Genomic DNA, 65,759 nt, shown 5'->3' with positions numbered 1-65,759 from the left:
GAATTTTTCGAGGGGGTGACTAGGTGTGTGGATGAGGGAAATGCTGTGGATGTGGTTTACATGGACTTCAGCAAAGCTTTTGACAAAGTCCCGCATAGGAGACTGGTCAAGAAGGTAAGAGCCTATGGGATCCAGGGTGCCTTGGCGCGTTGGATCCTAAACTGGCTGAGTGGCAGGAGGCAGAGGGTGATGGTCGAAGGTTGCTTTTGTGATTGGAAGCCTGTGTCCAGTGGGGTACCTCAGGGATCGGTGCTGGGTCCCTTGCTGTTTGTGATTTACATAAATGATTTGGATGAGAATGTAAAAGGTATGATCAGTAAGTTCGCGGATGACACGAAAATTGGTGGGGTGGTAAATTACGAGGAGGAAAGCCTCAGGCTACAGGACGATATAAACGGGTTGGTCCGATGGGCGGAAAAGTGGCAAATGGAATTTAACCTGAAAAGTGCGAGGTGATGCATTTTGGACGGACAAATAAGGCAAGGGAATACACAATGAGTGGTAGGGACCCTAGGAAGTACAGAGAGTCAGAGGGACCTTGGTGTACATGTACATAGATCCCTGAACGCAGCGGAACAGGTAGATAAGGTGGTTAAAAAGGCATATGGGATACTTGCCTTCATTAGCCGAGGCATAGAATATAAGAGCAGGGAGGTTATGATGGAGCTGTACAAAACGCTGGTGAGGCCACAGCTGGAGTACTGTGTGCAGTTCTGGTCGCCTCACTATAGGAAGGATGTGATTTCTTGGAGAGGGTGCAGAGAAGATTCACCAGGATGTTGCCGGGGATGGAGCGCCTCAGCTATGAAGAAAGACTAAACAGGCTGGGGTTGTTTTCCTTGGAACAAAGAAGGCTGAGGGGGGACCTGATTGAGGCGTACAAAATGATGAGGGGCATAGATAGGGTAGATAAAGCAGAACTTTTACCCTTAGTAGGGGGGTCAATAACAATGGGGCATAGATTCAGGGTAAGGGGCAGGAGATTTAGAGGGGATTTGAGGAGGAACATTTTCACCCAGAGGGTGGTTGGAATCTGGAACTCACTGCCTGAAAGGGGTGGTAGAGGCAGGAACCCTCACAACATTCAAGAAGCATTTGGATGAGCACTTGAAATGCCATTGCATACAAGGCTATGGACGAAATGCTGGAAAATGGGATTAGACTGGACAGGGATTGATGAACAGCACAGACACGATGGGCCGAAGGGCCTCTTTCTGTGCTGTGTAACTCTATGACTAATAGTGAAGTTATGCTAAACCTGTATCGAACATTGGTTAGTCCACATTTAGAGTACTGTGTACAGTTCTAGTTGCCGTATTACAAAAAAGGATATAGATTCACTGGAGAGGGTGCAGAAAATATTTACCAGAATGATACCAGAAATGCGAGGGTATACCTATCAGGAAAGGGTGGACAGGCTAGGTCTGTTTTCTCTTGTCTCTAATAGAGGTCTTTAAAATTATGAAAGGTTTTGACAGAGTCGATACAGAGAGAATGTTTCATCTTACGGTGAAGAGCATAAATAGAGGCCATCAATATAAGGTAGTCAGCAGGAAATTCAATAGGGAATTCAGAAGAAACGTCTTTACCCAAAGAGTGGTGAGAATGTGGAACTCGCTACCACAAGGAGTGGTTGAAGCGAATAGTATTGGTGCATTTAAGGAGAGGCTAGACAACCATATGAGGGAGAAGGGACTAAAGGGTTATGCTGATAGATTTAGATGAGAAAAGACGGGAGGAGTCTCATGTGGAGCATAAATGCATGGAGCATAAATGGCCTGTTTCTCTGCCGTATATCCTATGTAATTCCCTGTAAGGTGTCATGGTGGGGATTCAGAATGTGTCTGCACACAGCTGGAACCGTGTGAACCTGCTGCCTTCCACCTGCTGTAAGAACTGAATTATCACCAGTTGCTAAAGGGATTATCAGACTGGAAATATATAAAGATTTCATGACTCGGTCCATCGTTTTTAATCGGCTGGAATAATTTTCACCAACAGGAGATGTTGGACAGTCTGTGCGGACCTCACCAAGATCTCCTGAACTGTGTCTGAAAAATGTAAATAAATCAGTTCAAACATAACTGAATAAACATTTTACTGGAACATGTATTACAGTTTAATCTTGTCCTGAGCATCTGGAGTCAGTGACCATGAGGCAGAGCGGGAGACGGTGGAAAGTAAGACAGCTGCCTGGAGCTGAATTATTAGTGGATATTGTCCCATATTTCAGTGTATTTGTGATCTATCTGGCAGCGCTGGTTTCCACATATCATAGATATTAACTATATCCAGCGAACATTAAAACTCCTATTACCCCTGAACACATATTTCTGATCCGATACCAGGTTTCAGTGCAGAGAGCAGACTGCAGGCGGTTCAATTAGAGAATCGATCAATAACATTTCTTGTGTAAAAAAAATCAAATAACAGTCAAATCCTGTAAAAGACTTTCGGTGAAAGCAAGTCGAGAAATATACAAACTGATCATTTAACTGGGAGCAGTGAATCGGCAACTGATCAAACATGACATGGCAGAAACACGGTGCATTACCAGCCACAGAACAACAGAATTAAACTGTATACAATTAATGACCGGGTCTAAAGGGCAAGGGCAGTAAATAGAGTAAAACATTGTTTACAGAAATAATTGCTGAAAATAATGGCTCACCAGGAACACCAACAGCAGCGAGGAGCGGGTAATAAATCCTTTGAACATCGAAAACTGCCCAACGTACTCGGAGTCAGGTGGAATCTCCCAGAACATGTAACCCATTGTCTGTGCGATCCAATAGTTGCTGTTTGTATTGGAGACCACACTCAGTCAAACACTGATGGACACACTGAAAACTGTCCCATTTATAGCCTGAGGGAGCTCTCCAGTGAGGCAATTAAACTACACACTGACTAACATTAATTACACTCACTGAACAAACACGATGATAAAATCCTTTCACTCCATCACTTTCTATTGCAAAATATATTAAAAGCAACATGGCATTCATATCAAGTGAGTTGATCCAAAACCAAAACATTATTTTAAACACTATTGTCAAAAACAGAAACAGTGAATCCCACAAGCTCACAGAATGAATGTGAAGTGAGCAGCTTAATTTACATAATGCATGGTCAGTAAGGGTTCATGGGGGCTGATAATACAACGGTCAGTAAAGATAAGTGGGGACTGATAATGGAATGGTCAGTAAGGATACATGGGGACTGATAATGCAATAGACAGTAAGGATACATGGGGATCGATAATACAATGGTGAGTAGGGATACATGGGGACTGATAATGCAAAGGTCAGCAAGGAGACATGGGAACTGATAATGCAATGATCAGTAAGGATACATGGGAACTGCTAACAAAATGATCAGTAAGGATACATCGGGACTGATAATGCAATGGTAAGTAAGGATACATGGGGGCTGATAATGAAATGTTCAGTATAGGATACATCGGGACTGATAACACAATTGTCGGTAAGGATATATGGGAACTGAAAACACAATGGTCAGTAAGGCTACATGGGGACTGATAAGACAATGGTCAGTAAGGAAACATGGGGACTGATAACACAATGGTCAGTAAGTATACATGGGGACTGATAACACAATGGTCAGTAAGGATACTTAGGGACTGATAATTCAATGGTAAGTAAGGATACATGGGGACTGATAAGGCAATGGTCAGTAAGGAAACATAGGGACTGATAACATAATGGTCAGTAAGGATACATGGGGACAGATAACAGAATGGTCAGTAAGGATAGATGAGGACTGAAAACAAAATGGTCAGTAAGGATACATGAGGACTGATAATGCAATGGTCAGTAAGAATACATGGGGAGTTTTCTGCACTCGCAGCGCGTTCCTATGCAGAGCTAGACAGATAGCTAACAACTTGATATCTTCCCATAAAAATCACAAGGCTTGACTTTTCTTGTAAAGCTTTACTGAAAGATTCTTATTGTAAAACTGAAATACAACACAGAAATGGAAGCACACATTAGTATACAAGCGCATAACTGATATGCATACACAAATTTAGGTACGCATGAGCAACACAGTACATTTGGCATGTAAATTACCAAACACGTGGAAACACAGCTTACTGTGAATATACATTTAGCAAACTGAAAGGCATTCTCTTTAAATTAGCCCTGTACATAGCTGTATTTTGATGCACTACTAGTTAACCAGCTAGACAGAGAGCGAGCACTTCATGGCTAGCTGTGTAAGTTTGCTTACAGAGAAAAGTTACAAACTAAACATTTTCTGCAACATACAGTGCACACTAGTCATTTATAACTTTCTCAAGTACTTACAGACAAATAATATCCAGGACTCAGGCATGGGAACAATACAACTTCCCAGAGCATGTGCCGCTGTAGGTCTGTAGTTTACTTTACTGCACTTACTGTGCTTTACAGCACTTTACTGCACTTTTACTGCAGTTGCTAAGTACCAAATAGCCATTGGTGGCAGCACACAATGGGATCCGACCCAACTTACTCAAACCCCTGAATTAACTGGAAAACTAACATATATTGCTACCGAGAGACAGCACACTCCCCGCTTGGTACAATTCCATTGTACCACTACAGATACAAAATAAACCTAAAGAAAACGTCCTTTGGCTGCAAACATACTCAGAATCCGTTCTCTAGGTTTCTTCAGAAAGGAGGACTACGATCTCGGAGACTGGCCTCAGAAACACCTTGACAGTCCCCTCCTTGACAATCTTCACCTCCACCTTGCGGAACCTCTTGTCCCTGCTCGGCAGAGTTTTGACAACCAGTCCCACTGGCCATTCATTTCTGTGTGCTTGTCTGTCTTTCAGCAAGACAACATCTCTCACTTTGACAATTGGCTTGTCTTCTGTCCATTTCATATGGCTCTGTAGGATGGACAAATACTCTCCTCCCCATCTCTTCCAAAAAATGTCTGCAAGACACTGGACTTGCTTCCACTGCTTCCTGTGCAGCTCAGCCATGTCAAAGTTTCCAGAGGGGGCTGAAATAGCACTCATCGTTTGAGTCAGGAGCATCGTTGGGGTGAGGACTGCAGGCATGTCTGGGTCGGTGGACACCGGCACCAGGGGTCTTGCATTCATGATCGCCATGACTTCAGCCATGAGAGTGCTTAAGACGTCATGTGTGAGACGAGTAGGTCCCGTCCGAAGCAGCATAGCATCCAGAATACGCCTGGCAACACCGATGAGCCTCTCCCATGAACCACCCATGTGGGATGAATGCGGGGGGTTAAACACCCACGTGCATCCTTTCTTTTGGAGGTAGCTTTCTACCGCTGCATCGTCCGTGTGGATGTCCAACTCCTTACAGGCACCCACGAAGTTAGTCCCTCTGTCAGAGCGGAGAAGTTTGGCTGGACCACGGATTGAGAAAAACCTCCTCAGTGCATTGATAAAGCTGTCTGTTGACATGGATTCGATCAGCTCAATGTGCACAGCTCTGGTAGACATGCACGTAAAGAGCACCGCCCAGCACTTGCTGCCTGCACTACCTCCTCTTGTGCAATGCGTCATGATGGTCCATGGCCCAAAGACGTCAAGGCCCACATTGGTGAATGGAGGCTCTGGAGTGAGTCTGTCAGCGGGCAAGTCTGCCATCTTTTGGTCCTCTAACCTCCCTCGTAGCTTGCGGCAGGTAACACACTTGTGGATAACGGAAGAAACCAGACGCTTGCTCCCGATTATCCAGTATCCGGCTGCTCGGATAGCTCCTTCTGTTATGTGTCGTCCTTGGTGAGCCACTTGCTCATGATAGTATCTCACGAGTAGTGTGGCAATGTGATGGGTGCGCGGGATGATCAGAGGGTGCTTTTCTTCTCCTGACAAGTCTGCGGATGATATGTTCCCTCCGACCCGGAGCAAACCATCTTCATCTGTAACTGGGTTGAGCTTATTAAGTGGGCTTTGCTTGGGGAATGTCTGTCCCTCTTCAAGGCATTTGAATTCCTCCTTGAAGACATCATGCTGGACAGAGCGAATGATCACCCCTTTGGCTTGTGAAAGCTCACTTGTGCTGGAGACTTCTTTAGAACATTTCCATCCTTTGCTTTCTATGTTGTCCGAATTCCACTTGAAGGATGCTGCTACATGAATGAGTCAGGCTGTGGTTCGGCGGAGTGTTCTCCAGCTTGAGAATCGCTCGAAGCGTTGTGAGCCCAACTGAGATTCTGAGGCTTTGGTGACCAGGATCGTAACTTCAGGCCGAATCTCAGTATCAGCTTCAGGCTCCACAAGGGTGAAGGGATTGGACTCAGGAGCCTCCTCTGTGTTGACATTAGACAGGAAAGAGGGGTCCGAGAACCAACTGCTTTGCTGTAGGTGTGCTGCTGGTATAGACATGGTAGCATGGTCTGCAGGGTTCAGGTCTGTGGAGACATAGCACCACTGGTCAGGGTGAGTGGATCATCTGATACGAGTCACCCGGTTGGAAACATACACATAAAACCTTCTTGTGGAGTTGTGGATGTAACCAAGTACAATCTTGCTGTCCGTGAAGAACTTGACGGCGCCCACATCGATGTCAATCTCGTCTCTGATCAACTCGTACAGTTGAACAGCCAACACAGCTGCACAAAGCTCGAGACGTGGAATGGTGTGGGCAGGCCGAGGGGCCAACTTGGACTTCCCCATAACGAATCCCACATCGTATTTCCCATCGGTGTCAGCTGCTCTCAAGTAGGCCACAGCTCCTATTGCTACTGTGGAAGCGTCTGAGAAGATGCACAGCTCTCTTCTCTGTGTTGAAGACAGCGAGCCTGGAATGTAGCACCTCTCTATGTGCAGGTCTTTGAGAGCCTTCAAGGACTCCTTCCATAGGTTCCATTTTGCTTCTTTTTCTGGGAGGAGTGGAGCATCCCACTCACTCTGATCCGATGAGAGTTCCCGTACTAATGCTTTTCCTTGCATTGTTATGGGAGCTACGACCCCCAAAGGGTCGTACAAACTGTTGACTGTGGACAGGACGCCTCTCCGTGTGAATGGCCTTTCTTCACGGGACACCAGGAATGTGAAGCTGTCTGTTTCCAGGTTCCAGGAGAGCCCCAGGCTCCATTGAAGGGGGAGATGATCCACTCCAAGGTGCAAATCCTTCAGATCCTTAGCACGGTCCTCTGCAGGGAAGGCTTCCATCACCTGTCCACTGTTCGATGCTACCTTGTGTAGTCTCAGGTTGGACTCTGCCAACATCGCTCTGGTTCTTGTCAGGAGATCTATTGCTTCTTCAGGTGTGGTAACCGAGGTAAGACCATCGTCAACATAGAACTGTCTCTCAACAAAATGCTTCGCATCGGAGCCATATTCTTGCTCACCTTTCTGAGCGGCTCGCCTCATGCAGTAGATAGCCACAGCAGGTGAAGGGCTGTTTCCAAACACATGGACCTTCATCCTGTACTCCATCACATTCTTGTTGATGTCGTTGTCCTCATGCCACAGGTAGCGGAGACAGTCCCTGTGGTCTTCTCGGACGACGAAGCAATAAAACATTTGCTGCACATCTGCTGTCAGGGCTACAGGTTCTTTCCTGAACCGCAGAAGAACTCCCAGCAAGGTGTTGTTCAGGTCTGGGCCGCTGAGGAGTACATCGTTCAGAGACACTCCTTTACATTCAGCACTTGAATCAAACACAATCGTAACTGGTCTGGCTTTTGTCGGTGATACACACCGAATGTTGGCAGGTACCAGTGTTCTTTACCTTCTTCCAGAGGTGGAGCAGGCTCGGCTTGGTCGTTGTCCAGCATCTTCTGCATGAACTCTATGTAATGGCCCTTCATTTCTAGCCTTTTTTCCAGTGTTCTCCTGAGTGAGCAGAGGCGCTTCATAGCTTGTTCCCTGTTATTCGGAAGATGGCGTCTGGGAGAGTGAAATGGTAAGGGTGCCAGCCAGCTGTGTCCATCCTCCTGGTAAACCTCCTCATCCATGATCGTTAGGAAAGCTTTGTCGCCCATGGATAGTGCTGGCTTGTCATCATCCTTGGACCTTTCAAACACTGAGCATCCTAGGCTGTCTGTGCTCACAGTGAGGCCTGCCTCTTCCTCACAGGCAGAGGAGGTTGACCTATGATGCTGCGTCATGCCATCGTAGTCTTCCTTTACCTGGATCCTGTTTGGGCATGGGCTGAGAAAGGATGTGCGACCCTTGTGCAACACATTTGCTTTATAGACGTTGACACCCGCTGGTTTGTGGACTGTTCCCAGGCAAACTCCACCCACGAGGACCCATCCCAGGTCAAGCCGCTGCACATAAGGAGCATTGTGGGGCCCGTTGATTTGCTCACGCACCTTGTGCACCCTTAAGATGTCTCTTCCCAAGAGCAGGAGGATTGGAGCATCCGGGTCCACAGCTGGAATCTTGTTGGCAACTGGCTGTAGGTGGGGCTGATGGTGTGCGACCTCTGGGGAGGGAATTTCTGTCCTAACGTCTGGCATCATGTCACACTCAATTAAGGTGGGGAGGGGAAGCTGTTGTTTCCCATCCATGGACTCAATCATGAAGTTCCCAACTCTCCTACCCGTAGTCTCTGTTGTCCCTGCACAGGTTTCTAGCGTGTACGGAGCTGCGCTGGCCTTGACTTCAAAGAGATTGAAGAATTCTGTCTTCGCTAGAGACTTGTTACTTTGCTCATCAAGCACTGCATACATTTTGATTGCCTTCTCCTTTCTCCCTGCAGGATATGCTTTAACCAAGCAGATTTTGGAGCATGAGCGTGGGCTACTTGCATTTCCACAAACCTCTGTACACTTGGAGGTGACTGAGGAAGATGTGCTTTTGCTTTGCTCCCCGCTATCCTCTTTGTCAACCACAGCACTCTCAGTGGTTGAAGGAGGAGGACCTGGATGCAGGGCTGCGATGTGTTTTTCACTGTTGCACTCGAAGCACTTGATTGTCACCTTGCAGTCTTTTGCCATGTGCATAGTCGACCCACAACACCTGAAGCAGATGCGATTCTCTTTCAGGTATGATTTGCGCTCATCAATAGGCTTGTCTCTAAAGCCTCGACACTTTTTGAGTGGGTGGGGCTTCTTGTGTATTGGACACTGACGATCTGGGTCATCCACTTTATTCCCAGCAGAACTGGATTGGTTGACTGAGGGTTCGGCTGGAACATCTGTTTTGTGCACGCTCACAGAGGCTTTATTGCTGTACTTTGTGGGTTTCTCTGTTCTCGAAGGAGCGTAACTGCTGGGGGTGGAGAAAGTGAAACTTGGATCATTCCTCACCTTTGCCTGTTGTTGGACGAACCTGGAGAAGAGAGAGAAGGGGGGATATACCACTCCATTGTCCTCCTTGTACTTGGATCCCTTAGCTATCCATTTCTCTTGAAGGTTGTAGGGGAGCTTTTCCACTATTGGGTTTACCCCACGAGCTGTATCCAAATACGAGAGGCCGATCAGGTGACCTTCTCCCTTGGCACACTCCAGTTCGAGGAGAATGTCGCCCAGTTCTCGGAGCTCGACATTATCTTTGCTGGTTAGCTTCGGAAAGTCCTCAATCTTCTTGAGCAGTGCGTGTTCAATGGCTTCTGGTGTCCCATAACAGTCTTCGAGACGTTGCCAAACCAGGTTGAGGCCTGCTGTGGGATTGCGGACGTGCGCTGAGCGAATTATCTTCACCTGTTCTGACGACTGAGTTCCGAGCCACTTTGTCATCAAGTCTAGTTCTTCTCTGGCTGACAGATTCAAGTCCTTGGTGGTACTCAGGGAGGACGCTTTCCATGACCAATAATTTTCAGGATGGTCATCAAATTCTAGAAGGCCTGAACTTAACAATTCTCGGCGGATAAGGTACCTAGCGAGCTCTTGTGCACCTTGTGGCTCGGGTGAGGACTGCTTGGCTGGATTGGCCGAGTGCTGTGGAGGTCTCTGCAGGTAAGCCTTACTTGTTTCTTCTCCTTTAAGCTCAGTGTCTCCAAAAACAGGCTGTTTGCTACTGTGGTGAGTAGCTGGTTCTGCGTCGAGATAGCTGGATGTTTCCTTGGAGAACAATTTGGAGTGTTGCTGGACATACTCACTTGTACGTTGCACTGGACTGAGGGGCTGTTCTAGAACATATGCTTCATGGCTGGGCTCCCCGCCTTCGTTCTCCTCACCTGCTTCATAAGCTGCGGCTTCAGCTTTAGCGGCAGCAGCAGCTCTCTGGCTTTGGAGAATGTGGAGACTGGCGTCGAGGTCAGCTCTCTGCTTCATCACCCTAGCATCGTTTTCAGCGAAGGACAATTGAGCCTGGGCAGCTTTTGCCTTGGCACATGCTTTGGCGGCTGCAGAAGCTGTCGATGACGACGGTCTGCTGGACCGCCGATATGATCTACAGGATGCTTTAGAGGACTGTGACATGGCATCGTTTGCTCGGAGAGGCTCATGCTTCTCGATTGGCTGGTCGACGTCCTCTATGGTATATTGTCTTCCTGAGCGTAGACTCATGGTAGCTGAGTGGTATCTTCTTGTGCTTGAGCCCGCTGTGCTGTTGTCTTTTTACTTTTCTGCCCTCGCAGCGCGTTCCTATGCAGAGCTAGACAGATAGCTAACAACTTGATACCTTCCCAATAAAATCACAAGGCTTGACTTTTCTTGTAAAGCTTTACTGAAGGATTCTTATTGTAAAACTGAAATACAACACAGAAATGGAAGCACACATTAGTATACAAGCGCATAACTGATATGCATACACAAATTTAGGTAAGCCTGAGCAACACAGTACATTTGGCATGTAAATTACCAAACACGTGGAAACACAGCTTACTGTGAATATACATTTAGCAAACTGGAAGGCATTCTCTTTAAATTAGCCCTGTACATAGTGCATCAAAATACAGCTACTAGTTAACCAGCTAGACAGAGAGCGAGCACTTCACGGCTATCTGTGTAAGTTTGCTTACAGAGAAAAGTTACAAACTAAACATTTTCTGCAACATACAGTGTACACTAATCATCTATAACATTCTCAAGTACTTACAGACAAATAATATCCAGGACTCAGGCATGGGAACAATACAACTTCCCAGAGCATGTGCCGCTGTAGGTCTGTAGTTTACTTTACTGCACTTACTGTGCTTTACAGCACTTTACTGCACTTTTACTGCAGTTGCTAGGTACCAAATAGCCACTAGGTGGCAGCACACAATGGGAATCGACCCAACTTACTCAAACCCCTGAATTAACTGGAAAACTAACATAAATTGCTACCGAGAGACAGCACAGGGAGTGATAATTCAAGGGTCAGTAAGGATACATGGGGAGTGATAATGTAATGGTCAGTAAGAATACATGGGGAGTGATAATTCAATGGTCAGTAAGGATATCTGGGGACTGATAATGCAATGGCCAGTAAGAATACATGGGGAGTGATAATTCAATGGTCAGTAAGGATACATGGGGACTGATAATACAATGCTCAGTAAGGATATAGGGGGACTGATAATATAGAAACATAGAAGATAGGAGCAGGATTAGGCCATTCGGCCCCTCGAGCCTGCTCCGCCTTTCAATGAGATCATGGCTGATCATCCAAACTCAGTACCCTGTCCCTGCCTTCTCCTCATATCCCTTGATCCCTTTAGCCTTAAAAAATATATCTAACTCCTTATTGAATATATTTAATGAATTGGCCTCAACTGCCTTCTGTGCTAGAGAATTCCACAGGTTCACCACACTCTGGGTGAAGAAATTCCCCCTCATCTCTGTCCTAAATGGCTTACCGTTTAACCTTAGACTGTGACCCCTGGTTCTGGACTCCCCCGACATCGGGAATATCCTTCCTGCATCTAGACTGTCTAGTCCTGTTAGAATGTTATAAGTTTCGATGAGATCCCCTCTCATTCTTCTAAACTCCAGCGAGTATAAGCCCAATCGACCCAATCTCTCCTCATACGTCATTCCTGCCATCCCAGGTATCAGTCTGGTCAATCTTCGCTGTACTCCTTCCATGGCAAGAACATCCTTCCTCAGATAAGGCGACCAAAACTGCACACAATACTCAAGGTGTGGTCTCACCAAGGCCCTGTACAATTGCAGCAAGACATTTTTGTTCCTGTACTCGAACCCTCTCGCTACGAAGGCCAACACACAATTTGCCTTCTGAACCGCCTGCTGCACCTGCATGCTTACCTTCAGCGACTGGTGCACAAGGGCACCCAGCTCTCGTTGCACTTCCCCTTCTCCCAATCTATTGCCGTTCAGATAGTAAAATGCCTTCCTGTTTTTGCCACCAAAGTGGATAACCTCGCATTTATCCATATTATACTGCATCTGCCATGCATCTGCCCAATCACCCAACCTGTCCAAATCATACTCGAGTTTCTTGGCATCCTCCTCACAGCACACACGCCCAGCCAGCTTTGTGTCATCTCCAAATGGAGTTATTACATCTAGTTCCTTCGTCTAGATCATTAAAATATATTGTGAATAGCTGGGGTCCTAGGACCGATCCCTGCGGTACCCCACTAGTCACTGCCTGCCACTCGGAAAAAGTCCCGTTTATTCCAACTCTTTGCTTTCTGTCTGCCAACCAATTCTCTATCCAAGTCAATACCTTGCCCCCAATCCCATGTGCCTTAACTTTACACGCTAATCTCTTATGCGGGACCTTATCAAAAGCCTTCTGAATGTCCAAATACACAACATCCACTGGTTCTTCCTGATCTATTCTACTAGTTACATCCTCAAAAAATTCCAGTAGATTATTCAAGCACAGTTTACCATTTGTAAATACAATGGTCAATGAGGATACATGGGGACTGATAACATAATGTTCAGTAAGGATACATGGGAATTGATAATAAAATGGTCAGTAAAGATACATGAGGACTGATAATGCAATGGTCAGTAAGGATAAATGGGGACTGATAATATAATGGGCAGTAAGGATACATGAGGACTGATAATACAGTGGTCAGTAAGGATACATGGGGACTGATAATACAATGGTCAGTAAGGATACATGGGGGCTGATAATACAGTGGTCAGTAAAGATACATGGTGGCTGTTAATACAATGGTCATTATGGATACATGGGCCTCGATTTTCATTTGGCCATGAGGCGGGCTTTTAGGCATGCGGGGGGTTAAAATTGCAAAACCTGGGGTTCGCGACCCCCGCTTGGTTCCTGCCACCACGCCATTTTAACCTCGGTGTGTCTGATTGACCTGAATCAGTCCCGCCTGCAACAGGCGGGAATGGTCTCTAGGGCCCTTAAACAGCACTGATTTGATTTTAATATCCCATTTTAACAGGCCGCTGCCTGTTTAACCCTTTTCCCATGTAAAACGCGCCTCACACACTTCTCCAGTGTGACTTCCTGTGAGACCCCTCTCGCCACCCTCACTCAGCGCTTCCTCAACTGAGGCACCTACCAGAAGCATGGGAGGCCTTTTTTTACTTCCCCTCTTGGCATTAGAGGACTTCCAAACCCATTTGCGAAATGACACACGCCACAACTGCAGAAGTTGCCACCAGAATTTTTATGAAAAACATACAACTGATGTAATTTTTACAAAATACACAACATTTCACCCAAGTGACTACCCTTGTGACTATTTGTGCTTTATTTTCCTCTTACGCATGCTCCTATGTAGTGGTTCCGCTGTGGCTTCAGCAGATGTGGATGCCCCTTGCTCACTTTCCTGCTGCTCCTTTCTCAACACCTTTGGCGGGCATCCTCTGGGATGGTGAGCCTGTGAGGGCATGCCAGCAGTCTGCTGCTCCTGTGGCTGTGCAGGGGTTGAGACCTCTATCTCCATTGGGTTTGGACTGCGGCGGGGCTCTGACCGAGGGCTCTGCAGTGGCATGGAAGTGTGAGCGTTTGGAGAGGAGACCCCACTTCCTTGAGTTCTGCCACCAACCTCCCTCTCATGGGTCAGGTCCACCTCAGTGCCTGCAAGTGTCTTGAGAGCAGCTTGCTGCACATCAGGGGGGGCATGGAGACCCGTATCTGCAACGGCAGTCCTACACAGAAGGACTTCCATGAAGGTCTGGTTTCTGTAGTGTCCGTGTGTTGATAAAGACACTGAAGACAGGAGTTGGTTCATAGGTGTTTACTAAGCAAAGTCTGGGGGGGGTTCTAACGGATATACACAATATACAGGCTTATATAGCCCAAGTGGCCATTACCAGCATTACAGCACACCTGGGGCTCTTAAAGGCACATACACTACAATTCCTCCCCTTTTAGCTAACCAGTACATCATATTTTAAGTAATTATTAATTACATGTTATAAGAAAAATAATATACACATTGCTGTAGTTAATTAATTATAAGTCAGTCTCTCAGGGGGCTTCCTGACTCAGTCCGGATAACACCTCGGGGCTGTAGTAGTTTCTGGTGGTGTAGTAGGTTCTTTTGGCAAGGCTGATTTGGCTTGAATGCCAGTGTCGGGTTCATCGGGTTCCAGCATCACCGGATTGGAGGTAGATATGGGTATCTCTGCTTCATCGTTCAACGTATAGAGTTGTGGTGTTGGTTGTTCCTTTTCGGATGACTTTATGATTTGGTCAGCATGGCGCCTTATTATGCTTTCTCCGATGTCCACGGTATACATCAGTGGTCCTAGTCGTGTGCAGATAGTTCCAGGCTGTCATTTCTCGGTACGGTAGTCCCGGGCCAAAACTTGTTGACCTATCTGGAAGGGTCTAGTTGGCCTTTCATTCATGCCTTGAAAGTGCCAGTTCTCCACGTCCCTTCTGATGTTGGGCTTGACCAAATCCAGCCGGCATCTTAGGTTTCTATTGAAGAACATCATGGCGGGAGTTTGGTTGGTAACCATATGTGTTGCATTCCTGTATGCGAATAAGAAGTTATCCACCTTGTGCTGAAGTTTTATGTCTTCATTACCCATGGCCTTTCTGGCCTTCTTGAAGGTCTGGACAAACCTTTCAGCCAATCCATTGGTGGCAGGATGGTATGGGGCGGACGTGTATTGCTTAACCCCATTGGTTTTTAAGAACTTTCTGAATTCTTCGGACACAAATTGCGGTCCATTATCAGAACATATCTGTTCCGGCAGCCCATTCCTGGCAAATATGGTCCTTAATACTGTGATTTTTTTTCCGTGTTGGTGGAGGACATCTTTATTACCTCCAGCCACTTGGGGTGTGCATCAACTGCGACTAAGAACATTGAGTCCATAAATGGACCAGCAAAGTCGTTGTGCACCCTTTGCCAGGGAGATGAGGGCCACTCACATGGATGTGGAGGGGCTTGTGGTGGAGCGTTTTGGACCTTCTTGCATCCTAGGCAGCTCTTGGTCATTTCTTCGATGTCTCCATCGATACCTGACCACCATGCAAACGCCCTAGCTAGGTTCTTCATTTTCACTCCACCCAGATGCCCCTCGTGAAGCTCCTTTCGCACTTTATCCTGGAGTTTGGGTGGAATCACCACTCTGGATCCACACATCAAGGTTCCTCGGCACACTGACAGCTGTTCTCTTCTTTGCGAGAATGCTGGCAACAGTGGTTCGCCATGTGCTGGCCATCCCTTCACTGTTAAATCGTAGACCTGTGAGAGAGTCTGGTCATTTCTCGTCTCCCTTTCAAAGGCAGAGTTTGTTACTGGTAGACATTCCACTATGGTAGAGTGGAACATCTCTACTGGGTCTACTGTAGGTGCCTCTTCTAACATTGGCAACGGTAGGCGCGATAAACCGTCAGCATTCCCATGCTGTTTTGATCCTTTGTATTCTATGTTGTATTGGTGTGCCCCTAGAAAAAGGGACTACCTCTGTAGCCTTTTGCTGTCATAATGGGAACACCCTTTTTAGGGTTGAATATGGAGATGAGGGGTTTATGGTCAGTCAACAAGGTAAATTTTTGCCCGTGTAGGTAATGGCAGAATTTCTTCACTCCCCATACCAGGCTGAGTACTTCCCTGTCGATTTGGGCATAGATACGCTCAGCTGAGTTTAATGAGTGTGACGCAAAAGCTATCAGCTGTTCTGAGCCATCAGGGAATTTATGGGATAATACTGCTCCTATGCCGTAAGGGGATGCATCGCACGCCAGTCTGATTGGCAGTGATGGGTTGTAATGAGCCAAAACTTCTTCGGATGTGAATAAGTCTTTGCATTTATGGAAGGCACATTTACAGTCTTCGTTCCATTTCCAAATCACTCCTGTTTGTAGCAGTTCATTAAGACGGTGTAGAAGAGTTGATATGTTCGGTAAAAATTCATGATAGTAATTTATTAATCCCAGGAACGACCTTAATTGTGAAACATTTTCAGGTGCTGGGGCTTATATGACCGCTTCAATTTTTTCAGGTGACTTATGCAACCCTTCATTATTAATTATGTGGTCACAATATGATATCTGATTTGGAAAAATTCGCACTTGGGGCGATTTGCTCGGAGGCCCCGTTCTTTTAGCCTAGTGAGCACCTGCTCCAAATTGGCAAGGTGCTCGTTGTCATTTTCTCCTGTTACAAGGATGTCGTCTAGGTAGCATTGAGTCCCCGGAACCCCTTGCAGGACTTGCTCCATAGCTCTTTGCCAGATAGCTGGAGCTGATGCTACTCCAAAAACCAGTCGATTGTACTGGTACAGGCCTTTGTGTGTGTTTATCGTGAGATACTTTTTAGAGGCCCCCTCAACCTCCATCTGTAGATATGCCTGTGCCAAGTCAATTTTGGTGAAACGTTTCCCTCCGCATAGTGAGGCGAAAATATCTTCTATCCTCGGAAGAGGTACTGTACTGTGTGAAGGACCGGGTTTACAGTCACCTTGAAGTCTCCACAGATGCGAATTTTTCTCTGTTCTTCAGATTTATCATTATTCAATGCTTTTTTCATGACTGGAACGATGGGTGTTGCCCACTCGCTCCAATCTATTTTGGATAATACGCCTGCATTTTCCAATTTCTCCAGCTCTGCCTCAACTGCTGGACGAATTGTGTATGGCACCGGTCTTGCCTTAAAAAATTGGGGAATTGCTGCATCTTCCACTTTTATTGAGGCGGTAATGCATTTCAAGATTCCTAGTTTCTCCTGAAACACTTCTTTGGCGTTGGCCAAGATGTCTTTTAATCGTTCAGGTATGATTTCATCATTGGTTTTTTTCTTACTGGTCACCGTCAGTGCCTGAATGGAGTGCCAGTCTAAACGTATCTTTCTGATCCATTCACATCCCAACAACAGTGGACCACCATCTTGTAGAATGTATAAATACAACTTTTGTATTTCTTTGCCGTTGTATACAACAGGCACCCTTATTTTTCCTTTGGGTTATACTTTCTGCCCCGTATATGTTTTTAAGATAATGGATGTGTCTTTTAGAGGTATATGCAAAAATATCCTCTCGTAATCCCGTCGATTTATTACGGTTAGAGCTGATCCTGTATCTAGCTCCATTTTAACTGGGGACCCCGCTATCATGAGGGTAACCCAAATGGTTTGGTAATCATCTTTGGCAAGTACATTATGTAATTTGAGACAGCTTAGTCTCTTGTTTTCGGAGTCACTATCGCTCTTCTGCTCTTCGGAGCTACTGTCCATCATCATTTGTAACTTCCTGTACTTTCCTTTATTTATTTATTTTTTTCTATCCGTGGATTTATTGTATCCAGATCGGCATACCCGTGCAATGTGTCCAATTTTTCCGCATTGCCTGCATGCTTTGTCCTTGAACCAGCAGTCCTTCTGGTTATGGGTGGATCTGCCGCAGTAATAACATCTTTTGAAACCCTGTGTCATTTCATGGGTGCCGAAGTCCTGTGTCTTTTGTTGTATCTCTGCAGCTCCTCTTGCTGCTGCTTCGTATGATACAGCCATACTGAAAACTTTGTCCAATGTTAAATCTTTTTCAGAAAGCAGCCTTTTTTGTGTTCCTTCACTTAAGAGACCGCAAACGAATATGTCTTGAAGCTAGTCCTGCCCCGAATTGGCAGTACTTTGATAGCTTTCTTAATTCGGTTAGGTAATCAGCGTTACTTTCATTCTTGTGTTGATTTCTGTTGAAGAATTTGAATCGTTCCACTATCAGCAGCGGTGTTGTGTTTAAGTGCTTCTGCAGGGTATCAACAATTTCTTTAAAATTCTTGTCCTTTGGTTTGGCTGGAGTGATTAAATTTCGTAACAGCCGGTATGCCTTTGCGCCCATTAGGTTCAGCAGTACTGAAGCTTTTTTTTCATCTTCTATTCCATTTGCAGAGCAATATACCTCTACTCTTTCCATGTACGTGGTCCAATCCTTTATTTTGCTATCAAAAGCATCAATATTGCCAGACTTAGGCATTTCAGAAAAGATATGGCACTTCCCGCACTTTCCCGCCGCTGCTGCCGATGACAACGCTGTTTCCTGCGGTTCCCGTTCTTTTTTTTAAAATTTATTTACAGTTGGAGTCTCGTTCCTGCGGGACTTTCTCTCCAGGTCTGAACGCTGACCTGCTTGCCGCACCGGCCGTCTCCCGAGTGCTCCCTCCCAGTCCGTTATTGCTTGCCTCCGATTTCGCTGCCTGTCTCAGCTGCAGAGCCAGCCGCTGGAGCCCCAGCCTGACACCCAGGAAGGGTTAGCGCAGTACCTGACACCAGCTTGGCCCGCTGGTGAAACCACAGCTTCTCTCACTTTCTTAAGTCTTCTGGACGCCCGAGGAATCGATGTCCTTGAGGTGCTGCCAAATTGCAGGTAAGTCCGTTTCCACTTCGTCGCCACTGTAGTGTCCGTGTGTTGCTAAAGACACTGAAGACAGGAGTTGGTTCATAGGTGTTTACTAAGCAAAGTTTTGGGGGGGTTCTAACGGATATACACAATATACAGGCTTATATAGCCCCAGTGGCCATTACCAGCATTACAGCACACCTGGGGCTCTTAAAGGCACATACACTACAGTTTCTCTGTTCAATAGATTCCCATCGCTCCTCAAGAGATATCATTCTATTCTGAACACTCACCATGTTTTCCATACCCTGGCGACTAACCTCCTCCATGAGCGCTCCTCTCCTCTACCGTACCCAGCCTTAACACACCAGCAATCATTTCCACGTAGGTAGCCATCCTCTCTGTGTTGATGCATTCATGCGCCACTGACTCCACAAAGGCTCTGCTCCTGTTCATTTGGACTCCTCCATTCACTCCACACTCGCAACGACCCCGGAGACAAAACCTGCCAGATACTCCTGCATCTGTGCATGGAGTTCCATCACCTCTGCTCTTACAGATGGATCCAGAGGCAGAGGGTCCACATGCAGCTGAGCCGAGCTGGCAGAGTCCTGCGCCCTCCGACGAGGAGTCTCCACTGCTGTCCCTGTCTCCACAATCTGCTGATGCTCACTTGTGAGCTGTGATACACCAGTTGACAACTCTACTCTATGTCCCGAAGGTCCCACCGAGGTGTGAGTGTCTGCGCTGGTGCTGGGTGCGCTTATTCCTGCTGACGGTGCGCCCTCAGAGGTTGCAGATTCCTCTGAGGAGTCTGGCTGCTCAGGCTCTTCCTCCTGCACAGTGGGGACGGGGCTCTCTATGGTCCTGTGGGGGAGTCAAGAAAAAAGTTAGAGATGTGATGCCAAGGTTACATGCACATTGCATTTTGCAAATGATCATAAGTCCATATGATGTAGCTTCAGAATCATTATCAGCGACTCTTGCAATGCCAATGAGAGTGATGGAAAACTATTCTGTCACCAGCTTGCGGGGATGCTCCTGCCTATCCTTCCCCAATGTCCATATCTCGGTCAGCCCCGGCAATCTCCAGAACGCCTTCCTCCCAGGGGGTGAGCTGGGCTAATGAGGGCGGCCCTCCTTCTGTCCTGGCTCGCTCTCTCCTGTTCTGTGCTCTCTTTTCCTGCAATGAGGGAGACAAGTGGAGGTTGAGTGAGAATGAAGGAGTGAGTGCAGTGATTGCATAGCATAGATACTTAGAAGGAGACAAAGATGGAGTGAGGTTGCAATACCAAGGGCCCTCCCTCTATGCTGTCAGTTGTGTTCAAAGCATCAGAGTGAGAGGGAGTGTGAGGGCTGCATGGTGGCATAGTTCTGTGAGTGTGAGCATAGAGAGAGAGGGAATGGGTAAGGTTGCATGAATGTGAGTGTCTAGCGGGATGTGCAGGAAGAGATTGCAAAAGCTGAGTGCTGGTGAGGAAAGGTAATGGGGATCAGATTGAGAGTGGTGGAAACATCAGACAGTACTTATATTTCCAGTGCAAAGAAAGTCATGGAATCTTTTCCTGCACTGCAACCACATTCTTTGTGTGAGCCCCAAGCAGTTGATTTGGTTTGCCACCTCTAGCCACACAGCCTTGGTCTGGCAGGGAGGCCACTTCCTCCCTGAAGAAGGGAAGAGGACCTCCCTGTGGGTCCGAGCACCATCCAATAATGCCTGTAGTGAAGCTTCATCAAACTTGGGCACAGATCTGGCCCTCCCGCTGGCGGTTCCTCCTGCAGGCTCCTGTGCCATCTTAATGGCAGAACAATTAAATATACATTTTGGTTCTGTCCTCACAAAGGAGGACACAAATAACCTCCCAGAAATGTCGGGGAACATAGGGTCTGATGAAGGGGAGGAACTGAAAGAAATCAGTATTTGTAAGGAAATGGTGTTAAGGAAATTGATGGGACTGAAGGTCAATAAATCCCCAGGGCCTGATAATCTACATCCTAGGGTACTTAAGGAAGTGGCCCTAGAAATAGTAGATGCATTGCTGATCATATTCCAACATTCGATGGAATCTGGAACAGTACCCATGGATTGGAGGGTAGCTAATGTTACCCCACTATTCAAAAAAGGTGGTAGGGAGAAAATGGGGAATTACAGACTGGTAAGCCGGACATCGGTAGTGGGGAAAATGCTGTAGAGTCCATTATAAAGGATGGTGTGGAGATGCCGGAGTTGGACTGGGGTGAACGAATGTAAGAAATCACACAACACCAGGTTATAGTCCAACAGCTTTATTTGAAATCACAAGCTTTCGGAGCGCTGCTCCTTCTTCACCTGAAGAAGGAGCAGCGCTCCGAAAGCTTGTGATTTCAAATAAAGCTGTTGGACTATAACCTGGTGTTGTGTGATTTCTTACATTATAAAGGATGTAATAGCTGAGCACTTGGAAAACAGTGACAGGATCGGACAAAGTCAACATGGATTTACAAAAGGTAAATCGTGCTTGACTAATCTACTGGAAATTTTTGAGGATGTAACTGGTAAAATAGATAAGGGAGAACCAGTGGATGTGGTATATTTGGACTTTCAGAAGGCTTTCGATAAGGTCCCGCATAAGAGGTTAGCGTGTAAAGTTAAGGCACATGGGATTGGGGGCAAGGTATTGACTTGGATAGAGAACTGGTTGGCAGACAGAAAGCAAAGAGTTGGAATAAACGGGACTTTTTCTGAGTGGCAGGCAGTGACTAGTGGGGTACCGCAGGGATTGGACCTTGGACCCAAGCTATTCACAATATATATTAATGATCTGGATGATGGAACTAGATGTAATATCTCCAAATTTGCAGACGACACATAGCTGGGTGGGCGTGTGTGTTGTGAGGAGGATACCGAGAAACTCCAGTATGAATTGGACAGGTTGGGTGATTGGGCAGAAGCATGGCAGATGCAATATAACGTGGATAAATGTGAGGTTATCCACTTTGGTGGCAAAAACAGGAAGATAGATTATTATCTGAATGGGAATAGATTGGGAGAAGGGGAAGTGCAATGAGACCTGGGTATCCTTGTGCACCAGTCGCTGAAGGTAAGCATGCAGGTGCAGCAGGCGGTTAGGAAGGCAAATGTTATTTTGGCCTTCGTAGCGAGAGGCTTTGAGTACAGGAACAAGGATGTCTTGCTGCAGTTGTACAGGGCCTTGGTGAGACCACATCTTGGGTATTGTGTGCAGTTTTGGTCACCTTACCTGAGGTAGGATGTTCTTGCCATGGAACAAGTTCAGCGAAGATTCACCAGGCTGATAATTGGGATGGCAGGTATGACGTATGAGGAGAGATTGGGTCGATTGGGCTTGTACTCGCTGTAGTTTAGAAGAATGAGAGGGGATCTCAATTAAACTTATAAAATTCTGACAGGACTGGACAGACTAGATGCAGGAAGGATGCTCCTGATGGTCGGGGAGTCCAGAACCAGGGGTCACAGTCTAAGGGTAAACGGTATGCCATTTAGGACAGAAATGAGGAGGAATTTCTTCACCCAGAGTGTGGTGAACCTGTGGAATTCTGTACCACAGAAGGCAGTAGAGGCCAATTCATTAAATATATTCAAGAAGGAGATGGATATATTTCTTAAGGCTAAAGGGATCAAGGGGTATGGGGAGAAAGCAGGGACCGGGTACTGAATTTGGATCAGCCATGATCACATTGAATGGCGGAGCAGGCTTGAGGGGCCGAATGGCCTACTCCTGCTCCTAAATTCTATGTTAACTATGTTAATGTTGAAGGTTGGAAGCTTGCAGAAGAAGCAAGGCTTGCTGTGGAACTTAAGAGCAGCAGCAATAATGACGTCAAGTTCTGCGACTTTTTGACTGGAAATATTGAATTGCCAAGGCTTCCCACACGCTGGAAATCAATTGGCCAATTGTGGTACATTTGTATCAATCTCACAGACCCATTTGCAATCGTGATGGAATCAGTAAATTAGGGGAAACCACCAATTCCCCGCACCTGAATTAAAATTGACCCTATGGTGTTAAAAGACGATCAGACCATTCAAATGCGGTCCATGCAAGTCACGTATAACGGATATCCTTCTGTCTGTAATACCACGGGACATTATTAATTCTGTAGATGCGCTCGTGCAGAAAATACCAGGGAACGCTTTTAGAACATGCCAGTGCACGAATCGTTCCTATAACAACAGCCGCGGTTTCCTCGGTGCAATATTCTGTTTTCAACTTCTGGCAACAAATGGCCACAAATCGATCGAAGGTGAAAGCGACCGTTAACAAGACAGAACTGTCTCTTGATGCATGAATTAAAGTAATGCTGAGACTGCATCCGGGAGTAATGGACAGGAAGCTACCTGGAAAATAAATAATAGGAATCCGGTTTAATATCAAAGCAGTGATAATGACCAGGAGTTCCGTCACCACCATGGACACCAGGTACCGAGTGATACATCTGGAGAGACCGGACTTACCTCGGGGCAGGATCACAATCGCCACGAAATTAACTGTAAGAAAGAAAGACTTGCACTTAATTAGCGCATCACCGGACGTCCCACAGCGCTTTACAGACAATGAAGTGCTTTTGGAAGTGCAGTTACTGATGTCAGTAAATTGGGATGTTTGTGTCATTGGTTCTGTATGGTTACAAGACACTAAATTGGGGTGGTTTTTGTCTCTGGTACAGTCAGATCAGCAGCCCCAATCAACGGTGGGTTTGTTGCCCATGACTACGCCTCTATGCCAGCTTGTGAGTCTCATATTTACACTAATTTATTGCTGGGTAATATTTTATACGTATACATTTTTTGACAAATTTGTACTTGGTGTTAGGGTGAAACTGCCAAATCTGCAATTACTATTCATCCCTATTGGTCATGCCGACACGAAGAGTCATTTGTTTAGTATAGGACTGGAGTACATGTAGGCCAGACCAGGTCGAGTGGGAGGTTCCCTTCTCTGTCTCACATTACAACAATGTAGCAGCTTTCATGCCTATTCTAATGGGAAATAGAGGAATGGCAGAGTCTCTAAGCAATTATTTTGTATCGGTCTTCACGATAGAAGGCACTAAAAAGTTCCCAATAATAATAGATAATCAAGGTGCTATCGGGAGGGAGGAACCTAAAACAATGTCTATCGCTGGAAAAAAAAGTAATAAGTAATGAGAAAAAGCAAACTAATGGGGCTAAAGCCCGAGAAGTCCCCTGGACCAGATGGCCTGCATCCTAGGGACTTAAAATAAGTGGCTGCAGAGATCACTGCAGAGATAGTGGATAAGTTTGTTATAATCTACGAAAATTCCCTGGCTTCTGGAGAGGTCCCAGCAGATTAGAAAACCACAAATGTTACGCCACTATTCAAGAAAGGAGGGATACAGAAGCAGGAAACTATAGGCCAGTTAGCCTACCATCTGTCATTGGGAAAATGCTGGAATCCATTTTTAAGGAGGTAATAGCAGTACATTTAGAAAATCATAAGTCAATCAAGCAGAGGCAACATGGTTTTATGAAAGGGAAATCGTGTCTGACAAATTTTCTAGAGTTCTTTGAGGATGTAACAAACAGGATGGATAAAGGGGAACCAGTTGATGTAGTGTATTTGGATTTCCAGAAGGCATTCGATAAGGTGCCACATAAAAGTTACTGCACAAGATAAGAGCACACCGGGTTAATGGTAATATATTGGCATGGATAGCGGATTGGCTAATTAACAGAAAACAGAGAGTCGGGATAAATGGGTCATCTTCTGGTTGGCAATCAGTAACTAGTGGGGTGCAACAGCGATCAGTGCTGGGGCCTCAACTATTTACAATCTATATTAATGACTTGGATGAAGGGACCGAGGGTACTGTAGCCAAATTTGCTGATGATACAAAGATAGGTGGGTTAGCAAGTTGTGAGGAGGACACAAAAAGTCTGCAAAGGGTTATAGATAGGTTATATGAATGGGCAAACATTTGGCAGATGGAGTATAATGTGGGAAAATGTGAGTTTATCCACTTTGGAAGGAATAATGAAAAAGCAAATTATTATTTAAACGGAGTGAGACTACTAAATGATGCGGTACAAAGGGATCTGGGGGTCCTAGTATATGAAACACAGAAAGTTACCTTGCAGGTACAGCAAGTAATTCGGAAGGCTAATGGAATGTTGGCATTTATTGCAAGGGGTTGGAGTATAAAAGTAGGGAAGTTTTGATGCAACTTTAAAGGGCGCTGGTGAGACCACACCTGGAGTACTGGTCTCCATAATTAAGGAAGGATATACTTGCATTGGAAGAAATGCAGAGAAGGTTCACTAGGTTGATTCCTGGGATGAAGGGGTTGATGTATGACAGAAGATTGTGCAGGTTGGGTCTATACTCATTGGAGGTTAGAAGAATGAGAAGTGATCTCATTGAAACATAAGATTCTGTGGGGCATGGACAGGCTGGACGCTGAGAGGATGTTTCCCCTAGTGGGGGTATCTAGAACTAGGAGGCACAGCATCAGAATAAGGGGTCGCCCATTTAAGACGGAGATTAGGAGGAATTTCTTCTCTCAGAGGGTTGTGAATCTTTGGAATTCTCTACCCCAGAGAGCTGTGGAAGCGGAGTCATTGAATATATTCAAGGCGGAGACTGACAGACTTTTGAACTACAAGGAAGTCAAGGGGTATGGGGGGAGAGTAGGAAGGTTGGATCAGCCATGTTCTTATTGAATGGCGGAGCAGGCTCCAGGGGCCGATTGGCCTACATCTGCTCCTGTTTCTTATATTCTTATGGTCTTATTTTATCTGATGCCAGCCCACAAACGTACAGATTTATTGTATTCACCTTATCTCAATAACATTGTTTTCCAAACTCTGAAGCACTCCATGGACAATTCTCACAATGCACAATTAATCCTGTGGTTTATACCTTCATTATTTTATTAATTCACCGAGTACATTCAGTGGATATGTGACCGCGTTCTTTAACTCCATTCTGAATTTACACTGAGTCACTGCATAAATAAAGGTGTTGGTGCAAGAACTCAACAGCTGAAGCATATTTCCGCTTTCTTGTAGAATAAATTTGGGGTCACTGAAGCCTTTGATTATATAATCATTTGTAAATCGCTCATAAAAGAACTGTACAACAAACGTCATCCACAACAGGATGAAAGTGCCCGAGATGGCGAAGAGTAAAACGATGGACTTTCTCCGGCTCTCCATCTCTGGGTCACTCTGATTCTCTCCATTGCTGTGGGCCCGGAGTCTCCTGCGGGCTCCACTGGCCACTAGAATGTATCTGACGGTCAGAGCATTGAGCAGCAAAATCAGAAGGAACGGGGCACATGGGGTCAAAATACGGTCGAACCAGTCAAACGCTCTCCATACGGGTGAGGTATAACGGATTTTCTTCAGTCTGCAATACCACGGGACATTGTTACTTATGTACATGGGCTCGTGTATAAAGTACCATGGGACGCTTTTCAGACATCCCAGCGCACAGATTGTTCCTATAACTACAGCCGCCGTTTTCTCGGTGCAATAATTTGTTTTCAACTCCTGGCAACAAATGGCCACAAATCGATCGAAGGTGAACACGACCGTTAACCAGACCGAACTGTCTCTGGATGCATGTATTAATGCAATGTTGAGACTGCACACCGGGGTGATGGACAAGAAACTATCAGGAAAATAAATACCCGGAATCCGGTTTAATATCACAGCAGTGAGAATGACCAGGAGATCCGTCACCGCCATGGACACCAGGTACCGAGTGATACATCTGGAGAGACCGCACCTTCCTCGGGACAGGATCACAATCGCCACTAAATTGACTGCAAGGTTAGAGAGAGATGAAAAATTAGAGTAAGCTCCAAAGAAGTGTTAGGTTGACCGGAATTATGCAAAAATAGCAGCTTTGTTAGCTGAAGCGACGAAAACAGTGTAATAATCCAAAGTGGAAGTGGGACAGACCGCCAGTTCGGGTGAATGAAAGTTAATAATTTTCATTTATAATGGGGATCCATAAGGGAACAAATCCAGTCAAACAATCTTATACGTTTCAAATGGATTAAAAGAGTGGACTGTGCAATGATAATTAAAATAACCCGTACCTGCCTGAGGAGGGACAGAGCAGCGTTTTTAGGAAAGATGTCAGGAGCAGCGAGTGTGGAAGTCCAGTGAAGAATCAAACCAATGGTCGGGGTTATAAAATGGAACAGAAGCCCGGGATTAACGTGTTCCCGGAATAAGGTTTATTAATAAACTAGTCACTTATTTGAAGGTTTCGAATTGTTGACCTTTAGCTTACCTTCAATAAGTCGATTCGTTGAAGCCAATCAGCGTAAAGTAAATCATTAAATCATCTCAGCAATTGATTGATATGTTGGATTGATTAATGCTGCATTTGTCAACAAATGGTTCACCTATCATTATTAATCAACAGTCAATGATTCACATATTCATTACATTCATCGGATGAGATGTTTAACCGAGGCCCCGTCTGATCTCTCAGGTGGACTTATAAGATCCCATGCTACTATCTCGAAGAAAAGCAGGGGAATTATCCCGGGTATCCTGGCCAATATTTATTCCTCAATCACATAGGATATACGGCACAGAAACAGGCCATTCTGCTCAACCAGTCCAGTCCAACATCACTAAAACAGATTACCTGGTCGTTATCACATTGCTGTTTGTGGGAGCTTGCTGTGTGTAAATTGGCTGCCGCATTTCCTACGTTACAACAGTGACCACACTTCAAAAGTACTTCATTGGCTGTAAAACGCGTTTTGACGTCCCGAGGTCGTGAAAGTGGCTATATAAATGCATGTAGTTCTTGAAAGCAGTCATCAATTATTTGTATATCTATGCGGACCAATTTGAATTGCAGAAAATTAACGCGAGTTAATTAATTTAATTTAGTTGCTGCAGCCATGCCTCTCAATTGATGCCCCTTTGTTTTCTCACAGGGTGTTCAGTTCTTAGACGGTCGGAAGACCACTTTCGCTGTACTCATCATCCGCCCATATGATCTGCGGCTCTTCAGTTCAGTGGTGGGGTTGGCTTTGAACAGATAGGCAGCGTTTCTGCATTTTGTACAATAGTACACCTGTTGGAATTCGATGTTTGTCTCACACCCGATGTACAAATTAAAGACATGACTGCGGATCTTCCACAGCGACTGAAGAATTACACTGTAAATAACTTGAATATATAGAACGCCAAGGCACCTGGGGGCTGAGAGCGCCCTCACAACCGCACCCCAGCTTGAGCCAATCCGCAGGAGAAAAGGGAAGATAAATCAGACAGATTCATCAATTACAGTAATGTGATAATACCACTGAAATAAAATATGAATAACGTGATAAAAATGTATGAACACGGTTTCTCAGTGTGCTGTTGGTATCTAGCCTGCTTGTGCACTGCAGTGATATGATGTGCAATAAAAATTGTCATTTAAAGCAATCACGTTTCCCAGTCACACCCAGCTGCAACCGATTGCTCGGAGTCGCGCCAGGGGATGAGAGAAGGTGGGAACAGAGCTTAGATCCCTGGAACTGAGGGAGGTGAAATATTATTCGACTTGATTTCAACGCAATTGTTATAGGTACATGTAATTCAGTTTAAAAACACAAAGATATTTTTGTAGTTAAATTGTCTCCATCTATCCACAATCGTCCAGAAACAGTTAAACGGGAGCAAGGCGGGAGCTGGTGGATAGTTCGCCCGCTCCTCACAGCGTGGTGGTTGGAGAAAATGGAGACACATTTCGAAGTGTTATTTCGAGGTGGGTGTTCGGGTCGGCTTATTTCACTCTGCACCACTACACAGGCCGAGTACAACCATGAAAGTACCCTCTTACCCTCTCTAGATCTTTTCATCGCTAACTGCCATTGTGACATCAGCCACCTCCATTTCTCTGCTCCCCTCACTCACGCCAACCTACCTCCCTCTGAACTTGCAGCACTCCATTCTCTTAGATCCAACCCTGACATTGTCATTAAAACTGCTGACAAGAGTGGTGCTGTTGTTGTTTGGCGAATCGACCTCTACTGTATGGAGACTGATCGCCAACTCTCCAGCACCTCCTCCTACTTCTGCCTGGACCATGACCCCACTAGCAAACATCAAGCCACCGTTTCCAAGGCAGTCACTGACCTCATCTCCTCTGGAGATCTTCCCCCCGTGGCCACCAACCTCATAGTTCCCCAACACTGCACAGCCCGCTTCTACCTCCTTCCCAAGATCCACAAACAGGACTGCCCTGGTAGACCCATCGTTTCAGCCTGTTCTTGCCCCACCGAACTTATCTCTTCCTATCTCGACTCTATCTATTCTCCCCTTGTCCAGTCTCTTCCCACCTACATCCGCATCTCTTCGGACGCACTCTGCCACTTTAACAGTTTCCAGTTTCCTGGCCCCAACCGGCTCCTTTTCACCATGGACATACAATCCCTCTACACCTCCATCCACCACCAGTATAGCCTGAGGGCGCTCCGCTTCTCCCTTGAATAGAGGCGTGAACAGTCCCCATCCACCACTACCCTCCTCCGCCTGGCTGAACTTGTTCTCACATTGAACAACTTCTCCTTTGAATCAACTCATTTCACCAAATCAAAGGTGTTGCTATGGGTACCCGAATGGGTCCCAGCTATGCCTGCCTTTTCGTGGGATATGTGGAACACTCTTTGTTCCAGTCCTACACGGGTCCCCTCCTGCACCTCTTTTTCCGGCACATTGATGACTGTATCAGTGCCATTTCCTGCTCTCGCCCTGAACTAGACAATTTCATTCACTTTGCCTCCAATTTCCAGCCTTCCCTCACCTTCACATGGTCCATCTATGAGTCTTCCCTTCCCTCCCTCGACTTCTCCATCTCCATCTCTGGGGATAGCTTATTGACCAACATTCGCTACAAGCCCACTGACTCCCACAGCTACCTGGACTACACTTCCTCCCACCCCGCCTCCTGTAAGGACTCAATTCCATTCTCCCAGTTTCTCCGTCTCAGCCGCATCTGCTCTGACGATGCCACCTTCCACACCAGTGCTTCCGACATATCTTCCTTTTTCCTCAACCAAGGATTCCCCTCTACCGTGGTTGACATGGCCCTCAACCATGTCCATTCTATCTCCTGCACATCTGCCCTCACCCCTGCCCCTTCCTCCTGGAACCATGACAGAGTTCCCCTTGTCCTCACCTTTCACACCACCAGCCTCCACATTCAACGGATCATCCTACGCCATTTCCGCCACCTCCAATGTGATCCCATCACCAAATGCATCTTCCCCTCCCCTCCCCTTTCAGCATTCCATAGGGACCGCTCCCTCCGAGACACCCTAGTCCACTCCTCTATCACCCCCAGCACCCCTTACCCTTCACTCAGCACCTTCCCGTGCAAGCGCAGGAGATGCAACACCTGCCCTTATACCTCACCCCTTCCCACTGTCCAGGGCCCCAAACACCCCTTCCAGGTGAAACAGCGATTTACTTGTACTTCTTGCATTCTAGTATGCTGTGTTCGCTGCTCACGATGTGGTCTCCTCTACATTGGGGAGACCAAACGCAGATTGGGTGACTGCTTTGCGGGACACCTCTGTTCAGTCTGTAAGGGTGACCCCCAGCTTCCGGTCACCTGCCATTTTAATTCACTGCCTCATTCCCACTCAGACCTCACTGTACTTGGGCTCTTGCATTGTTCCACGGAAGCACAGTGTAAACTCGAGGAACAGCACCTCATCTTCCGATTAGGCACTTATCAGCCTTCCGGACTCAATATAGAGTTCAACAATTTCAGATCATAACCTCGGCCCCCATTACATTTTTACTTATTTTTTTATCCCCACCTTTGTTATGGCCCTTTCCCACCCTTTTTTTTCTCTCTCCCACATGGCAGCTGTCTCTCATTCTGCCAGGTCATTTCACACCTAATCTAGAGCCGTCTTTTGTCTCCACTAGTCCTATCACCATCTCGTCTCGTTTTGAATACCTCTTAACGTCTCTTCACTTCTCTTTTGTTCTCTCCCAGCCTGGCCTTTCAATCTATTTAATTTCCTGTGCCTTTCCAGTCTTGACAACGAGTTTGACCCGAAACGTTGACTCTATTTTGTCTCCACGGATGTTGCCTGGCCTGCTGAGTTTTTCCAGCATTTTCTGTTGTTATTTCGGGTTTCCAGCATCCGCAGTATTTTGCTATCATACATGAAAGTAAACAACCGGCATAAACACTTGAAGGTAATTGCAATCAACTGTCGCACTGAACTACAGTCCTTCTATGTGTAACATCGGTCGAACCAATCCCGCTGTACAGACGACTCCGGGGGGAACACATTGCACAAAGTGTGGCCAATAACAAGTTACTGAGACGATCCAGATAACTAACGCTTTTTACAATCAATATCTTACTGCAATACTTTACCTGGCACAGCGATAGCTGCAAGGACAGTGTAGTAAATGGCATATACTAGGCCTCTGGGTGGGGCGTGCATTTTCTGTGAGAAGCAGCAATGTCGATTCCGGATCCCACACATGCTCTGTTCGACATTTAAAGGATCCCTTATTATACCTGATGAGAACCCTCCGAGACACAATTATATGACATCACCATAAGTGTTAGTTACAATCATTCCACAAACAAGTTAGGTGACATCACCATTGGTGTTAGTTATAGTCATTGGACAAACAGATGAATGCACCGGATTTGACTCTGATTTCTGTTGCAGTAGAATGGACAAAACTGGACGCCACCGAGTTCTAAATGAAAACGCCGAATAGCTACAATGTGAGCTGAACACTGGAGTCACATTGCAATTTTCTGGTGTTTTTCCTTTAAACTTCTGCGGAAAGGAAATGTAGAATACTTGATATCAGCATGTAGCAACTGTTCAAAGAGAAAATGGAAGCCCCTTTAGACTGTCTGTTCAATGGTTCGAAGGTGGCTCCATATTGTTAACAGTTATGGTTTTCCCACATTTCAACAGTGACTACACTTCAAAAAAGTACTTCATTGGCCGTAAAGCGCTTTGGGACGTCCCATAGTCGTGCAAGGCACTATATAAATGCAAGTCTTTCTTTCCTTCTTTATTTAAGCATAAGTGAAACTTAATACACCCAGTATTGGAGCAGCAGTTTACAAAGTACGATACAGAATTATATTGCTCGTCATTGTCCTTTGGGTAGTAGGCGTGGCCCAATCCTGGTTCCTTCTACTCACAGGAGCATCTGCACCTGTCTGGATCAGTGCCCTTCCTGGCCCGTCTAGTCTGAGAATGACACAAACCCACTAGGATATACCCCCAGAACCTGAACTACAGAAAGATCCATCTAATCATGTATTTTCCTTAAACCTGCATTCTACCCAATCAAGAACCCGGGAAGCTCTGCCTCCCACCACAGGCTTTGGGCCCCCGTAATCTCCTTAGCACAAGATCTTTCTGTTCTTGGTTTCTGTTAAGTCTGTGGGTTGTATTATAAATAATCACAGACTCCACTGTTAACAAAATAAAACACGTCTTTACTATTCAGAGGCTCGGGCGATTCTGCCCTAGTTAACGTATCACAACCCTTATATACTGGTGTGGTCACTATCGGTATTACAGTATACATGAGCCAATAGATAGTGCCACCCTAAAGTAGTGCTCTTAAAGGCGAACGGTTACATTCTATAGTTCCCTTAAAGGTAAACGGTTACATACACAACACTCCTCCCTTCCTAGCTTATTACTTACAGAATCCCGTTAAACATACAATCTTCAACTTTATATAAACAGTTTGCAGATATACTCTCGATGGAGTCAACGTCATATAACAATTTACAGATATACTCTCAATGGAGTCAACGTCATATAACAGTTTACAAACATACTCTCAGTGGAATCAGTTTACAGGTTCAGTCTCTGTGGGAACAGTTCATAAATTCAGTCTCTGGTATTAATTCGTTCCAGACAGCATCCTCCATAGCCTTTTTTTTTTTTTTTTTTTAACAGCTTGTACTTTCGTCCTGTTGAACCAGCAGTGCGGACTTATACAACCCACTGGCTGTCTTGATAATGTCCCTGGATTTTTTTTTACAAATTTAGCACCTTTCGTAGTGTTCGGACTGAGGTAGTAGAAGTAATAATATTTTAAACAGTTATTATTTTCTGCTTCTTCTTTTTCTTTTCTGCCTTTTTGAAACTCTCCGAGCTCTTTTCCCGGCTGCCATCTGTAGCGCCACCAACTCTCTATGTTCCTTAGACCTTAAGTGCTTCCTCAGGATTTCAGCACTTTGGGAGTTCCCATCACAATTTGGGCAGACCACATCCTCATAACATTCGGTGTCACTCAACAGGTCAAAACCCTTCTTCAAGCAATCATATTCATCCTGCTCTTCCTCGGATGTCTGCCCTTCCTTCCCTCCTGGCCTCATTTGTGCGTTCAATCCTTTCCCTTCCTTCAGGGATTTCGTTATCAGGCTATTTAATCCTTCTACTGAAGTAGCTGTTTCCCCATTCTCCTGTTCCCCTGGACGTAATTCAGCGTACTCCTCCATTTCATCCATCATTTTCTCCAATGCTTTCATCTTCTCTTCCTCTTGTACTTTGGCTTCCAGTGCTTGGAGAAGTTGCGCCTCGATGCTCTCTAGCTCATGTTCAGGGCCCATTCCCAGTTGAAACTGTTCTTCAAGTCGGTCAACCTCGGTAATTGCCGCCTCATATTTGTCTTGGGCTTCCTTCCATATTTTTATGAGTTCTGCCATGTCTTTCACCTCTACATCCTCATCTATGTATGGAACTTCTACCGATGAGTCTGTCTTGGTCCTGAGCTCCTCAAGAATTTCCTGCAGCCTTTGGACTTCTTGCTCATGTTCAACCTTTAGTTGCTCATATACTTCCAACGAAACTAGCTTTTCGGAGGTTGCTGAGTTAACCCCCTCCAGAATTGTAGTCTGGGCCTGTTCATACTGTTTTTTTCAACTTCTCGCACTCTGCTTGTAAGGAGTCGTAGAGAAGAACTGGAATAAAATCCTGGCTTCCTGAAGATTCCTCTTCATTTGTTTCTTTCGCAATTTCCTGTTGGAGTTCAGCCAAGGCTGCTATGCTATCTGCCTCTCGAAGTCTCACTGCCATCAACTCTTCTTTATTCTTGCAGTCCATCTCAGCCATTTCCCGTTTACTTTCATTTAACTGAGTGAGTAGTCCCTTATTTTGGGCTGAGAGATATTGCACCTTCTCATGTAGACCCTTGCACTCCTTCTCTGCTTGACATAGCTGATTACCGCTGATTTGGTTCTGCGTTTCAAGTTCCAACATCCTTTGCTTAGCTTCTTTCAGTTTCGCCCCTATAAGCTCCTCTTGCAACATGGCCACATTATTCTCATCAGGTAAAGAAGCGTTTCTCTTTTCCATGTCCAAGATTTGTTTCTGCATCTCCTTAAGAGCACCCTGTGATTCAACTTCTCTTAACTTTGCCTGCACTAGCTCCGTCTCTAATTGCAGAACAAAATCCTCAGTGCAGCGTGATTTGCCCTTCTGCTGTATCTCTAGATCATGCAAATATTCTAACCCCTGAACATCATCAGGGAGATGTGATCGGTAATTGGTCACGATGGCTCTATGGTCGCTCTCTGCTTGAGCCAGTAGGTTCTGTTGTCTTTCCAGACTCTCCCATTCGGTGTCATAGAACTTTTTCATTGTTTTCATCTCTTGTACGAGGCGGTAACTTAATTGTTCTAATTGTTGTTGTACTTTGAAATAGCGTTGAGTTCGAGCCCGGTGTTCCTCCATAATGCATATGTCTGTAGCTTGAACAGACTCGGAATTCTCTGTCTTTATGCACGCCATCGATTTTCCAACCTTAGTCTGTGAGTTAATGTTAACCTTGTTTTTCATACATAAGCTGGACTTATCGTCTTCCGGCTCAGAGTCTGAGCTGCTTGTCTGCACCGAGTCCTCACTCGTCATTGCTTGTCGGTAGTGCCATTCCATGTCTATTTTCTTGATCCACTCCCGTCCTAGAAGTGGTGGTCCTCCCTCAGGTAGTACGTACAAATTCATTCTTGGGTGTACTTTACCCCTATCTCTCACCTTGACTCTTATTTTCCCCATGGGGTATACACGATGCCCCGTGTATGTCTGTAATACGAACTTGGTATTTCTTAAGGGTATGTGAGAGAATAGTCGGTGGTAGTCCTTTTGGTTGATGACTGATACAGCTGATCCCGTGTCCAGCTCCATTCGTACTTGGACTCCAGCTATTTTTAGTGTGACCCAGATCGTCTGTAGATCAGTTACTTTACCCACATTGTGGATTCTCAGACTATCCAACTCCTGGCTGTTTGGCTCTGAGTCTGAATTTTGTTCGTCTGAACTCTTTTCAGCCACCTGATGCACCTTGTTGTACTTTTCTTGTGGTGGTGGCTTCCTTTGTTTGTTGGTCTTCTTTCTGGACCTGCATACCTTCGCGATGTGACCCAGTTTGCCACATTTCCTGCACTCTTGATTCTTAAACCAGCACTGATTCTGGTCGTGCGTTGTCTTTCCACAACGGTAGCATTTGGAAATGCTTGCAGTCATTTGGTCCACCCCGAGTGCCGCCGCCTTTAGCTGCATTTCCGCCGTTCCTTTCACTGCGGCTTCGTGCGATGAAGCTATGAGGACAGCCCTGTCCAGTGTGAGGTCGTTTTCCTCCAGGAGTCGCTTCTGCGTTCCTTCTTTGGCCAAGCCGCATACGAACTTGTCCCGCAGCGCCTCTGTCAAATTCCCTCCAAGCTGGCAGTATTTCGCTAGCTTACGCAGTTCGACTAAGTATTCCGCATTGCTTTCATCTTGCCTCTGGGTTCTGGTGTAAAATTTAAATCGTTCAGCCAGTATCAACGGTGTGGGGTTCAAGTGATCCTTCAGCACTGCTACGATCTCTTCGAAGGTCTGGTCCACTGGTTTAACTGGTGCTATTAGATGTTTCAAAAGCCCGTATGTTTTTGCTCCCATCGAATTTAACAAAGTTATTGCCTTGTCGTATATGGCTACGCAATATATTCCTATGCGTTCCCCATACGTGGCCCTGTCTTCTATTTCAGCATTAAAATCATTAATATTTCCTCGCTTAGGCATCTTCTTCTCTTTTCGAGTACAGTACAAGTATTACTTTACTTATTATTAATTTTCTTCTCTCTTCTTGAGAACACCACAAGTATTGCTGTACTTATACTTATTTTCCCTCTCTTCTTGAGAACACACCAGCCTTTCTGAAAAATCTTATTACTTTCCTGAAATTCTTAATAATTTCCAAGATGGCGGTTTCCCGCTTCTTCCTTCTTCTTCAGCGGTTTCCCCGCGAAAAATTGCGGCTTTCCCGCGCTTCTCGCTCTCCCCGCCCACTTCGATGGCGGTTTTCCCGCGCTTCTCGGCGCTCTCCGCCCACTTCAATGGCGGTTATCACCCGTTCCCCGACACTGACTTTCAGGCCGAGTGCGGGCCTTATCAGCGGATGCGATCGATGGCCCGGCTGCGCCTCGCACTTGAAAGCGGCCCCCGGCCTCTGGCTCACCCGCTCGCGCGGCTCTTGCTCGCTCCCTCCCGGGCTCTGGCTTACCCGCTCGCGCGTTTCACCGCGGCTCTTATCAGGGATTGCGATCGCCCTGTCTTTGCAGCCAACGCTGCGGCTTACCCACGAGGTTATGGAGGCTTCAGGGTCCTAATGCCTGTCTTTTCCAACCTGTCGGTTCCAGACTGGTGAGGATTGAAACCTCTCTTCAACGTCCTGTCTTCGGACGAAGCCGCCGTGGAACAACTGCCGCAGGGTTCGAATCCTGACTCGTCGCCAGTGTTAAGTCTCTGGGTTGTATTATAAATAATCACAGACTCCACTGTTAACAAAATAAAACACGTCTTTACTATTCAGAGGCTCGGGCGATTCTGCCCGAGTTAACGTATCACAACCCTTATATACTGGTGTGGTCACTATCGGTATTACAGTATACATGAGCCAATAGATAGTGCCACCCTAAAGTAGTGCTCTTAAAGGCGAACGGTTACATTCTATAGTTCCCTTAAAGGTAAACGGTTACATACACAACAGTTTCCATGTTGATGACGCAACCTTGATGACAAGGGCTTCCAATTAGAGTCTCATTTTTCACATGATTTCTGCTAATCCTCACAGAAGAGAAAGAAGGCTACATTAATAAAACTATACTAACTTAATAAAAACTATAAACTGGCACTCTTAATATTAAACTACGGTCTAGCAAAGCTTAATCCTGAAAATTAGTAACAAGGGATTTAGAGTTGATTATGGTTCCATGGCTCACTAATTTTCACATTCCCACAGATGTGGAACCAATGAGATAAAACTCAGAAAGCTCTGAGCCTACCCTGTCCTTTTCCCTTGCCTTTATAGAAAAATCCTGGAACTCCCACCCTAACAGCACTGTAGGAGTACCTTCACCACACGGACTGCAGCAGTTCAAGTAGGCAGCTCGCCACCACCTTCTCAACGGCAACTAGGGATGGACAATAAATGCCGGCCTTGCCAGCGATGCCCATATCCCCAAAATGAATTTAAAACAAATAACAGTTGTATTTAGATAATAAAAGAGGGAACTTGTGACGCACCCAGAACCTTCAGTCAGCAGGAATCAAAGGCAGTATGATTTCTGCAGAAAGAAGCTTGTCAGAGAAAAGCCTAGGGACATTTAACTCTTGCCATGCCTAATCCCTCAAAATACCTTCAAAAGCTCATATTCTTACACTGTGCCTCACAAACTGGCCCAGTTACACACAATCCCCCATTTGTGGGAGAAAGGTTACTTCTGCAATGGAACACTTCTGGGCATTAATCATTTTTGTACTTGTTACGAATCATAGAATCGTAGATTGATACAGCACAGCAGCTGGCTATTCGGCCCATCGTGCCGATGAAAGTGCTATCCAATCGGTCCCAACCGCCTGCTCTTTCCATGTAGCTCTCCGAATGTTCTCCTTTCAAGTATTTATCCAAATTCTATTTGAAAGTTTCTATTGAATCTACTTTCACTACCATTTCAGGCAATGCATTCCAGATCATACTTACTCGCTAAACAAATTATTGTTCCTCCTGCCATCTCTGGTTCCATTGCCAATTACATTAACTCTGTGTCCTCTGGTTAGCGACCCTTCAGTCACTGGAAACAGTTTCTCCTTTTTTAGTCTGTCAAAGTCATTCATAATTTTGAACACCTGTATCAAAACTCCTCCTGGTCTTCTCTACTCCAAGGAGACCAATCCCAGTTACTCTAGTCTCTTCACGTAACTTATTTATTTCATCCATGGAACCATTCTAGTAAATATTTTAGAAAAATAGGAGCACAATTAGACCATTCGGCCCTTCCAGCCTGCTATGCCATTCAACACGGTCGTGCCTGATCCTCTATCTCAATAACATATTCCCACTCTCTCCCCATACCGCTGATGCCTTTTGTGTCTAGAAATGCATCTATCTCCTTCTTAAATATATTCAGTGACTTGGCCTCCACAGCCTTTTGTGCTAGAGAATTCCACAGGTTCACCACCCTCTGACTAAAGAACTCTCTCCTCATCTCAGTCCTGTATGTCCTACCCCGTATCCTGAGACGAGGACCCGTCGTTCTAGATGACACAGCCAGGGGAAACATCCTCCCTCCATCCAGTCTGTCTAGCCCTGTCAGAATTTTATATGTTTCAATGAAATATTCTCTCATTCTTCTAAACTCTAGTGAATAGAGGCCTAGTTGACACAATCTCTCCTCATATTACATTTGGTTCCCTCATCCAAATCATTGATATATATTGTGAATAGCTGGGGCCCACGCATTGATCCCTGCGGTACCCCACTAATCACCGCCTGCCACCCTGAAAAGACGCATTTATTCCCACTCTCTGTTTCCTGTCTGTTAACCAATTTTGAATCCATGCTAGTATATTACCCCCAATCCCATGTGCTTTAATTTTGCACACTAACCTCTTATGTGGGAATTTGTCAAAGGCCTTCTGAAAATCCAAATACACCACATCCACTTGCTCTCCCTTTTCTATTCTACCAGTTACATCCTCAAAAACTCCAGTAGTTTTGCCAAACACGATTTCCCTTTCATAAATCCATGTTGACTTTGTCTAGTCCCGCTGATATTTTCTAAGCGTCCTGTTAGCACATCCTTCATAATAGACGCTAGCATTTTCCATACTACTGATGTTAGGCTAACCGGTCTGTAGTTCCCTGTTTTCTCACCCTCCTTTTCTCAATAGTGGGGTTACATTTGCCACCCTACAATCTGCAGGAGCTGTTCCATAATCTATAGAATTTTGGAAGATGACAACCAATGTATCCATTATTTCCATGGTTACTTCTTTTAGTACGCTGGGATGCAGATTATCATGCCCTGGGGACTAATCGGCTCTCAGTCCCATAATTTCTCCAGTGTGGCGGAGCCACTAAAGGACTCAGATCGTTTGTATATAATTCCCTTTAACAACATGTTAGCTACAGCCTGAGTCTGTATCTTTGTTTATACTGTTTACTTGTACAGAGCATGATTACTTTAACAGCGTGGGTAAACGCGGTGACGTCACACCGTACATCACGTGATCCCCCACCAGCCAGCAGTCCTCATGGAGCCTCCGAACTTAATACACTACACTTGATGTTCTCCTGCAGTTACTTGTTTAAACCTGTTAGTTTCCATTAAACTTCATTTTGTTTGAGCGCCTGAGTGGACCTCAGTCTTTGGATACATAGATACATAGATACATAGAAGATAGGAGCAGGAGTAGGCCATTCGGCCCTTCGTGCCTGCTCCGCCATTCGATGAGATCATGGCTGATCCTTTAATTCAGTATCCCGTCCCCGCCTTCTCTCCGTAACCCTTAACCCCTTTTGCCCGTAGAAATATATCTAATTCCCTCTTAAATATATTTAATGAGCTGGCGTACACTGCCCTCTGTGGCAATGAGTTCCACAGGTTCACCACTCTCTGAGTGAAGAAATTCCCCCTCATCTCTGTCCTAAATGGTTTAGCCCTTATCCTTAAATTATGTCCTCTAGTTCTGTTCTCACCCGCCAAGGGAAACATTCCTTCTGCATCCAGTCTGTCTAGACCTGTCAGAATTTTATACACTTCTATGAGGTCCCCTCTCAATCTTCTAAACTCCAGTGTGTACATCCCTAAACTACATAGTCTCTCCTCATAGGTCATTCCCGCCATTCCTGGTATCAGCCTGGTGAATCGCCGCTGCACCCCCTCCATGGCAAGAACATCCTTCCTCAGATGAGGCGACCAAAACTGTACACAGTACTCGAGGTGTGGTCTCACCAGTGCCCTGTACAGCTGCAGCAAGGTATCCCTGTTCCTGTATTCTAACCCTTTTGCTATGAAGGCCAGCATACCGTTTGCCTTCTTGACTGCCTGTTGCACCTGCATGCTCGCCTTCAGTGACTGGTGTACAAGAACACCCAGGTCTCTCTGTACTTCCCCCTCTCCCAATCTATTGCCATTTAAATAATAATTTGCCCTCCCGTTCCTGCACCCAAGGTGGATAACTTCGCACTTGTCCACATTATAGTGCATCTGCCATTTATCCGCCCAATCGCCCAGTCTGTCCAAATCGCTCTGGAGCTTCCTGGTCTCTTCCTCTGAGCCCACCCCCCCTCCTAGTTTAGTGTCGTCTGCAAATTTGGAAATGCTGCATCCGACTCCCTGATCCAGGTCATTAATGTAAATTGTGAACAGCTGGGGGCCCAGGACAGATCCCTGTGGTACCCCACTTGTTACTGCCTGCCATTCAGAAAATGAGCCGTTTATTCCAACTCTCTGTTTTCTATCTGACAGCCAGTTCCCTATCCACGCCAAAACTTTCCCCTTTATCCCATGAGCCTCAATTTTCCATGCTAATCTTTTATGTGGGACCTTATCGAAGGCCTTTTGGAAGTCCAGGTACACCACATCTACTGGCTCTCCCCCATCTATTCTACCAGTTACTCCCTCAAAAAATTCCAATAGATTAGTCAAGCACGATTTACCCTTTGTAAATCCATGTTGACTCTGTCCTATCCTGTCCCCATTTGCTAAGTGCTCCGCTATTTCATCCTTAATGATGGACTCCAGCATTTTGCCCACAACTGATGTAAGGCTTACAGGTCTGTAATTACCTGCTTTTTCCCAGATAGGAACTAGACATTACTACATTGGTGACCCCGACTTTTGCGAATGGTTTTCGCAGGAGATAATCAACATGGAAACGAACGTCATTACCTTGAAGCTACCGCAGTTCTGGGAGCAACAACCAGCTGCGTGGTTCATCCAGGCTGAAGCCCAGTTCACCATCAGGGACATCGTTGCGGATCAGACCCGTTATTATTATGTGGTCTCTGCCCTCGACAGCACCACAGCCTTGCGGGTCATCAGCCTACTCGGTAGTCTGTCTACTGATCGCAAGTATGACACCTTAAAGGCGCGGTTGCTGCAGGTCTTCCGGCTCACGAAGTCGGAGCGCACCCGCTGGCTGCTCGCTATGTCCAGCCTCAGGGACTCCAAGCCGTCCGAGCTTATGAGCCAGATGCTCATGCTCCTCCGGTCCGAGCCAGAATGCTTCCCCTTCAGGGAGCTATTCCTCTGCCTACTCCCTGCAATATGTGGGAGCTGGTGAACACCATTGATGCTCATGGTGATCACATTTGCAGTAAGTGTTGGCTGCTCGAGGAACTCCAGCTCCGTGTTGAAGAGCTGGAGACCGAGCTTCAAACACTGAGACACATCAGGGAGGGGGAGAGTTACCTGGACTCTGTGTATCATGAGGTAGTCACACCAATTAGATTAATTAATTCAGATGTAGTCCGTGGCCAGGGTCAGGATGGTGTGACTAGAAGTGAGGCAGGTACGGGGATCCAGGAGGTAGTGTTGGAGGAGCCGCAGCCCTTCCACTTGTCCAACAGATTTGAGGCTCTTACTCCCTGTGGGGACAGGAGCAGGGACTGCAGGGAGGATGAGCAACCTGGCCACAGCACTGTGGAGCAGGGGGCCATTCAAGTGGGGGGAGTTAAAAGAAATGTTGTAGTGGTAGGGGATAGTATCGTTAGGGGGATAGATAGAGTTCTTTGCAGCCGAGAGCGAGAGTCCCAAGGCTGTGTTGCCTGCCCGGTGCCAGGGTTAAGGACATCTCCTCTGGACTGGAGAGAAACTTGGAGTGGGAGGGGGAGGATCCAGTTGTCGTGGTCCATGTTGGTACCAACGACATAGATAGGACAAGGAAGGAGGTTCTGCTGAGGGAGTTTGAGCAGCTAGGGGCCAAATTAAAAAGCAGAACCACAAGGGTAATATCTGGATTATTACCTGAGCCACGAGCGAATTTGGCTAGGACAAATAAGAATTAGAGAGTTAAATGCGTGGCTCAAAGACTGGTGTGGGAGAAATAGGTTTTGTTTCCTGGGACACTGGCACCAGTACTGGGGCAGGAGGGAGCTGTTCCATTGGGATGGGCTTCACTTGGCCAGTGCTGGGACTAGAGTGCTGGTGGATCATATAACTAGGGCTGTAGAGAGGGCTTTAAACTAACTAGTGGGGGGAGGTTCCTAGAGAGCAAATAATAAAAATGACAACAGAGAAGGTAATAGACTTAGGTAGCAGTGGGGAAATTAAAAACCAGAGCGTGTCAGGAAGGGGCAGAAGGTATGGAGTTAAAGGTAAAGTAATAAAAAGGGCAATAGCAGGAACTAAGTGTCACAAAACATCTTTGAAAGTTCTCTATCTGAATGCACGTAGCATTCGTAACAAAATAGACGAATTAATGGCACAAATAATTACATATGGGTATGATCTTGTGGCCATTACAGAAACATGGCTGCAGGGTGACAATGCCTGGGAATTAAACATACCAGGTTATTTAACGATCAGGAAGGACAGGCAGGAAGGAAGGGGAGGTGAGGTGGCTATGTTAATAAAGGAAGGAATCACTGTAATACAGAGAAATGATATTGGGTCAAAAGTTTGGGTGGAGGTAAGGAATAATAAGGGGAAAAAAACACTAGTGGGCATAGTCTATAGGCCTCCGAACAGTGGCAACTCTGTTGGACGGAGCATCAATCAGGAAATAGTTGAGGCTTGTAATAAGGGAACATCTATAATTATGGGGGATTTCAACTATCATATTAATCGGACAAATCAAATTGGGCAGAGCAGCCTTGAGGATGAGTTCATTGAGTGTATTAGGGATGGGTTTCTTGAGCAGTATGTAACTGAACCGACCAGGGGGCAAGCAACCTTTGATCTGGTCCTGTGTAATGAGACGGGATTCATTAAAAATGTCCTAGTAAAGGATCCCCTTGGAATGAGTGACCATAACATGGTTGAATTCCATATTCAATTAGAGGGTGAGAAGGTTGGATCTCAAACAAGCGTGCTAAGCTTGAATAAAGGAGACTATGAAGGTATGAGAGCGGAATTGAGCAGAGTGGATTGGGAAAATAGGTTAAAGGGTAAGACGATACATGATCAGTGGTGTACATTTAAGGAGTTATTTTACAACTTCCAAAAAATATATATTCCACTGAGAAGAAAAGGGTGTAAAAGAAAAGATAGCAATCCGTGGCTAAGTAAAGAAATTAAGGATAGTATTCGAATAAAAACAAGTGCATATAAGGTAGCCAAATCTAGTGGGAGGATAGAGGATTGGGAAAACTTTAAAAGACAGCAAAAAATAACAAAAAGATTGATTAAGAAAGGGAAGATAGGTTATGAAAGTAAATTAGCAAAAAATATAAAAACAGACAGTAAGAGTTTTTATAGTTATATAAAAAGAAAAAGGGTGGCTAAAGTAAATGTTGGTCCCTTAGCGGATGAGACTGGGAAATTAATGGTGGGAAATATGGAGATGGCAAAAACACTGAATGAATATTTTACATCAGTCTTTCAAGTAGAAGACACTAAGAATATCCCAACACTGGATAAACAGGGGGCTAAAGGGGGGGAGGAGCTAAACACGATCAAAATCACTAAGGAAGTGGTACTCGGTATAATAATGGGACTCAAGGCGGATAAATCACCTGGACCTGATGGCTTACATCCTAGGGTCTTGAGGGAAGTGGCGGTAGGGATTGTGGATGCATTGGTAATAATTTTCCAAAACTCCCTGGACTCGGCAAAGGTCCCGGCAGACTCGAAAACTGCGAATGTAACACCCTTATTTAAAAAGGGCAGTAGACAGAAGGCTGGAAACTATAGAACGGTTAGCCTAACATCTGTGGTAGGTATAATTTTGGAGTCCATTATTAAGGAGACAGTAACAGGACATTTGGATAATCATAATTTAATCGGACAAATTCAGCATGGTTTTATGAAGGGGAAGTCATGTTTGTCAAATTTGCTGGAGTTCTTTGAGGAAGTAACGTATAGGGTGGATCAAGGGGAACCAGTGGACGTAGTGTATTTAGACTTCCAAAAGGCATTTGACAAGGTGCCACACAAAAGATTATTGCTTAAGATAAAAAATCACGGGATTGGGGGTAATATTCTGGCATGGATAGAGGATTGGCTATCTAACAGAAGGCAGAGAGTTGGGATAAATGGTTCATTCTCAGACTGGCAATCAGTAACTAGTGGTGTTCCGCAGGGGTCAGTGCTGGGTCCCCAACTCTTTACAATCTATATTAACGATTTGGAGGAGGGGACCGAGTGTAACATATCAAAGTTTGCAGATGATACTAAGATGGGAGGGAAAGTAGTGAGTGAGGAGGACATAAAAAACCTGCAAGGGGACATCGACAGGCTAAGTAAGTGGGCAGAGATTTGGCAGATGGAATACAATACTGGAAAGTGTGAGGTTATGCACTTTGGCAGGAAAAATCGTAGAGCAAGTTATTATCTTAATGGCAAGAAACTGGAAAGTACTGAAGTACAAAGGGATCTGGGGGACCTGGTGCACGAAACTCAAAAGGTTAGTATGCAGGTGCAGCAAGTGATTAAGAAGGCCAATGGAATGTTGACTTTCATTGCTAGGGGGATAGAATATAAAAATAGGGAGGTATTGCTTCAGTTGTACAAGGTATTGGTGAGGCCGCACCTGGAATACTGCGTACAGTTTTGGTGTCCATACTTAAGAAAGGACATACTTGCTCTCGAGTCAGTACAAAGAAGGTTCACTCGGTTAATCCCGGGGATGAGGGGATGGACATATGATGAGAGGTTGAGTAGATTGGGACTCTACTCATTGGAGTTCAGAAGAATGAGAGGCGATCTTATTGAAACATATAAGATTGTGAAGGGGTCGGATCGGGTGGATGCCGGGAAGATGTTCCCGATGATGGGTGAAACTAGAACTAGGGGGCATAATCTTAGAATAAGGGGCTGCTCTTTCATAACTGAGATGAGGAGGAACTACTTCACTCAGAGGGTGGTAGGTCCATGGAATATGCTGCCCCAAAAAGCTGTAGAAGCTACATCATTACATAAATTTAAAACAGAAATAGACAGTTTCCTAGAAGTAAAGGGAATTAAGGGTTATGGGGAGCGGGCAGGAATTTGGACATGAGTCTAGGTTCGGATCGGTCATGGCCCTGTGGGCAGCGGAGCGGGCCCAGGGGCCGTGTAGCCTGATCCTGCTCCTATTTCATGTGTCTAATTCGGTTAGATTCAGGAGATGGTTCTGTGATAGTGGATTGGCGGTTAGGATCAGATCAGCCATGATTTTATTGAATGGCGGAGCAGGCTCGAGGCGCCGATTGGCCTACTCCTGCTCCTATTTCTTATGTTCTTATGTTCTTATGTTCCCAGAGCAAGTTCAGGCTGCCCTAGCCAGGTCCAAAGTCACAGACTGCGTGGAGCTTGCTGCCGAAGTGGACAAGATCTTCACGGTGACACAACAGCACTGCGCGGCCACGAGGCACCCATCCCCCACAGATGCTGCTCCAGCTCTTCAATAAGCGGGATTCTGCTTTTACCACGCCCGTTTTGGCGCGAAAGCAAGATGCTGCCGCCCTCCCTGCAGTTTTTCGCACAAAAAAAACATCTACAGACACCCTGGCGAAAGAGGACCGGGTCTAACGAGCGTCCCGCAGCTGCGATGGCCTTTGGAGATTCAGGGAAGCTTCTCTTCATCACCGACTCCCTATCTGGTCGACGTTTCCTTTGCGACACCGGGGCACAGTATAGCATCCTACCTGCGTCAAATCTCGATATACTACCTGGGGACCACGGCCCCGCCCTCCCGGCGGTTAAAGGCGTGGCCATTCAGACCTTCGGAAGGCGGCGGGTCCAGGTGTGTTTCAGCGGCCAGCGTTTCCACTGGGAATTCATCACAGCCAAAGTCACGTAGGCCATCCTTGGGGCGGATTTTTTGTGCGCCGACGGCCCCCTGGTCGATGTCAGGCGCCGCTGGTTGTTCAAAACGGCCACGTTCCACTCCATCCCATGCCACTGTGTTAACACCATGCTGCGCACAGCCTTCTGTGCCTTCCCACCTCCAGACGACTTCACTCGGCTCCTTGGAGAGTTCCCAGATCTGACCAGGCCCACTTTCTCCTCCTCGGCTACTAACCATGGTGTAGAACATCACATCACCACCACCGGCCCCCCAGTTTACGCACGGGCCCGACGACACGAATCCGGCAATCTCGCAGCTGCAAAAGCGGAGTTTGACACGATGGAGCGGCTGGGGATTATTCGCTGGTCGAATAGTCCCTGGTCTTTGCCGCTCCACACTTTTCCAAAACCCGGCGGCGGATGGCGGCCATGCGGCGACTACCGACGCCTGAATGACGCCACTACTCCTGATTGGTACCTGATCCCGCATATCCAAGATTTCTCGGCCCATTTGGCGGGAAATACCTTTTTTTCGAAAGTCAACCTCGCCCGCGGTTACCACCAGGTCCCCATGCACCCGCAAGAAATCCCAAAAACTGCAGTCATCACCCCATTCGGCCTGTTCGAATTTCTGCGGATGCCATTTGGCTTGAAGAACGCTGCACAGGCTTTCCAGTGCTTGATGGACTCCATGCTTCGGGACCTAAAATTCCTCTTCGTCTACCTTGATGACATCCTCATCACCAGCCCTAGCAAAGAGGAGCACTTCTGCCATTTGCACAACCTCTTCACACGTCTCATTCAACACGGTTTGATTATCAACCTGGCCAAGTGCTAGTTCGGCCTGCAGCGGATTGATTTCTTGGGCCACCGCATCACATCAGATGGCGCAATTCCCTTCCAGATGAAGGTTGAGGCGGTTACATGTTTCCCTCGCCCGCAGACCATCAGGGCCCTACAGGAGTTCCTCGGGATGGTCAATTTTTATCACCGGTTCGTCCCTAAGGCGGCTCTGCTTATGCAGCCCTTGTACGAGGCCCTCAAGGCCAAGTCCGGTAAGGATCCAATCAGCGGATGGCCGAAATGGACCGGGCATTGGTCGACAACAAAGGTGCCTTGGCCAATGCAACCATGCTGGTGCACCTGCTTCGAGGTGCCACCATTGCCCTAACCACCGACGCGTCAGACTACGTAATCGGCGCAGTGCAGGAACAGTGGGTGAATGGGACGTGGCAACTGCTGGCATTTTTCAGCTGTTAACTATAGTGAAACGAAAGAAAGTACAGCACTTTCGACCGGGAGTTGCTGGCCCTTTTTCTAGCCATCCGCCATTTCCGGTTCTTACTAGAGGGACGTCCGTTCACTGCTTATGTGGACCACAAGCCATTAATGTAGACTATGGCCAAGACCACTGAACCGTGGTCAGCTCGGCAACAACGTCACCTGACGTTCATTTCAGAATTCACCACGGATATTCAGCATTTGTCCGGCAAAGGCAACCTGGTGGCAGATTGCCTCTCCCATGCACTTGTGCATGCAGTCCAACTCGGAATCGACTATGCCCTCATGGCTGTGGATCAAGCCTTGGACCCAGACGTCCAAGCATACAGGACCAGACCTTTTAGCTTCCAAGCAGCTGATGTCAAATTCCATGCCACAGGCAACATGCTACTTTGCAACGTCTCCATGGGAGCTCCCCGCCCTATAGTTCCAGTCGCTTGGTGCCGAAAAGTATTCGACACCATACACGGGTTGTCACACCCTGGCATGAAGGCCTCGCAAAGGCTAATGTCATCAAAATTCTTCTGGAGGGGTATGCACCTGGATGTCCACGACTGGGCCAACACCTGCATGGTCTGCCAAAAGGCCAAGGTACAGCGTCATGTCAAAGCTCCATTGGCCACTTTCGCTGTCCCGGAGCGTCGATTCGACCATGTGAATGTGGACCTCGTGCTGCCGCTTCCACCTTCTCAAAGTTTTACATACATCCTCACAATGGTAGACCGCACCACTAGATGGCCAGAGGCAGTTTCTTTGGTTTCCACCTCTTTGGCAGACGTGGCCAGAGCTTTCATCTCCTCTTGGGTTGCTCATTTCAGGGGTACCGGCGGACATCTCTTCCGATCGTGGACCGCAGTTTTCCTCTGAGCTCTGGAATGCTGTGGCTCAGGGGCTCAGCACCAAACTACATCGCACCACCGCCTATCATCCACAGGTGAACGGCCTGTGCGAGCGATTCCACAGGTAACTCAAAGCCGCTCTGCGGGCCAGTCTTTAAGGCACGGGATGGGTGGACAGACTTCCCTGGGTCCTTTTGGGTCTTCGTACAGTGCCAAAAGAATATTTACAATCGTCCTCGGTGGAACTTGTATATGGCCAACAACTACGAGTACCAGGGGATTTCCTCCCGTCTCCAACAGAGCCATGGTCCACATCCCATCAATTCGTCAGCCACCAGGAAGCGGCCAGATGTTTCACTCCAGTGCCTACGTCGCATCACGGCTTATAGAGCTCCCACGTCCCAACTGAGCTGAAAAGCGCTGAGTACGTGTTTATCCGCCACGACGCTCACCGGGACCCACTCAAGCCTCCTTACACTGGTCCCTTCTACATCATAGAGCCGGGAGACAAAATCTTTTTGGTCGATATCGGAGGTAAACCGGACCACATATCGGTTGACCAGCTGAAGCCGGCACACTTAGACCTGGACCGCCCAGTCGAAATCGCTCAACCACCAAAACGAGGCCGACTGCCCACAGTCACCATGCCAGATCCACCATAAGCACCCGACAGCTCAATCACCTGCCATCAGCTTCCACTCCAGGGTTACAGAAGTCGCTCGGACAGGCTTGTCAGTCCTCCTCGCTGTCTCACTTTTGCTGTTAAAGACAACTCTGGGGAGGCGCATGTGGCAGAGCCACAAAAGGACTCAGATCATTTGTATCTTAACAACATTTATCAACCCTTTAACAACATGTTATCTACAGCCTGAGTTTGTATCTTTGTTTATACAGTTTACTTGTACAGAGCGTGATTACTTTAACAGCACGGGTAAACACGATGACATCACGCTGTACATCACAAAATCCCCCAATGGCGGGAAGAACGTGATGCCACGAGACCAGCCAGCAGTCCTCATGGAGCCTCCGAACTGAATAGACCTACACTCGATGTTCTCCTGCAGTTACTTGTTTAAACATGTTAGTTTCCATTAAACTTCGTTTAGTTTGAGCACCTGAGTGGACCTCAGTCTTTGGATAGGAACTAGACATTCCTACACCAGCACTAGTTTTTTTACTAATACTAATTTCCTTTAAACCCTCCTTCTCACTCGGTTCCCAACACTTCTGGGAAGTTATTTGTGTCCTCTTCCATGAAGTATTTGTTTAATTGCTCCACCATTGCCTTGTTCCCCATTATAAATCTCCTGTTTTTGACTGTAAGGGACCTACATTTGTTTAAACTAAACCTTTTCTTTTTACATACTTGTAGAAGCTTTTACAGTGCGCTTTTATGTTCCTTGAAAGTTTACTCTCATACTCTATTTTTTCCCTCTTAATCAATCTCTGGTCCTTTTTTGCTGAAGTCTAAACTGCTCCCAATCCTCATGCTTGCTACTTTTTCTGGCAATTTTATATGACGCCTCTGTGGATCTAATACTATCCTTAATTTCTTTTGTTAGCCATGTTTGGGCCGCTTTTCCTTTTGTGTTTTGTGCCTGAAAGGAATGCATAACTGTTGCAATTCATGCATTCATTCATTAAATGTTAGCCATTGCCTATCCACCATCAAGCTTTTTAATGAAGCTCCCCAATCTATCACAGCCAACTCACTCCTCATACCTTCGTAGTTTCCTTTGTTTGGCTTTAGGATCCTAGTTTCGGATTTTCTGCACCCTCTCTAAGGCGTTGAGATCCTTTCTAAAGTCCGGTGCCCAGAATTCGCTACAATACTCCAGCTGGGCTTAAAACCAGTGTTTTATAAAAGATTAGCAGAACTCCCTTGCCTTGGTACCCTATGCCTCTACTGATAAAGCCAAGGATCCCGTATGCATTTTTAGTCGCCTCTTCAACATATTCTGCTGCTAAAAGATAATTTCACCAATCTGTCTCTGTCCTCCTGAGGTCTGTTACTATCCTGATACAGAAATATAGACACACTTATATTTAACGGTTTCACTTGGTGGATTAGCAATACTACGGAACAAGAATAACGCTACCAATAACAACAATGTAAGGCAGTTGCAGGTGTTAGCTCCTGGTCAGGTATCCTGTCTCGCCTAGATTTGGACATTTAACAAAGAGGGCGGTGCTATGCAAAGCTTTATCATCTCCTTGGGAACAAAAGGAGCTGAGCCATGGAAACAGTCATCAAGCTAAGGAGAGCAGCTTCTAAATAACTAACATATCACAACAACTGGTAGAATTGAAAGAATGCTAAGGCAATCAGAACTATGGAGGCCCACAAGGCCATAAGGAGACCTGTACATGCACGTTGTCCTACGCACACCTGAGAGGAAGAAATTGCTATACAACCAAGATAAAGGATGATGGAGCAACAGGATGTGGCACCTCTGAAGCCGGTTATCACAGAGTCAGCATGAGGGTGGTATTCGTGACTAGGAGATAAGAATAAATTCGCATACATGCAGCCCTAGGTAGCCGAATAGTGTGAAGGTAGAACCTGTTTCCTTCAAAAGTTACAGCACTCGGAGCACTCGTGATACTGTAGAATGGTTGTATAAAAACAATACTGTTATTATTCAATTTATATTAAAGCTTGATGTTTAAAAGGCAAATGGCATTTTGGTCTTTATTGCAAGGGGGTTGGAGTATAAGAGTAAGGAAGTCTTGCTACAATTTTACAGGGCCTTGATGAGACCACACCTGGTGTACTGTGCACAGTTTTGGTCTCCTTATCTAAGGAAGGATATACTTGCCTTGGAGGCAGTACAACGAAGGTTCACTAGATTGATTCCTGAGATGAGAGGGCTGTTCTATGATGAGAGATTGTGTAGAATGGGCCTATACTCTCTGGAGTTTAGAAGAATGAGAGGTGATCTCATTGAAACATATAAGGTTCTGAAGGGGATTGACAGGGTAGATGCTGAGAGGTTGTTTCCCATGGCTGGAGTGTCTAGAACTCGGGGGCATAGTCTCAGGGTAAGGGGTTTGCCATTTAACACCGAGATGAGGAGGAATTTCTTCACTCAGAGGGTTGTAAATCTTTGGAATTCTCTGCCCCAGAGAGCTGTGGATGCTGAGTCTTTCAGCATATTCAAGGCTCAGATAGATAGATATTTGAACTCTAGGGGTATCAAGGGATATGCAGATCAGGCTGGAAAGTGGTGTTGAGCTCGATAAACAGCGATGATCTTATTGAATGGCGGAGCAGGCTCGAGGGGTCGAATGGCCTACATCTGCTCCTATTTCTTATATTCTTTATGTTCATAAAACCGCTCGGGCCAGGATCACATGGAAGTTATTGTTGCTGGACTCACAATCCTTTGCTGCTTGTAATGAGGATTTGAATTCGTAATAACCTAAGATACTGAGCTCACATGTGGAACAGGTTCGACTTCACAAGCAACAATTATCAGATGTGGCTGTAAGTCTTGTCTTTTAAGTCCATTTTTAAACAGTATTGCATGCACTGTATGCTTAATGAACATAATACACATAAGCCCAGAAATTCGGGTCTCCACGGGTGAGTACGCACGGGGTACTCACCCATAGGCCCGATGGAAGTGCCGGTGTCCTGCATGTGCTGCGCATGCATGGGAAACCGGCACTTCCGTTCCTCTGAAAGCAGGGGTTCAGATGTCGAACGCGTGCACAGGAGATGCTGCGCGTGCGCATCAAACTTAGTTTTTTTTTACAGGTTTGTCCATGAGGGTAAGTCTCCAGAATTTAGAAATGTAAAAAGCAGGCTTAAGTCCTGCTTTTTACAAGGTAGGTGGTGAATTAATTAAAATTAAAACACTTTTTCCACAGGTTTATTATTTTTAAATACTTTAAAGCAAGGTAAGTTTATTTTTAGCCCTGCTAGAATATAAAATTATTTTTTTCAAAAATGTGTTATTCTTTAAAATAATTATTTCATGTAATTTATAGTTTATTTAAAAAATGTGACTAAAAAAAAAAATTATTTCAAGGTTTAGTGCTATTTTGGGGCCGTAGTATTTATAAGTCTTGACAGCACTTCCTGTCGAGACTTATGAATGGAGCATTCCCTGCTCCGATTGGCTCCCCATGGCCCATGTGATCCCAGGGGATGCATCGAACTGACTGCGCCCCTGGGATATGCAAGCACTGTGTGCCAGCAGCTGGACCAGGCCCCGGATCGGAATTCCATAGGAGCCCAGACCTCAACGGCTGGTGCACAAGGTAAGTGCAGATCGGGGGCCCACGAATGGCCCAGAAATTCGGGTCGAGGGCTTCCCGCGGGTGAAAACCCCCGACCTACACTTACCTATCACACTGACATTTGAGGACTGGGCCTGCGTGGATATCTGCTCTGTGACCCGGTCCAGCTCCCGGCGCGCTGTGCTTGCGTGATCCAGTGGCGTAGTTAGTTCGATGAGCCGGCTGGGATCACGTGAGCACTGGGCAACCAATCGGAGGCTGCAAAAGTTCATTCATGAGTTTGATAGTAAGAACTGTCAAGCTCATGAAAACTCAGGGCGCCCAAAACAGTACTTAAGCTTCAAATAAAAGTTTAAAAAAATCCCACTAAATAAATGAACTATGAATAACTGTAAAAAAACTATTTTAAACAATTAATCAAATTTTTGAAATAAGTAATTTTTTTAAAAATCGGGCCTAATACCACACTGACCTTACTGTAAATTCTTTTAAAATAATAAACCTGTGGAATAAATTATTCTAAATTTTATTAATAGACCACTTACCTTTTAAAACTAAGGCCTAGAAATTCAGTTGCGTTCGCCAGCCGTTAACGCCATAAGAGGGGTAGATTTCCAGCGCTAGGCACTTAGCGCCCAGGCGCAGGCCGATCTGTGCCTACGCCCAACTTCAGTTGACATTTAGCGCCGGCGCAAAAGTGTTTGCGCCTGCTCAGCTGCGCGCGCAGCTTATGACATCATTTCGTCATGCAACGCTGTTTGTGCGCCCCAAACCGGAAATTCAGTGGCGCCCGCCCAATGTGGGCGTGGCGCTGTTAAGAACTGTGAACTGGAACGCAGCAGAGGCCCTGCGGGCCTCGGGGAGCGCTAATTAAAGGGCACTTAGACTGAACTATAAAGGCCAGCCATTTTGCTGCAATGACTTTAGTGCTTTGGATTTCTGGACAGAGACCAAGGAACAGACCTTACTGATTTGAGACAACATAGGAGAGGTATTTTTGGCTTCTGGCCAGAGCTTTGAAATTAGACTCATTGTGATTTCACTGTTTGCAAGTTTATTATGGGGGCTGCATGGGTTCCAACCCTCAGTTCCAGCATTATGTGCGAAGGGATCGCAGACGCTGTGTGAGAGGGCCAGCCATGCCTAGACGCAGAGGGGCCATCAGGCATCAGCAACGTAGGCCTTACCCACTCAGGGAATACCGGCAGCAGGTGTCCTATTTCACCATGACTGCCGCGCATTGTGTTAAGAGGCTGCGCTTCAGAAGGGAGGTGGTTGCAGAGATCTGCCAGCTGCTTCACAGAGATCTGCGTCCACAGCTGATGGGCAGGACGTCTCTGTCGGTGGAAGTGAAGGTCACGGTGGCTCTGAACTTTTATGCAACCGGCTCCTTCCAAGCCGCTGCTGGGGACATAGCGAACATCTCCCAGTTCGCCGTGCATCGCTGCATCCGGCAGGTCACCGATGCCCTTTTCGCAAGTAGACACCAATTCATCTCCTTCCCCATGACCCTAGAGAGGCAGGAGCAGCGTGCAGTCGGATTTGCCAGGATCGCCGACTTCCCCATGGTGCAGGGCGCCATTGACTGCACGCATGTGGCTATGCGGGCAACTATCGACAATGCCGAGGATTACCGCAACCGGAAGGGCTACCATTCCCTCAATGTACAGCTGGTGTGTGACCACAGGCAGCGCATCCTAGCTGTCAATGCCCGCTTTCCAGGAAGCAGCCACGATGCATTTATCCTGCGCCAGACTACTGTGGCTGACATGTTCGAGGCACAGCCTCCACCAAGGGGATGGCTTATTGGGGACAAGGGCTACCCTTTGTGTACATGGCTCATGACCCCGCTCCGCGCGCCCAGGACCCCTGTGGAGGAGGCATACAACGAAAGCCATCAAGCCACAAGGAACATCATAGAGCAAATGATTGGTGTCCTCAAGCAACGGTTCCACTGCCTGGATCGTTCCGGCGGATCTCTACAGTATTCGCCGGATAGAGTCTCCCAGTTCGTCGTTGTTTGCTGCATGCTGCACAACCTGGCTATCCACAGGACTCAGGTATGGCCACCTCGCGTTGGACCACCACCTCAGGAGGACGAGCAGGAGGACCATGAGGAGGAGGAGGAGGAGGAGTACCAGCCCAGGAGGGAGCCACAAGGTCCAAGGGCCGTCCGCCGGCGGCGAATTGAACGACACTTCTCGGCCCCCTGTCAGGGAATGGCTTGTGGCAATGAACGCACCTGAATGCAGCTGCTCCGCAAGCCCTCAGCCGGTTAACACAACAACCACTTGAAACATGACACCTGGACAAGCTGAATAAATAAAAAGCTTTATTTAACAAACTCAGGGCCCTTCCCACATGGAACAGAAAAACAGACAAGACCCCCAAAAAACAGTCAAAAACATATCTCACTCCTGCAAACTTGGGAGGAATAACAAAAATTGTCCTTCCAATTGGCCTTCATCCTCGGCCTTACCAAAATAAGCCCCCCCCATCAAGAACACAAACACCCCCATATAAAAAAACATTAGCCTTCGTCTTCGGCCTCACCAAAATAAGCACCCCCCCCCAGAACACAAACACCCCCATATAAAAAAAAGAGTTGGCAACACACTCTACTTGGTGTGCCAAGAGGGCGAGTCCTTGTGCAGGCTTCTCCGGCCCCTGCCCAACCTGTTGCTCCGCCTCAAACTGGGCCCTGTGGGTGTTGCAAGGCTGGGGGAAGGCTCCTGAGGGGCACAATGCATGACGGCAGATGCCCTTGGGGGACGGCCTAGACGAGGTCTGGCCCTGGAGGGGCCGGCTGCTGACTGCTGCAGCTGTGGCTGGCCAGCATCAGTCTCTCCAGCAGCTCGTCGCACCTTGGCTGGGGGAGTGGCAGTGGCGGCTGCAGCAATGGGAGCAAGCTGGCTGATGCCAGGCGCTCGCTGGTCGCCAGAGACACTGGCACTCGGCCGGGCTGGCACTGCAGCAAGCGCAGCAATCTGGTGAAGGCCAGACCGCTGTGCTGCAGCAGGGCGGCGGGTGCCCTGGCGATGCTTCCGTGACACAGCGAGTGTGGCAGAAGTGAGTGCGCAAACTGCCCTGGTCTGTGCCCGCATCAGATCAGCCAGTGTCTGGACAGCACCACTCATGAGCTCGCGACTCGCGTCCTGTGCTGCCGCGAGTTGGTCGACACCCCTGGCCTGTGCTGCCGTGAGTTGCTCGACACCCCTGGCCTGTGAGTCCCCGAAATTGGCCACACTATGAGCCAGGGACTCAATGGCCTGAGGCAACTGTCCCACAACCCCCATGAACTCATTGTGGCGCCGCTCCAAGGCCGCGGACATTTCATCAAGGAGGCGCACCTCCTGGGTGAGGACCGTCTCCGGACTGGAGGGCAGACTCTCCCTCTGGGGAGAAGGCCGCCGAGCTGCCCGACCCTTCCCACGTGCCTGAACGCCACTGGGCCCAGCAACTGGCCTCCCCTGCAACACTTCCCCCCTCTGGGGAGAAGGCAGCCGTGCTGCCCGACCCTTCCCGCGTGCCTGGATGCCACTGGGCCCAGGAGCTACACCCCCCTGCAACACTTCCCCCTGGCTCTCCTCCAGGCAAGACGTGTCCCCTCCATTGCCATCCCCTGGCGTGGATGAGGGTTCCCCCGATGTGCCGCCTTCCTCTTGGTCCTCGTCGTCCTCCTCTTCCGAGGGACTGGCACTCTCAGCTTCAGGGACCTCCTCCTCACCAGCTGAAAGCAGGAAGGCACAAGAGTAGCTTTAGAGTGAGGACAGGGCATCAGCGAGGGAGGCATGAGTGGTGCTATTATGCGCATTGGTGGGACAGTGGCAAAGGATGTAGATCTGAAGCACAAGGGGAACCAGAGAGGTCCAAACGGTCATGTCCTTACCATTGGGTCCCAGCACAGGGTCGGCATCTCCAATAGCAACGGGGCCAGTCACCCGGCCATGCATGAGTCGAGCCATGCTCTCCTCCAGCTGACTGAGCTCCTGGAACTGGGCACGGCCTCCCCCGGTGACAGTCTGGCTCTTCAAATTCCGCGCCAGCTTGGCCTGCAAGAGAAAGGACGGCCTCTAAGTACAGTTTGTTGCCCTGTTGTTGTGTGCACTGCCTCCCATGGTGGAATAGCTTGGCCAGTGTGGTGCCCTGTTGTTGTGTGCACTGCCTCCCATGGTGGAATAGCTTGGCCAGTGTGGTGCCCTGTTGTTGTGTGCACTGCCTCCCATGGTCGAATAGCTTGGCCAGTGTGGTGCCCTGTTGTTGTGTGCACTGCCTCCCATGGTCGAATAGCTTGGCCAGTGTGTTAAGTGCAGAGAGTGCTATTGATGATCATGCCAGTGCCATAGCTGCGGGAGGAGGGCTGGCCATTAGGCCTTTGAGTTCCCTTTGCCCATAATGTGAGGTGCACATGCAAGGATGAGGAGGACACTGGAAAGGGTACTCACCCTGACCAACCGACTGAGGTCGTTGTACTTCTTGCGGCATTGGTCACCAGTCCTGGGGACATCGCTGTTGGCTGACACCCTCTGGGCGATTTCCCTCCAGGCTCTCCTGTACTGCCTCCTGGGAGCCTTCTCGCCACTGTCCGGGCACAAGATCTCTCTGTTCTTTTCCAAACCCTTAAGCAGCACCCTCAAAGCATGCTCTGAGAAACGCTGCGCTCGTTCACGGGCCTTCTGCATGGCTTCAGGCGCTATTTGGGTCCACCAGCAGTGTTCAGGCCTAGCTGCAGGGCTCCACTATCCAGGGCGTGGCTGCAGACAAAGTCGGCCCTTCCCCCTTTAAGAGCTGGCCGGCGTCAGGGTGTCTGCTGTCAATCAAAACATGACCGCACCTGCGCTGCGCCCGGCCTCGGCGTTATCAGTCCGCACTGCCGGCTTAGCGCCTAAAGATAGGAGTGCAACGCCAGTTTCAGCGCTCGCCCAAAGTCCTTGGCCAAAGCTACTGAATTTCGGCGAAGTGGCCTCCACTTTCCGGCGGGCGCTAACTTTAGCGCCCGCCTGACTTTACCGCCCCAAAAGTGGCTATACTGAATTTCTAGGCCTAAGTACTTACGTCTGCTTTTTTCACGCGTACAATCCGGAGGCCTTTACGCACGGGCAACTCTTTAAAAAAAACTGAATTTCAAAGGAGACAATGAAGGATTCATTCAGTTTCAACCTTGCCTCAGTGGCACCTCTAAGTCGGAAGGTTGCGGGTTGATTTCCCACTCTAGAGATTTGCGCACATGATTGAGGCGGACACTCCAGCGCAGTACTGAGGATGTGCTGCACTGTCGGAGGTGACATCTTCCAGAAGAAACTTAAATTAAGACCCCATCTCCTCTCTCGAGTGGATGTAAAAGATCCTATGGCACTATTCGAGAAATAGAGGGGCAGTTCTCCTGGTTTTCTGGTGTTTTATCTGTTAAAAAGCATCAGCAAAAACATCTCTTTTCAACCTTCTGGATTCAACATCGAGTTCAACAATTTCAGGTTAAAACCACTGCTTTCGTTTTATCGGAAAGCAGGAACTGGTAATGGAGTATAATTATGAAGTTTGCAGATGATACAAAATTGGCCATTGTGGGTGATAATGAATAAGAAGGCTGCAGACTGCAAGAAGATATCAATGGACTCGTCAGGTGGGCAGAACAGTAGCAAATGCAATTCAATCTGGAAAAGTGTGAGGTAATGTATTTGGAGAGGGCTATTAAGGCAAGGAAATACACTATACATGGTAGGACACTGAGAAGTGCAGAGGATCAGAGAGACCTTGGAGTGCATGTCCACAGATCCCTGAAGGTAGCAGGACAGGTAGATAAGGTGGTTAAGAAGGCATGCAGGATACTTGCCTTTATTAGCATAGATTATAAGAGCAGGGAGATTATGCTTGAACTGTATAAAACACTAGTTAGGCCGCAGCTAGAATACTGCGTGCAGTTCTGCCACCACATTACAGGAAGGATGTGATTGCCCTAAAGGGGGTGCAAAGGAAATTTTCAAGGATGTTGCTTGAGCTGGAGAATTTTAGCTATGAGGAACGATGGATTAGGCTGGGTTGTTTTCTTTGGAACAGAGGATGCTGAGGGGAGACCTAATTTAGGTGTATAAAATTATGAGGGGCCTAGATAGAGTGGATAGGAAGGACCTATTTCTCTTAGCAGAGAGGTCAATAACCAGGGGGCATATATTTTAAGTAATTGGTGGAAGGTTTAGAGGGGAGTTGAGGAGAATTCTTTTCACTCAGAGGGTGCTAGGTTTCTGGAACTCACTGTTTGAAAGGGTGATAGAGGCAGCTTTGTTAAAAACAACAGAAACCCTCATTACATTTAAAAAGTTACTTGGACATGCAATTGAAGAGCCATCTCCTACACGGCTACAGACCAAGAGCTGGAAAGTGGGATGAGGCTGGATAGCTCTTTGTCGGCCGGCACGGACATGATGGGTCGAATGGCCTCCTTCAGTGCTGTAAATTTCTATGATTTTATGCTTAGCCGGAAGCCGACAGCCCGAGGCCATTGGTCAGAAATCAGCAGCAAGAACAATTCGTGCGTTTCTTGTTCCGAGACCGGAGCCTTTGGGGCCGATTGTTTTCCGAAGCACTGGATGAAACTATCATTGTGGAATTTGGGTGTTTTCTTTTAAATTAAGAAACACCCATCCATTGTTATTAAAACAATGAAGTGAAACTGAGTGACGTGATCTGTTTGTTCAAATAACTGTAATTAACATAAATGGTGATTCGGACTATTTGTGTCACTGGAGGATTCCAACAAGTATAAATGAGGGACCGTCGAATATTTCACACAGCAGATTCAGATTCTCGTCTACACACGAAGCGAGCTGATAGAGGATCTGGAGAAATGCTCAGACAAGTGACGGGGCCAGTCTACGCCATTTACTATCCTGTTCTCGCAGCTTTTGGTGTCCCGGGTAAGTCACTGCGATCACTGATTCATTTTACCGATCATTTAGAGCTGTCTCGCTGCTGTCGCCATGTAACTGGTGATGTAACGTGTGTCTTGGTATAGAGTCCACCCATCTCTGCTATCGACTGCCCATTGCTTGTCTAAGGCGCTGTTTTAGATTTTTTTTTAAACTTTACATTCAAATATGATTAATATTATTTTAGGATTATTATTTTTCCCGTGTGTTTTAGGCCGAGTGCTGCCGGGAGATTCTAAATATGTCTTCCTGGTTTACAGTCTATTGGACAGGGAGTGGGGCAGGTCACCCGGCGGAACACACCGCTCGCCATCCATGTCCAACACCAACATTTTGAACTGTGTCTCACTTCACTCCGATAATTTTAATTGGACTGCGAGTGGGACGCACCGCTCGCCATCCATGTCCAACACCAACATTTTGAACTGTGTCTCACCTTACTCCGATTATTTTAATTGGACTGTGAGTGGGAAAGTTCACACGGCGGAACACACCGCTCGCCATCCATGTCCAAAACCAACATTTTGTACTGTGTCACACTTCATTCCGATCATTTTCATTAGACTGGTAGTGGGGAAGGCCACAGGGCGGAACACATCGCTCGCCATCCATGTCCAACACCAACATTTTGAACTGTGTCACACTTTACTCCGATCATTGTTATTAGTCTGGTAGTGAGGAAGGTCACAGGGCGGAACACACCGCTCGCCATCCATGTCCAACACCAACATTTTGAACTGTGTCACACTTCACTCCGATCATTGTTATTAGACTGGTAGTGGGGAAGGTCACAGGGCGGAACATACCGCTCGCCATCCATGTCCAACACCTAAACTTGGAACTGTGTCAGATAACTGATGTTAAATACACATGTCTACTGATGCTAAATACATTTATTAACTGATGCTAAATACATATGATAACTGATTCTACATACACATGATAACTGTTGCTACATACACATGATAATGGATGGTACATTCACATGAGAACTGATGCTACATACACGTGTATGTAGCATCACTTATCATGTGTATGTAGCATCACTTATCATATGATAACTGATGGTACATACACATGATAATGGATGGTACATTCACATGAGAACCGATGCTACATACACATGATAGCTGAGGCCAATACACATGATCACTGATGCTATTACACATGATAACTTTTGTCACATACACATGATAACTGATGCTAAATACACATGATAACTGATGCCAATACACATGATCACTGATGCTACATACACTTGATAACTGGTGCTAAAATTACACGATTACTGATGCTACATACACATGATAACTGATGCTCCATTTACAAGAATACTGATGCTTCATTCAACTGATAACTGATGCTAAATCCACATGATTATATGGGTTACATACACATGAAAACCGATGCTACATACAGATGATTAATAAGGCTACATACACATGATAACTAATGCTACACACACATGATAACTGATGCTACGTATGCATGATAACTGATGATACATTCACATGATCACTGATGCTGCATACACATGATAACTGATGATCGTACAAATGATGACTGATACTACATACATATGAAAACTTATGCTACATACACATGTTAACTGATGCTACATACACATGATAACTGATGCCAATACACATGATCACTGATGCTACATACACATGATAACTGGTGCTAAAATCACACGATTACTGATGCTACATACACATGATAACTGTTGCTACATACACATGATAACTGATGCTACATTCACATGGGAGCTGATGCTACATACACCTGAAACTGATGCTGCATTCATATGAAATGAATGCTCCATGCACATGGTAACTGATGCTACATTTACATGATAACTGAAGCTACATACACATGATAACTGATGCTACATTCACATGATTACTGATGCACCATACACATATCTCATGCTACATTCACATGATAATTAATGCTACATACACATGATCACTGATGCTACGTTCACATGATAACTGATGCTACATTCACATGATAACTGATGCTACATTCACCTGATAACTGATTCGACCTACACATGATAACCCATGCTACATACACATCAATACTGATGCTACCTACACAGGATAACTGATGCTAAATACACATGAAAATTGATGCTCCATACACATGATAACTGATTATACATGCCCATGATAACTGATGGTACATTCACATGATAACCAATGTACATACACATGATTACCGATGCTACATACACATGATAACTGCTGCTACATGCACATGAATGCTGATGCTACATACAGATGATAACTGACGCTAAATACACATGAAAATTGATGCTCCATACACATGATAACTGATGCTACATACACATGATTACTGATGCTACATACATCTGATAACTGACGCTAAATACACATGATAACTGACGCGACATCCACATGATAACTGATGTTACTTAGACATGATGACATGGGTTACATACACATGATTCGTGATGCTACATGCACCTGATAACTGATGCTACATACTCATGATTACTGATGCTTCATACTCATGATTACTGATGCTACATACACATGATAACTGATGCTACATACACATGATAACTGACGCTACATCCACATGAAAACTGATGTTACATAGACATGATTACATGGGTTACATACACACGATTCGTGATGCTACATGCACCTGATAACTGATGCTACATACTCATGATTACTGATGCTACATACACATTATTACTGATGCTACACAAATGATAACTGATGCTCCATACACATGATAACTGATGCTAAATTCACATGATAACTGATGCGACACACACGTGATAACTGATGCTCCAAACACATGATAACTGATACTACATACACATGCCAACTGATGCTACGTACACATGATAACTGATGGTAAACACACATCATAACTGATGCTACATACACATGATAACCCATGCTACATACAAATGATTACTGATGCTCCATACACATGAACGCAGTTGCTACATTCACATGATTACTGATGCGCCATACACATGATAACTCATGCTACATTCACATGTTAAATGATGCTACATACACATGATCACTTATGCTACATTCACATGATCAGTGATGCTACATTCGCATGATAACTGATGCTACATTCACATGATAACTGATTCTACCTAATCATGATTACCCATGCTACATTCACCTGATAACTGATTCGACCTACACATGATAACCCATGCTACATACACATTAATACTGATGCTACATACACAGGATAACTGATGCTACAACACATGACCACTGATGCTATATACACGTGATAACTGACGCTACATGCTCATGATAACTAAACCTATGTACACATGATAACTGATGCTACATTCACATGATTACTGATGCGACATACACATGATAACTCATGCTACATTCACATGATAAATGATGCTACATACACATGATCAATGATGCTACATACACATGATAACTGATGCTAAATACACATGGTAACTGATGCTACATACACATTATTACTGATGCTCCATTTACATGATAACTGATGCTACATTCAACTGATAACTGATGCTACATCCACATGTTTATATGGGTTACATACACATGAAAACGGATGCTACATACAGGTGATTAATAAGGCTACATACACATGATAACTAATGCTACATACACATGATAACTAATGCTACATACACATGGTAACTAATGCTACATACACATGATAACTGATGCTACGTACGCATGATAACTGATGATACATTCACATGATCACTGTAGCTACATTCACATGATAACTGATGCTGCATACACATGATAACTGATGCTGCATACACATGATAACTGATGATCGTACAAATGATGACTGATGCTACATACATATGAAAACTTATGCTACATACACATGTTAACTGATGCTACATACGCATGCCTACTGATGCTAAATATATTTGATAACTGATGCAACTTACACATGATAACTAATGCTGCATGCACCTTATAACTGATGCTACATTCACATGAACACTGATGCTACATGCATGAGAGAGCTGATGCTACATACACATGTTAACTGAAGCTACATACACATGACCAATGATGCTAAATACATTTGATAACTGATGCAACATACACATGATAACTGATGCTATATTCACATGGTAACTGATGCTACATAGACATGATAACTAATGCTACATACGTATTACTGATGCTACATACACATGGTAACTGATGCTACATAGACATGATAACTAATGCTATATACGCATGATTACTGATGATCTATACACATGATAACTGATGCAACATACACATGATTACTGATGCTTCATGCACCTGATAACTGATGCTACATTCACATGAACACTGATATTACGTACACATGAAAACTGATGCTACATACACATGATAACTGATTATACAGACACATGAAGACTGATGCTAAATACACATGACTGCTGATGCTACATGCACAAGAGAGCTGATGCTACATACACATGTTAACTGATGCTTCATTCACATGAACACTGATTCTACATTCACGTTATAACTGATGCTCCATACACATGACAACTGATGCTCCATACACATGAACAATGATGCTAAATACACATGACAGCTGATGCTACATGCACGAGAGCTGATGCTACATACACATGATAACTGATGCTACGTACACATGAACACTGATGCTACATGCACATGATAACTGATGCTACTTACACATGATAACTGATGCTACATACACATGATAAACAATGCTACATTCACATGATAACCGATGCTACACTCACATGATAACTGATGCTACAGGCACATGATAACTGATGCTACATACACATGATAACTAATGCTACATAAGGCTGATTACTGCTGCTCCATACACATGATAACTGATGCCACATAAACATGATAACTAATGCTACATTCACATGATAAGTGATACTGTGGTAAACCACGTTCACTATCGTATCACTGTTAGTAGTTAGCACTGTTCACCACTGTTCGTTATAACTGTATCACTGACCACTATTGTATCACGGTACGAGGTCGCCTCTTGCCACACTGCTATACCTGGGATGACCACTGCCGACTCCGCCTTGGCTCCACCCACCAGGCCAGGTATAAAGGTGAGCGACTGGCTGGTATTCCTCCTGCTTGGATCGGATCACCCACGAGAGTGGGCTCTGTTATTTAGTCAATAAAAACCTTTAGTCACCTTCGTAACTCTTCGCCTTTTATTGAAGGAATTGATAGGTATATCAATTTTATTGACTAAATTTAATGATGTCCGACAACGAGTCACAACCGGCGGAGGAGCCACCAGCGCAGCTCCCAGGAGCACAGCCACACCAGCCAGCTTGGCTGCGAGCCCTCAGACCGCCGTACCTGGACCTGAACCCACGAGCAGCAAACTCAGCCGCAGACTTTAAACACTGGCTGGTCTGCTTCGAATCATACCTGAGAGAATCCAGCGTCCCTCAGGCATCCAAACTAAGTGTCCTGCAGGCACAACTGAGCCCGAGAGTATACACTCTCATCGAGGACATGACTACCTACGAGACCGCCATCAACCTGCTGAAACAGAAGTACCGGACCCCGGTAAACTACATGTACGCTAGGCACCTCCTAAGATCACGGCCGCAACAGCCAGGAGAATCAGTAGCCGAATTCTCACAGGCGCTATATGCACTCGCCAGGAACTGTGACTTTAAATCGGTGTCGGCAGCCGAAAATACTGAAGATAATATCCGCGACGCATTCCTGAAAGGCCTATGGTCCGAGTACTCATGGCAAAGACTGCTGGAAGCTAAAGACCTCAGCATGGAAAAAGCTGAAGCCCTCGCTATCTCCCTGGAAGTGGCCCACCAAGATCAGGAAGCATTCACCAGGTACTGCTCGCGACCCTGGGACTCGGGCCCGACCCCTACCACAGCACCCTTCCCAGCGCCGCCCCCGGGACCTACCTCTGCGTCGGCGTCCCGGACCCGACCGGCCCCGCCACCCCCGGCACCGGCCCCGACATCGGGCATCCGCGATCGGGCCGCCGGCTGTTTTTTTTGTGGCCAGGAGAAGCACCCGAGGTCGCGCTGCCCAGCCAAGAACTCCATATGTAAAACCTGCCTGAAGAAAGGCCACTTCTCCAAGGCCTGCAGGAGCGGATCCTCAGAGGCCAGCAGTGCCGCATGCGAACTATGGGGGCGGCCATCTTCGTTTAGGGCAACTGAGGCCAGCCGCCCCTTCTTCTCAAGGACCCTACAGGGCCCCGAGATCCGACATTCGTCGGTCGAGAAAGAGGCCCAGGCGATCGTGGAGGCAGTACGGCGCTGGAGGCACTACCTGGCAGGCAAACGATTTACCCTCCTCACCGACCAGCGTTCGGTGGCTTTCATGTTTAATAACAAGCTGAAGGGCAAAATCAAGAATGACAAGATTTTGAGATGGAGAATCGAGCTCTCCACCTACGATTATGAGATCTTGTACCGGCCAGGCAAGCTGAACGAATCCCCTGATGCCCTTTCACGAATGACATGCGCCAGCGCGCATATCGATAGGCTTCAGACCCTCCACGACCAGCTCTGCCACCCCGGAGTCACCAGACTCTACCAT

General features: G+C 46.4%; 1 protein-coding gene across 1 annotated transcript; it reads right to left on the bottom strand.

Moving 5' to 3' along the window:
- Positions 1-22,676: 22,676 nt before the first annotated feature.
- LOC147119835 (putative G protein-coupled receptor 139) lies at positions 22,677-31,116 on the bottom strand. The gene is made up of 3 exons (XM_085984156.1): positions 31,005-31,116; positions 25,534-26,418; positions 22,677-22,969 (listed from the first exon to the last, which is right to left on the bottom strand). The coding sequence occupies exons 1-3, from the start codon at positions 31,114-31,116 to the stop codon at positions 22,677-22,679; spliced, it is 1,290 nt and encodes a 429-aa protein (XP_085840282.1).
- Between the last annotated feature and the right edge of the window lie 34,643 nt (positions 31,117-65,759).

The sequence above is a fragment of the Somniosus microcephalus genome, chromosome 4 (assembly GCF_052327205.1).
Source record: "Somniosus microcephalus isolate GS21.2 chromosome 4, FLI_Smic_1.0, whole genome shotgun sequence".
NCBI classification, from domain to species: Eukaryota; Metazoa; Chordata; class Chondrichthyes; order Squaliformes; family Somniosidae; genus Somniosus; species Somniosus microcephalus.
This window is presented reverse-complemented; position numbering and strand designations above follow the sequence as displayed.

What these genes read in the sequence shown, in the direction of transcription:
- LOC147119835 (XM_085984156.1), bottom strand. Translation starts at nt 31,116, where the DNA reads ATGTGTGGGATCCGGAATCGACATTGCTGCTTCTCACAGAAAATGCAC. An exon ending in TGCAGCTATCGCTGTGCCAG is followed by an intron (nt 26,419 to 31,004) that starts GTAAAGTATTGC and finishes CTAACCTTGCAG; the next exon opens with TCAATTTAGTGGCGATTGTG. An exon ending in ATATCCACTGAATGTACTCG is followed by an intron (nt 22,970 to 25,533) that starts GTGAATTAATAA and finishes TTTATTTTCCAG; the next exon opens with GTAGCTTCCTGTCCATTACT.